This window comes from Carettochelys insculpta, chromosome 8 (genome assembly GCF_033958435.1).
Source record: "Carettochelys insculpta isolate YL-2023 chromosome 8, ASM3395843v1, whole genome shotgun sequence".
Classification (NCBI taxonomy): Eukaryota; Metazoa; Chordata; order Testudines; family Carettochelyidae; genus Carettochelys; species Carettochelys insculpta.
Window position 1 is genome coordinate 17,817,052 of NC_134144.1, and position 72,089 is coordinate 17,889,140.

The window sequence follows — 72,089 nt, forward strand, 5'->3', positions numbered from 1 at the left end:
TTATGGATTTTCTGGATGATAGCATGCCAGATTAGAGATGTTCAACATGTAGTTAGTGGCAGGGGGTAAAGGAAGCCCATTTTCAAATTATCATAGGAAATCCCATGAATTGATTTCACCTCCTTTCCAGGATACCTCACGCAGATTTCAATCCCTTCACTCAGGCTTGGGAGACCTGGGCTACGTCTACACGTGCAGCCAACATCGAAATAGTCTATTTCGATGAATAACGTCTACACATCCTCCAGGGCCAGCAACGTCGATGTTCAACTTCGACGTTGCTCAGCCCAACATCGAAATAGGCGCAGCGAGGGAACGTCTACACGTCAAAGTAGCACACATCGAAACAGGGATGCCAGGCACAGCTGCAGACAGGGTCACAGGGCGGACTCAACAGCAAGCCGCTCCCTTAAAGGGCCCCTCCCAGACACAGTTGCACTAAACAACACAAGATCCACAGAGCTGACAACTGGTTGCAGACCCTGTGCCTGCAGCATAGATCCCCAGCTGCCGCAGAAGCAGCCAGAAGCCCTGGGCTAAGGGCTGCTGCCCACGGTGACCATAGAGCCCCGCAGGGGCTGGAGAGAGAGCATCTCTCAACCCCCCAGCTGATGGCCGCCATGGAGGACCCAGCAATTTCGACGTTGCGGGACGCGGATCGTCTACACGGTCCCTACTTCGACGTTGAACGTCGAAGTAGGGCGCTATTCCTATCTCCTCATGAGGTTAGCGACTTCGACGTCTCGCCGCCTAACGTCGAAGTTAACTTCAAAATAGCGCCCGACGCGTGTAGACGCGACGGGCGCTATTTCGAAGTTGGTGCCGCTACTTCGAAGTAGCGTGCACGTGTAGATGCAGCTCTGGTGTGGTAAAAGTAACAGGCCACTTCTACTTTTTCAAATTGTAGTGGGGGACCCAGAGAAAATGTAAAGTAAAAATGACAGTTCATATAATGAAATGTCACAGTGCTTCTTGGATCTGACTTTTGCTGAAGGCAATCTGGTTTGGCTATTTTAATATTTGTGAAAGATTGTTGTTCTAAAAATGTAGCATTTAAGAATGATGCAAAGTGTTCCGGGGCTGAGACGAATGGGTATTAATGGTGCAATGACTGAAGAAAATGGATTATTTTGGGAGCTGAGAGGATGATGGTTGAAGAGCAAGTGACAGAAGTTTCAATGTGGACAAAAGAACAGTATTTCACATTCAATTCCCATTTATTCTTCTGTGAGGGGGGGAAGGTATGAGTGTAGAAACTGAACATTAGAATGACAAGACATTGGGCTACAGATAGATTGGCTATAGCACCTTTTATTGCTGAGAAAAGACAAGAGTGATTTAAAGTGGACGCAAAGGCGATTCATTACTTAGAATGCTGCACACACACAGACATTGGGGCTCTCACAGGCCTCTGTAATCTGGGAAGAAACTAACAGCTCATATAGGTTGAACCTCTAGCACCCAGACTTCCCTGGTTCAGTAACATCTATAGTCTGGTGTCAGTTGGTGCTCTGGGGCTCGAGAATGCACAGGGAAAAGCTGTGGGCCTGCATTCAGCAACCCCTGCCTCACGCTCCAGGAGGTTCTGCAGCTCTGCAAAAGGCTGATTTGTGGCGTTCAAACTCAGGGAGGAAGGGAGCTCCACAGATGAGTGCATAGTTAAGGAAAGAGCTGGGGCAGATGTGAAGCCCTATGGCTGACAGCTGGGAACCAGCGGCACTGCCCTGACAGTCGTGGAGCCCAGCAGCTGACCTGCTTTCTCTCCCAAGCACATCCTGTCCCTGCCTGAGCAGAGACCACCAAGCCAGCAGTAGCAGAGGGACTGGCATGGACCTCTCCTATCCAGCAAATTCCCTGGTTCTGAGAGTGCCAGACCAAGGAGTTTCCTCTTGTATTACCCAATGTAACCATATGAAGTCTGCCCAAATCATAGCTTGAAATAAGTAGTCTTGGAATGGATGGCTAACTGCTGTTGTGTGGCCCTGCAGCCTCCCTAAGCAAGCATGGCTTAACACAGCCTTTCAGAGTCCCTAAAACATAGCTAATAGGAAAATTTCTTATGGAACTTATTTCTCCTGAAAAATTCCACAGACTGCTTTGTAGAAATGTATCAATTTTGACAACTCTTCCACAGACAGGTTTCAAAACACTCCTGCCAGCTTGTTTATCTGGTTCCAGGCAGCCCCTCCCTCCCCACCGCCCAAAGGATTGTCCCAAGGTCAGAGATTTCGTGGCTTGCAGGGCCAGCCATGGCTCATAATGTAGAAACGTAGACAGCCTGAGCGTCAGGGACCCAGTAGCCATCTAGGTTCACTGATTTGAATACAGGGGCCTATCAACTCTGAGAGACCTGACTAGGGAAGCAGCAGGAAACTGGGAAGGCCTGGGACCCCCAGCTGAGTTGGGTGGAATTTCATTTAGAGATGTTTGAAATTAAACGTTTCAATTATTTCTAAAGCTTTTTGGGGAAAACTTCTTGTGGGCAAATTTGTTTTGAAATGAAATTTCCCTCAAAATTGGTGAATTTCCCACAGAACAGAAATTCCTACTTATGACCAGCTCTGCCCTGGAATAACATTAGCATAAGCTCTGTTTAACAGCGTGTATTTTGTACTAAATCCTAACAAGCAACTATACACCAGACCACAGTCACTTTAACTCAGGGACCCATCCATGCAACAAACCTCGTTGCCAGCTCTGCCCACATATCTACACCAGCAACACCATTACAGGACCTAACCAGATCAGCCACACCATTGTGGATTCATTCAGCTGCACATCTACCAATATAATTTATGTCATCATGTACCAGCAATGCCCCTCTGCTATATACATCGGACAAACTGGACAGTCTCTACGTAAAAGAATAAACGCACACAAATCAGATATCACAAATGGCAATATACAAAAACCCGTAGGAGAGCACTTCAATCTCCCAGGCCACACAGTAGCAGACTTAAAAGTAGCTATCCTACAGCAAAGACATTTCAGGACCAGACTCCAAAGAGAAATTTCTGAGCTACAATTCATCTGCAAATTCAACGCCCTCAGCTCAGGCTTAAACAAAGACTGCGAATGGCTGGCTAAATACAAAAGCAGCTTCCCCTCTCTTGGTGTTCATACCTCCAGATCAACTGCTGGTAGTAAGCCTCACCCTTGCTGACTGAGCTAACCTTGTTATCCCCATCCTTGCTCTGGCTTATTTATACCTAGTCCTGCAGATTTCCATGACCAGCATCTGATGAAGTGAGTCTGTGCTCACGAAAGCTCATGCTCAAAACTTTTCTGTTAGTCTATAAGGTGCCACAGGACCCTTCGTTGCTGTTACAGATCCAGACTAACATGGCTACCCCTCCGATACTAATTAGACATGTTATTCCAGAGCATCTAAACATAATACTTTGATTAATTGTAGTCAGTCTAAACAAAACAAATGCAAGAAATTGGCTTAATTTCATAAAATCAACCCAACCATCAACTCAATTTTTAAAACAAAACCCTTTGATTTTTTCTATGTATCATCCCATTGCTGTAATTGATAAATTCACAGAAAAAGATCAATAAAGAGGTAATTGGTGATCAGATAATAAAGTAAAATTTGGAATAACATTCTAAAAAGCAAATGCAACATATGTCAACATTGCTATTCCCTTTAAAAAAATCCTAAAACCAAATAGGAAGAAGGGGTTTTCGAAGAATGGGGGATCCTTTCAAAAGGCCCCCATCTACATGGGCAGTGCATGATTCGAAAGAAGCATTTTTGAATTGCTGCAGCTACCATTATGCTAATGAGGCACTGCATATCCTTGGCAGCACCTCAATAGCATCTTCTGACCTCTCTCATTACCATGCCCCTTTCAAAAAGAAGGGGTGGTGTAGAAGTAGCCATAATGAAATAAATGAAAGGAACTTCTCATTCCCTGTAGTGTTGAATATACTTCACCTTTAAAGTGATAAGTAAGTTTGATTTTTCCCTGTCTGGCCTATCCCACAAGAACTTGAGCCTAGAGATGCTGAGAGAACCATGTTGATCTTCAGCTGATATGAATTACCATAGTTTTATTGAAGCTATGATTTATGACCACTGAGGGCTGTCCAGTGTTCTTTTTTGCCAAACAGTAAAATCTACTTTGGAATCAAATATTAGTAGCCTGGTTGTATATTGTAGACATTCAAATGAGATCTTTTTCACCTCCCAAACTTGGCCCTGGGCTAAGGTATGCATCTCAGGCACTGTGTTTCCTCCATATCAGTTATACCACTGGTTCAGGATCAAATTAGCTGTTGCAAAAAACAAATACAAAAAGAAAACCAAAACTACAAATGTCTGTTGGGAAGGTTATTATGCATAACTAGAACACGGCTGTGATTTTCTTAAAATATGAAATGGGAAATTATAGCTTCATTTGTGAACTCCCACAAGGGTGGCAGAGGAAGGAAAGAACGATTCTATTTATACTCATAGCATAACTTTAGATCATTTGCCATGACATTTGTCCCCAAAAGGAGCAGCACATTTGTTTTACATGCTGATATCTTGATTTGTAATCCATCTGTTTCACAGCACAGAATGATGGTTTGCACTGTCTCCTTTTCCTTCTCAATTAACATTTCAAATGGTGCTTGCTCCCCTAAGAAAAGAAATGTCAAGAAACAAAGGGAACTATCTGCTTCAAAGTCATGGTAGTGACACTAGCCAAGTTAGAAAAAATATCAGAATTGTTAATATTCCTGCAAGGGCAAACTTCTGAGAGTGCTGCCATGGCAATGTCAAGCTTTGTAATGATATTGTGTCTGTGTTTTTCAAGAACCCCATTCTTTCTAGTATAACATCTACCATGCCAAGATTCTTTCTGATACACAAAATAGACATAGAGAAATCTATACGCTGTTCTCTAAATTCTTTTTTGTTGAGTACACTCTAGAAGTGTGTCCCATCCTTTATTTTCTTGGGCACTCTAAGCTCCAATGAATGAACTGGGAGTTTTGCCTGAGTAAGGGGGCCCACTGCAGACAAAAGATAAATTGTGTTTTGAAGTAAGCTGAATGGTGTCCTACTTGCCAACACTTTCAGGGTTCTCTTTGCCCAAACTGATGTAATCTCTCAAACCCCATGTAAAGCAGAATGCTGAATTTCCCACAAACATATCTGAAATGTATCCCAAAATAGTAACATTGTGGCTTTTCCCTGTGTTCAAAATAGCGCTGCCATTTTGAGTGTGTTTTTTCTGTTCTGGTACCCCTCAGTAACAGAACTTTCAGAATAGCTACTCATTCCACACTTTGGTATTGTTTGGATGACACCAAAGTTCAGAATAAGGATTTTTAAATAATTTGCTCAATTTGCATAGCACAAATTATGTGTATGATTTTGAAAACTACTTGTTATGTAGACATGGCCTGTGTATTCATAACCATGGCTTAAGTGGACCAAATTCCAGCAAATGGAATATACACCAAATCAAAGAGTTTTGCTCCATATGCAACCAAAAGTTACACTTTTGTGGGTCGAGTTCCTTAAATGATCTCAAAAGAGAGAGGCTAATATACACAAGGTGAGTATCTGGAGTTTTCTGTACAGCTTCTCATTCTCACTCCTGTGTAACTTGTGTCAAGGATATGTCTACCTTTATTTCACTCATCACCCAGTTTGTTATTGCTTCTACATCACTAACTTTTTCATATACTTGGTATAGATTATATTCACCTTTCCAAATGCCTAACATCTGTTAAAATACCTACTGATTTAAATGATTAACACCCCTAAAAATATATGGTAACAGATACATGGGAGAACTTAGCGATGGATGAATTATGGATCTAGAATTGGCATCCCATCCTGTTACAAATTTTCAATTTGATTATGGTCTATAGAGCGAGGGCAATGCACCTGTAATAAAATCTTGGTATTTAATGATACATTCAGTTCAAGATATGCGTCTGGTACGTATTTAGCTTTTTTTTTTTTTTAAACCTGTAGTTATTGAAAAGTGAGGCCATATCCATGTTACTGGCAGAATCATGTTTTATTGTCTCCCTTATTCTATGGGAAACACATGAAAAAGCTGTACATAGGATACAAGATGCTTTTATCTTTTCACAGACATTGAATGTTATCACATTTGCCATGCTTTATTCAGCATCATTGCTGATGCACACAGCTAACTCAATGACCACTTTCGCTTTCCCAGTTAAATAATGCTCTGGCAAGAGTCAGTGGACAAGATATAATAATAACTATCGGGAACAAGTTTAGAAAATGAGTGTATGAACCTTACTGAAGACCAGGAAGGCAGATACAGTCATCCTCTGCCATTTTTCTTCTTATAGATTTCCACCCCAGATCTGTCTACACGGGAGCACTCTTTCAAAAGCTAAAAATTGAATAACATCAATCAAAATCTAGCCTTTCAAAGCACACGACTCCACACAAAAGTGGATTGAAATTTCGAGCCACCCTTTTGAAAGATGGCTCCATTCTTTTGCAAGGGAGCATCCACGTGGCTATGTGTGCCCTTTTGAAAGAATGGAGCTGGAAATCTTGCAGATGGGGTCACGTGGCTGACAAGCCCTTCCAGGACCCACAGCCAGCCACTCCCTTAAAGGGCCCCTTCTTAACACCCTCACCCTTCATGAGCTGAGTCTTGTGGAGCTACCCTACACCAAGCAGAACCCAGTATGTAGCAGAATGGAGGAAGACCACCTACTCCTGGCGTTACATGCCAATATTGTGGACACTGTGCTACAGCTTCTGTGCCGCCCCCATCATCCTTGAGAGGCTGAGCTGCCCTCCCAGGGACGTGGAGCCCCTGCAGCCTGGATCCCATCTCTGGGTGTCCGGGTGCCTCTGGAGCCACCTCAGCAGCTCAGATGGCAGCACATGGAGCTGTCCATAGGGCCAGGTGCTGGATGTCACCAGTGGATGTCATGGCATTTAGGGGCCCTCAACCAGCTGAGATGTGTCTGGGCCTGTAACACTAGGACTGTACGTGGCCTGTGTCACACCCATCCCACTAGATAAAGTGTGTGCCCTGCCATGGAATTGCCAGAGGGTCCCTCGATGAACTCTGGTGATGCTCAGCTCCCAGTTGCCTGGCTGGATGACTGTGAAGGCACATCAATGATGAGTTCACCCTCATCACTGGACCACTCCAGGGTGGTGTCCGGCTCCTGGCTTTGTTTTTCTGGGCCTAGCTCCTCCTGAGCCTCTGGCTTGGGCTGGTCCACAGCCGTGTTCTGGATGACAGGTGGTGGGGAGCTGTCCCAGGACCCCAGGATGGAGTGGAGTTCCCGGTGGCAGGAGCATGAGGAGGGACCTGCCCCTGAGTGCCCATCCTCATCCCAGGCCTGGGTGTAGCCCTGCTGGAGCATTTTAACTTTACTCTGTACTTAGTCTGGCGTTTGCTCAGGGTGTCCTCAAGTTGTCCTTCCCTGGGCCAGAGAGGCGAAGGCTGCGGTGTTCTGGTGTTTCACCCCTATCTCCTGAAGGGCCTCCTCATCCTTCCACAGTTAGAGGAGGTCAGGTTCCATCCATGAGGGGCCTTTTTTTTCCACAGCCTGTGGCTCCTGGGAGCTCTGTGAGGGTTCTGAGTGGGGGCCCCAGGGATCCTTTGGGAGGCAGCTGCTAGCCATTGCTAGCTAACGATGTTCTGGGGGCAGCTGTGAGAGAATTCTCCAAGCAGCTTGTGCTTTTGCTGCTGGCACACTCTCAGCTTCCTGCCATGGGGTTTCTGGGTCCATGCATTTTTAAGAGCAGCTGGCTGTAGGGATCATAGACCCCCACTGCTGTGGCCCTGGGTGTCTTTGCGCTCCAAATGGCCAGCACCATGGCAGACTCCTCTTTTCAAAGAGCGGGCCATGGAGTGTCTGTACATACCTTCTTTCAAGAGAAATTTTCGAAAGTAGGGTGCTTTTCCTAATACGGGATCAGGGTCCATATTTTGAAGTCTGAGCCGTGTTCCTCTGATTTCCTTCCAAAAGAACATATTGTACATGTAGACAGTCCCTGTGTTCTTTCAAACGAGGGCCTGTATTTTCAAAATTAAGTGCATGTGTAGACACAGCTCCAGAGAATAGTTGTAGTCATTTCTGAATTCACTTAATTCCACCAAAGTCCAAAATAAACTAAAATTAAACCCATCTAAAAGAAATATTTCGTATTAAGTTTATTATCTTTGCTTAATTTCAGCCTGTCTCCCACTTATACACCTGCTCACTACTTATACCATTCCGCTCCTGCATTTGTCTCTATCCAATGCCAAAACATCAATATGTTTTTCATAACCCCACCAATGGTCTCTGAGGCACATTACCAGTTATACTATTATGAATTATTATCATACTACAACCAAAATTTACTGTTTTACAAATCTCAGATTAAGAGTTAATTGATTGCAGATTGTATCAAATTTGCCATCCTAGTCTGCTTCTGCCAGGAGAACACCACCTTTCTCCCATTTTTCTCTAAATCTCTGTATGCTTCATTCCAATGACTTTATGGCTGTGTCTACACTGCACCTTCTTTTCAGAAGGGGCATGTAAATGCAGCCATTTTGAAATGCTAATGAGGTGAGGATTTAAATATCTCATGCCTCCGTAGCATACTCCTATGCGATCTCACTTTCGAAAGGGGTTACTTTTGAAATCCAAACCACCAAGTAGCCGGGGTTCCTTTGAAAGGAAACCTCAGTTACAAAAGAACCCTTCTTCCCCCCAAAATTGGGAATTCTTCCCCCCTTTCAAGCAGAGCCTTTTGAAAGAGAGATCCCGTGGGAGTATGCTAATGAGACATGAGATATTTAAATCTGTGCCTCATTGGCATTTTACATGCCCCTTCTCAAAAGGAGGGGAAGTGTAGCCACAGCCTATGAGACAGAAACACTGATAGGCGAAAGACACAATAATCTAACAGATTCCTTCAGTTGCTGAGCTTGATTGTCTAATAATTTCTACCACCCTACAATATACACCGTTGTGAAAACTTCATCAGTCATCTTTTTAACTACTTCTCTTCAACTTGGAGGTAGGTGGATAGGATTCTATTTTGTAATGTAATAGCCCTGTTAGGAAGGGATCCTTTCCTAATGGGGAACATGCATTTCCCATCGATTAATTTAATCTCATTACATTTAATCATGCCCTTGTTTCACCTTACATGCATGCTGTCTAATTTTTTTTTAAAACCAACACCTTCTTTTCACATCTTACTTAATAATAATCAGAGCTAGTTATACATCCCCGGGTAGTGGCCCAACAAGGTCTTTTGATAGAAAGACTAATTTTGCACGCATCCCATTTACCACACACAGTGTCACCTACATGATTAATGATAACTAGTGAAGAAGCATATTGCAAATGAAAGACTCGTGTATGTTCTATCGCTCTCTGCCTTACGTCTATTTGTATTACAAATTCTTTGAGCAGAGTCTGTCTGATTCTAAGTTTGTAGAGTGCCTGGCACACTGCAGTTCCCGTCCATTCTTAGTTGGCCCTGAGGCACTGTAAAAATAATAAGAAACAAAGCAATTGAGTCACTGAGTTTATAGTCAGGAAAGTGTTTCATTCTCATTGGTGATTAAAAGTCCCTTTGCAGTGCATTTGATATGTATTTGATCACTAACAAAATCAAGTTTTCTATATTATTACTTGCTAATGGTCAATCTTCAGGATTTTTTAAATGTGTGATCTGACTGTTGAAATGTACAATTAAGTTTCTTTCTTATTATTCAGTTTGCTACAAATATATTTGTAGTTCATGTGATTTCTCCTTTCTCCTGTTCCTATTAGTTCATTTAATTATATTACTGTTAATAGTACATATTGGTATTATCCGAAACAATATCTCTGCTCTTTTGCTTTTTTGTATCTTTCTGAAAAAGAGGCAAATTCTTATAACACTTTCTCTGTGATGTTCTATATATTTTCTATATATTTATAGATATTGTGTGGGAAAACAAGATTCCATAATATGAAGCATAATATAAAATTGAATTCCTAAAATTTCTATTTGCCTCACATGCAATTGTTCAGAATAATCTCTCAGTGCTGAAGGAATAATTTGTACCCTCCTTTGTGTTCATTGTCTGATTAATTACTACTGCAATATTCATATCACTTTGCTTTTTGGGAAGCAAGAGCGATGATAGCACTCTTCCCACCCATTATGAACACTCTTGGTATTGATTCCCTTACAAAAGCTGAAAGTCATGATTAAGGTCTCATTTTACAGATAAAGATGAGACACTGATATTCAGCAACTGACTAGAGATAAGAGAAAACAAAAACTTGTGTGAGTTTGGAACATTCTCTTCTCCCGTTAAATGGGAACCAAAGTTTACCACTGGTGCAGCAGAAGAGGAATTACAATGTGAAAGTACCCATTGTGCAGAAGCTCCTTGTATAAAGCTCCTTGTATAAAGGAGCTCCTTGTGTAAAGAACATAGGGCTTTATTTCTCATGCCAAGCAAAAAGAAATAAAATGCATGCTAGTGGCTGGATCCCCAAATGGAGCATCCTTTTTATTCTGTTTTAGATGCTTCAGCAGAACTAGGAGGCCATAAGAAGCATTGCCCAAGCCCAAATGAAAATGAACAAGACAAGTTATGGATCGAGGAAAAAAGAATGGATCTGGCACAAATTGATCCCACTCTGGCCCAAACAAGTGGCAGCAAGCCACAACAGGAAAGTGACAAGTTGAAGAGTGAGACAGGAGAGGTCACCTCAGTGACTGAAGCCTTCAGGCTACAAAGGCTCAAAAGCACAACAAAGGCCACTGAAGTCCTGAGAAGCTTTCTGGGAGTGAAGCCATTTAGGCCTGACGGAGACTGGTCAGAAGATCTAATGGTCTATCAGCAGTAGAAGTAGAATTGATCATGTTAAATGCCATGTTATCTCATTCATGATGGGAAACAGAGGACAAAGTAACCACAAAAATAGAAGAATCAGGTCTGAGCTGGCAGAGAACTTGTTCTGGTGGGGAGGGAGAGTTAACAGTGAAATATGTTATGTGTGAGGAAAGAACATCAATTTATATATAGCCTGGGCAGCAAAGAGTGAGGCTGTGGGCTGTCTGACTGGAGCCAAGTGCAGTGGCTGCCATTCCAATGTGTTCCATATGTGTAGGTAACAGTTCACTATTACTGTTCTTTGCCCAATTGGATACCTAGTACCCGAAACAGGGCTACAAGAGGACTTGAGTTCCCTCCCCAACCCTTTTAATGCCTGGCCTCCCTAATACTCCATACTTCACAAATGCTATTTAGTTGGGTCTCAAAACACCACTTTAGTTGGAGGAGACAGGTATAACTGGCTTTGTAGTTCAAAAAAGAACTAGATAAGCTTAAGGAGGACAGGTCCATCAATGGCTAATACTCAGGATGGGCTGGGGTGGAGTTACTAGTCTGTGTTTGCCAGATGCTGAAAATGGACAGCAGGGGACGGATGATCAGTTGAGGATTACCTGTTTTGTTCCTTGCCTGCAGGGAAGCTGGCATTGCTACCGTCAGGAAATAGATGGATCTTTGCTCTTATCTAGTAAGGCTGATATTATATACTTAATAGTATAGTTTTGTTAATCTGTCCAGCTGCGTGGCAAATTTAAATCCAACAAAGTCATCTTAGCTTTTTTAATTTTTTTTTACCAAAGTTGATTTTTTTGCAGAACCACCTGACCAGTCCCGTCTTCATTTTCTCACCAGTTCTATTTATGTACTCTTTAATATGTGTCAATCTACTGCAATGGTGGTAGTTGCTGCTGAGTAGAGATTACCAGAACTATTGAGCAAGGTGTACAGGACTCCATACTGGTGTAAGATTGGAGGCTGCAGATCAAGTCCAGGGTATATGGTCAGATGCGGAGGTAGAACAGTTATAGGAGGAATAATTTGTAGGGAAAAAAGATTAAACAAACATCAATATTATATTTGGCAGCTACAGCAGTATGGATTTTTGAATTTCAGAAAAGTATCCCAGGTTGGAAACCGTGGATTGGAATAACCAGGGATGCTGCAAATCAAAAACTGAGTGCATGAACAAAGCAATATGGGTGTCAAGAACCAGAAGGGGGGGTTGTGTGCCAAGACGGAGGCTCATTGGCAAATCTCAGGGGGGTGGAGAATTGGGGAGCATTCACAGCCCTTCCAAAACAAAACTGCTCACTAGTATTAGAATATCGGAGGGGTAGCCGTGTTAGTCTGGATCTGTAACAGCAACGAAGGGTCCTGTGGCACCTTATAGACTAACAGAAAAGTTTTGTGCATGAGTTTTTGTGAGCACAGACTCACTTCATCAGATGCTGGTCATGGAAATCTGCAGAGCCAGGTTCAATAAGCCAGAGCAAGGGTGGGGATAACAAGGTTAGCTCAGTCAGCAAGGGTGAGGCTTACTACCAGCAGTTGATCTGGAGGTGTGAATACCAAGGGAGGGGAAGCTGCTTCTGTATTTAGCCAGCCATTCACAGTCTTTGTTTAAGCCAGAGCTGCGGGCATCGAATTTGCAGATGAATTGTAGCTCAGAAATTTCTCTTTGGAGTCTGGTCCTGAAATTTCTTTGTTATAGGATAGCTACTTTTAAGTCTGCTACTGTGTGGCCTGGGAGATTGAAGTGCTCTCCTATGGGTTTTTGTATATTGTCATTTCTGATATCTGATTTGTGTGCGTTTATTCTTTTACGTAGAGACTGTCCAGTTTGTCCGATGTATATAGCAGAGGGGCATTGCTGGCACATGATGGCATAAATTATATTGGTAGATGTGCAGCTGAATGAACCCACGATGGTGTGGCTGATCTGGTTAGGTCCTGTAATGGTGTTGCTGGTGTAGATATGTGGGCAGAGCTGGCAATGAGGTTTGTTGCATGGATGGGTCCCTGAGTTAGAGTGACTGTGGTCTGGTGTATAGTTGCTGGTTAGGATTTGCTTCAGGTTGGCAGGTTGTCTGTGGGCAAGGACTGGTCTGCCTCCCAAGGCCTGTGAAAGTGGGGGATCATTGTCCAGGATGGGTTGTAAATCCCTGATGTTGCGCTGTAGAGGTTTTAGCTGAGGACTGTAGATGATGGCTAGTGGTGTTCTGTTGGTTTCTCCCTTGGGCTTGTCCTGTAGTAAGAGGCTTCGTGGCACACGTCTGGCTCTGTTGATCTGTTTCTTCACTTCCTCAGGTGGTAGGGAGATCCAGCCTACTAACTGGTTTTCTTACTGTGATGTAATAAAGAAAGAAACAAATGAACATTGCATAATTAGAACCAAACTTCAGAATTCATGGTTTACTGAAATACTTGATAAGTACTGTTGGCACTAGTCTTTTAACTCTCTCTTCACCTTCTATACCTTCTCATACACAGTCTATTTCATGTTATTTATTTTTTTCTGGTGCATTAACAAATGCTAGAGACCTGCTGTATGATAAAATTCCAACTTCCATTATACACTCCCTCCATCAATCTTAACTCCCACAGGCAAATACTTTTTCAGTTGCAATTTTCCATGCTTGAACTTTGCATAGAAATGAACTGTCGGACAAAATTTCAATAAAATCATTTAAGTTGTGAATGAATTCTGCATGCTTGAAAAAAAAAAGATATACATTTCCCTTTATGTTCCTCGGAGTGCATGAATAACTCAGCAATCCTAAAATGGATTCTGGGTTGGTTTTGGTTTCAATAAAAAATCTGAAGCAGAACTTCACTTCAGCATTTCAGCTATAAGCACTCAGTTCTCTCACGCTTGAGCTCTAGGGTTAATTGATTATTTTCCTAAGTATAAACCTTAGAATGTTTGCATTATACCTTTTGACTGATAACCAACTTTCACCGAGGGAGAGAAACTCAGCTCAAACTGCAAGGATTTTACAAGTCACACAAAGAAGTAGGAAACGCTTGATTTAATGAACAAAAAAAAATACCCTTTTCTTTTAAAAAGCACCCAAATCAGAGCTACAGGATCACTTGAGTTCTGTCCGCACCCCTCTTACTGACTGGCCTTATTAATATTTCACACTTTACAAAGATTATTTAGTTAGGTCTCACACCACCACTTCAAATGAAAGAGACAGACATAATTATCCTATTTTAAAAACCCAGATAAACTGAGGCCCAGAGCAGTTACTTATTTGTCCAAGATCACACATCTATGACACAGGTGAGATTAGGACCCCTAACTGAAAACATCATGTTTTTCACCCTACAGGAAAAGCTAGGGTCTTTCATGACCACATATCTCAATGGAGAAGGCTGTTTTGACTGTGAAGTTAATTCTCAGGAAAAATCCATGATGACATATCTTTTCTACTTTCTCCTGGGCAGCTTTTGCACTTTCAAATGGGAACTGCTATACCTAGATCCCTCTGTCCTCTCAGAGTGAGCAAACCAATTGCTTGGGCCTCTGTTTCAATTACCTGAAACAATGAAAATTCAGAACCAAAGTGTCTATCACAAGAGACTATGCTGGGGAAAAAAGGAGCTGAATTATATAGATCAGTCTTCTGTATTTAGAGTCACTTCCATTTAAACTAACAAATTCTACAGAGAAGTAGGAAAGAGCCCTACATGCAAAAGCTGGCTTTCAGAGTACTTAGTATGTAGGAAAGAAATATGTTAAGCAGATGCAAGCTGAACCTCTCTAGTCTGGCACCCTTGGGGCCTCACTGTGCTGAACCAGAGAATTTGCTGAACCGCAGGAGGTCAATATTGTCTAATAGCATTACCAACACTTTCATCACATATTGGGCTTTTAGAAGACCTTTGGGGTAAATTAGAGCTAAATAATAATACAGAACACTGAGTGCCAGGACTGGTGGCTAGAAATAAACTTTTTAGGACCAAGCAATTGGTTTCCTTGCTCTAACAGAGAAAAAAGAGGGATGTAGGCATAATGGGTCACACTTGGGAGTGAAGAAGCTGCCCATGAGAAAGTAGAAAACACGTCATCGTGGATTTTTCCTGAGAATTAACATCATATTCAAAACAGTTTATCTTGGGTACGCCCATGATAAGTAAATATCTGGCTAATTAAAATCATACTGTACCAGGAATGTTCCCCATCCAAAAGTGCCAGATTAGAGAGGTTTAAACTATAATCTGGTTTCAATAAAAAGTGGCCCAAATCTGAATTTGCCCAGCAACTGTAGAAGCTCTGGAAATCTAACTATGCTTGGTGCTGCTGAGAGTGGTATTTTAAATGGACCCTTGCTTTTCAGCCCATGAATCCTGGCAAATCACCGGAAAGGAATTTTGGGTTGTATGTGCCAATTTTGGTTTAAAGGTACCAGGTCAGTTTGAAAGGACTCAGCTCATCCATCCATATAAATTAATGTGACACAATGAAGCAATTTGAGAGAAGATAACCATTTCACATCAGATTCCTTTCAATTAGATCCTCTCCCAATCCTGTTACTGTACTTCTCTGAGTTAGACACTCGCAAACTTCTGTATTTTACTGAACTTGATCAGCCTTTTAATTGTCTAGACTTTCCATAAACCATGTTCTTCAGTTGCAAAAATTGACTATAATTTCACTTTATTCAGGATTAATAAGCGGTAAACATCATTATTGCTTCTTCTTGGCAATGTGCCTGAATTAAATAGATTTCTTAATGTATCTCAGATCTGTACTACTGAACTCTTTTCAGGCACTATGCTGAGTATGCCAGGATTAACAAAGATGCTTTTTTATTCCTTTGTTTTTTTTCAGATCTGTATTCCAACTGCATACTTTCCCCAGCAAAAACAGTGCCAATATGAATCTGTTTCTACAACACATAAATTACTCTTTGTCATGCAAAGAAAGCATTTTGTTCCCAAGCAAGGTTGTCCAGTCTCAATCTTCAGATGTTAAAGTTCCAGGATAAATATTCAGAAACTGTGCTTCTTTCAATTACTTATGAAAAATACATGGTGGACAACAGGCATAGTAGAGGTCTTTTCTCTGTTTTCAGGTACACAGACTGTTGAAAAAAGCTACAGAGTTTAAGACACCATCAGATCATCTAGTCAGATTTCCTGTCTATCATGAGCCATCTACATGTTGCAGAACCTGCATATTTAACACAACCAAAATTAGACCCATTACATGGGTTGTGAATAATTTACATTTTCATTACTGGCCAATAAAGACACCTTTCTGAAATAAGGGTGTTTTAAATAAAAGAAAAAAAAACATTACGTTAACATTTTGATTAAGTTAATTACCATACGGCAATCCATTGTCAACTGAAATCAATGTTACACTTCCTTTTCACAGAATTATAGACATGTAGGATGGTAGAGACCTCAGGAAATTCTCTGGACCAGCCCAGAGCACTATAACATAATGAATCATATCTTCACTAACTTTGAAGAGTGTTTGTCTAACTAATCCATCCTTGAAAAATGAAGCTCCAGTGACAGGGATTGTACAACATCCCTTGGCAGTGGGTTTAATTATGCTTACAGTTAGAATGTTTTTCCAAACATCTAACCCAAATATCCCTGACTGCATATTAGGTCAACTCCATTTTTGAATAACTTTAGTGGACGTGAAAAAAAATTGTTCACTTTCCCCTTTGCACAATCCCTTAATATAACCGAAGACTGTTATCAGATCCTCTCTTCATCGTCTTTCTCAAAATTAAACATACCCATTTTAAAAAAAATCTTTTGCACAGGTCAGTTTTCCAAATCTTTTATCATTTTTGGTGCTCTCTTCTGGACTTTCTCCGGTTTATCTCCATCTGCCATATAAAATTCGAATCTATGACACATTTCCTAATTCTTCACATGAGACTATCATGTGTGACTGCATTAAACGTCTTACAAAAATCAAATTATGTCATAACTGAAGCTTCCCTGTCCAGCTACTAGGCCAGTAATTATGTCAAAGTAGGAAATTAAGTTCTTTTACCATGATTTATTCTTGACAAATACACATTGGCAATTTCTTTTAACCTATTATCCTCTAAGTTTTACAGACTGATTTATTACTATTTTGTTCTGATACCTTCTCAGACACCAATGTAAGGCTGACTGGTCTATATCCCCAGGGTGCTCTTTGTCCCCCATTTTAAAGATAGGTACTATATTTGCCCTTCCTTAGTCTTTTGGGAATTTCCCCTTCTTCCATAAGTTATCAGTAACAGAAGTAGTAATAGTTCTCAGATTGCTTCAACTTGTTTCTTAAATGCTTTTGAATTAATTTCATGAGGCCTTGCATATTAACTAATGTTTAACTTGTTCTGTATATCTTGTTGCAGAAGGAGCAAGGAATGCTTCAAAATAATGCAGCATTTTGGCATTTGGTGCTACTTAGACAGTGCCAAATGCTGAAATAGGGCTATTTTGAAATAAACTCAAAATAAGATACATCTTTTTATTGATTTTTGTGTCGCCTGATGGACATTTCTGATTTTGTCCTGGAGTGTTTATACATTTCCTTTCTAGTCATCCATAGCAATTTCTCCATATTTCCATTTTATTTTTGTTATTCAGGTCATTAGAGGGCTCCTGAAGGAGACATATTGATTTCTTACTAGTCTTCCTATCTTTCCTTTTCATTATGATAGTATGCTGCTACATCTTTCTTATTGTCTCTGAGAAATTGCCAGCTCTCCCTCACTCCATTTTAACTTAGATTTTCTTCCTATATGATCAATAGTGAGATGGGACATAATATAGATGGGTTATTTTTAGCTTTAACTTTGAATCTTCTGATGCTAGGTTTCTTGAACCAGATAATCAACACTCCTTTCTAACTAATCACCTTTCTATATTGGATAAGAAAGAACAAAAAGCCACTAGGACAGAACAGGGAAAATATCAAAACTAAAACTAAAACATTTCCTGTCAGTAGGTGAGAATCTATATAATTAATTAAAATGATGTTGCTCCATGTTTACATATATTTCAAATGGAATAAGTATGGCTACTCAGGTGGGGGAAGACCAAATGAACTTGTCCCAAAATTTCCACCAAATAGGGCATTGTTGCTTTTGAATGCTCATTCTTGTTTCTAGTTGAGATTCATATTTAAAATAAAATTTTCCAATATACTGATTTTTTTGCATTATAATTAAATATTTTAAGTGCATTTAATTCAGTATAAGAATTGAGGTCAATGAAGATATACATAAAGAACAACCCATGGTAAAATGTACATTCCTTGTGAAATCACACTTTGCATAGTAGCGGAGGGGTGCTATTGGCTATGTGGTTAATTCCAGACTTGTCCACATTCCAGAGCTGGCTAACTAAGCTGATCTTCTGTGTTCAATTGTGTAAGGGGACGAGCAGCTCCTGAAGGTGCTGAAAGCTACTGTGTCTCACTGGATCCAATAGATCTGTCCCAGGAATAAGTTTCATTCTATCTGCTTTCATGGGATTGTGACTGGAAACATGAAGTTTTTCTTGGTTGTCTCAGATCTGACCCAGCCAGTATTACTGAGAGGCTCCACAGGCCTGGGGACAAGGTGAGCTCTCTGCTCTGGGAATGGATGGGGCCAAGGACAGAAGGGGCAGAGGGGAGTGCGACAGTCAGCCTGGCCCTCCTACGTTACCTCTGAGCCACGGGGGGTTCAGGAAAGATAGAAGTACCATACAGCAGATATTGGCACTACAATTGGTAGCAGAGAAAGTGTGATTGAAGAACAAGATCATCTACAATTGTTTCATCAATTTTCAGAAGGCATTTGACAGTATAGATCAGAAACCGACTTGGGCGGTGTTGGAGTCATACAGAGCATATAGCAGACTGATAAGGTTGTTGAAGGATATCAGCAACAATGTGGCGGCAGTGGTGAGAATGTGCGGAAAGACGGGATGTTGGTTGAGAAAGAGTAGAAATTTGAAACAAGGAGATCCGATATCACTGAGTATGTTCATCACGCACCTAGAGAGAGTGATGGAGGGTGATGGACAAGCTCAAGGAAGAGGTGGAAGGGTTATCTGTGCATGGGACAAGAATCAACAATTTGAGGTTCACATATGACATAGTTATCAATGAAGAAGATGAAAAGAAACTAGCAAGAACGGTGCAGGTGCTCAACAAGGCACAGCTGCCCACCACATGCATTCTACTTACTGCAACTTAACCCTCTCCCACCAAGTAAAAGCATTTATTAATTAAGACTTGGTATGATTTATTGGCATTGCTACATTGAAATAGGTTGGTACATGTGTGTTACAGATCATTCATGAAGCTATGTTTCAAAGTGCCCCTTATTGCTGCTGCCTCTGCGTGGCTACTGGTGGACAGTTGTGTATGTGGTTGTGAGTAAGCCCTGCCTAGGGCCTCAGCTTTGGAATTCCAGATGGATGGGAAAGTGTCCCACCTGGATTCACAAATGATGTACACAAAAACACATGCTGAGTCTCTGATTGAAGTTTTCCTTGGTGGGGTCCAGGGCTCCCATGTAGGGCTTCATAAGGCAAGGGAGCAGAGGGTACGCAGGGTCACCCAACATTACAATAGGCATTGTCACATCACAAATTGTGATTTTGTGGTCTGGGAAAAAAGTCCTATCCAGGAGCTTTCTGTGCAGCTCAGAATTTTGGAAGATGTGTGCATTGTGAACCCTCCCCAACCATCCCACGCTGACATCAGTGAAAGGACCTTTGTGATCTACCAATCCCTGCAAAACTATGGAGAAGTGCCCCTTTTGGTTTATGTACTCAGAGGCCAGGTGATCCAAGGCCATGATGGAGATGTGAGGGCCATCTATTCCCCCACCACCATTAGGAAACACCATGGCAGCAAAGCCATCCACTATTGCTTTTACATCTTGCAGGGTCACGGTCTTTCTGAGGGGGTGCTGATAGACTGCATGGGCCACCTCCATCACCACGGACCCATTGTAGATTTGCCCATACTGAATTGATTTGCCACTGAAGGGTAACTGTTGGGGGTTGCAAACTTCCATAGGGTAATTGCCACTCACTTCCGAACTGTTAAAGCTGGCCTCATTCTTTTGCTGCTGTGCTTCAGGATGGGGTACAGCACATCACAAAGTTCCATAAAAGTGGCCTTGCACATGTGAAAGTTCTTCAGCCACTGCTGGTTGCCCCAGGCTTCCAAAATGATGTGGTCCCACCAGTGTGTGCTGGTCTCACGAATCCAACACTGCTGTTCCACTGTCACCAATGCATTCAGAGCTGCCAGCAGCTCTGAGTTCTTGAACCATGGTTGTGAGATTTGCTCTTCATAACCATCATCATCACCATCATCATGATACTGAACCATCACTCAGCTTTGTAATTGAAGGCAAAATTGTACAACAGAAAGTGTGGTTGCTGAAACGATATGTGCTATGAATTGAAGCATTTGGAGATCCATGCTTTCACTGTCAGAGAAAACGTCACAGGAAATGGTGTGATCTCCAGTTCATTTTTGCACAGTTACTGGGTGCTCTGAATTCTGGGGCAGTGCTTTGCATTCTGGGATTCAAACATGAAACAACCACAAGCAACTGGGATTAAGGCAATGTGAGATAGCTACCCACAATGCACTGCTCACACCGTTGAAATTGCATAGGGCAGCGGTGACAGAGAAACTACAAAAGCTTGACACACCCACACTTAACACTGTGTGTCTTACAAACAAAATATGCCAGTTGCACCCTATCTGCTTTGCAGTAAGGATAACACTCCCACATAGTAATTGAGTTTTGACATCCAAGACAAGCCAATGAGAACCTCTTAAATTATTACAGTCTGGTAGGATGGCATGTGACCTGTTAAACTGTTTGATCTGATTTGAAGTAAAACAACTTAGTGTATACAATTAGTAGCACTTCATCCTTCATTTGCAGGAGTACTCCATTCTTCATTTGCAGGAGCACTCCTCTGCCAAGAACTTCTGAGTCAAAGAAAAACACCCTCAAGTTGAGATTCTGCCAACACACACAAAAATTGAATTTTATCCAATTGAATCAGTCTCATTTAGTCAAGGGCTACTTAACAGATTTATTGAAAAGTTTAATTTCATCACTACAGTGAAAGGGAATAGTTTACGTCTGATTGAGAGCAGCTATACTCTTTACATTTTCTTAATACCTGAGTATATGAAGATTAAGGAATGGATATTATTGAACAACAAACCCACACCCTGTTCATGCAGCAACTACATTACAGAATCCCTTTACTGCTCTATCAATCCCTCTCCTCCATTTCATCTTGAGGGACAAATTTCCTTACTTAACATGGCCTCCAAATCTTTACCTACAGTTGTATTATTCATACAAAACCCATATCTATGTTTCAGAACAGGCAGACTGGTCATACGAAATACATTAATTTGTGAGCAAATGATTTGATTTTGAACATTCCAGTTCCTATTTGCATACAAAATACACAATTTCTCTGCACTCTTTCAGGAACTCTTCGGCTATGTCTCCACTAGAGAATTTTGTCAACAAAACCTGTGGAGCACCCACATTCCCAAGGTGTTCTGTTGAGTGTCATTTGACAGAATGCAGCACTTTTGTCAACAGCATTTTGCTGCTCCCCCCATGAGGCAGAATGCCTTATTCGAGAGAAATCCGTCGATAGAAAGGCAGTCTGGAAGTTCCAGGAGGCCTGTCAACAGACAGGGCTTCCAGGATATCAGGCAGCCCTGTCTGCTGTACTGCCTGTTGGCTGTTTTGTTGAGAGGGCAGCCGGGCAGTCCAGCCACTCTCTCTCAACAAAATAGATTGCTTTTTCCATCCACTTTGCAGTCTGGTCACAATCTGTCGACAGAAGTATGGTTGGAAAATATCATCCTACAGTAACTTCTGTCAACAGATTGCTCTAGTAGAGGCATCGCCTATATGGTTATTGTTATTGAGGTACGAAGGGATGTATGCACTGGTCATAAATTACCATGGACAAAAGATGGTTGAAACATCCTGTTTATTCACACAACATGGACTACTTCAAAGCCCCTCCTTCAGGCTTCCTGTTTGTTAAACCACTTAAAGGTATAGTTTTCTATCACACAATGTGCTCTTGGTGGTTGTCCTAAGTCTCTTTAGCAAAAGATTTAGATGTAACTAAGATTTATGTATTGATGCAAATTACTGTCCAGTGAAATAAGTAAGCATTTGTAATCTTGTTTTACACAGAATCCCAAGATTAATTTTAAAATATAAAATATAACTATGAAAATTGACTATGCTTTGCCCATTCTCAAACTATCAAGACAGAATCCTCAGTGTTTACAAACAGCCCAGGGATTTAATGCACCCCTACTCAGAATAATATTTGAAGACTCAGTCTCTTAAAGCTTTCACAACAGTAAAGCTAAGTCTCAAAAGAAATAGCTCACATGACCCTTCATTGCAAAAGTGTTATCTGTCCTCTTTTTTAAAATACTCAGAGTTGTGATCTCTAGGGGAATGTTTGTAATAACAAAATAAAATCACAAACGTGTTCACTAAAAACTAATCATGTTATTTATCTCATCCAGAAACAGATCTCAATTGATAGACATGGTCAATCCAGTCTGAAGCCAAATTGACAAAATCATGTGAAAAATGGAAAGAAAAAAAAAAAAACCCTCATCAAGATGTGAATACTCTGTTCTAGTTGAAGATGATGGCAGACCAGATTCATACAGCTATTCATCTGTATAAACAGCATAGTGGGGAAAAAAGACATCGGAAATGCTATGAGAAGAGGAAAATCTTTGCTTCCAACAATATGCACAGTACAGGATTTTAAATGCTGTCTATGATGTCAGAGAATTTCAAAACATGACAGGTAGCCCAGCTGTTTTACAACATACAGGCTGCATCTAGATTCAGGTGGCTGCTGGAAACATGATGAAAATGAGGGTTAAAAAAAAAATGGCAAATGGTTGCTCATTTGCATATTCACATAGCTAATTTGCATAATAATAGCAGACAAAAAGCAACATATATGTGGTTCTGCTGGCAAAAAGAAAACCTTTTTTTGCCGAAAATCAGGCACAAGCGGCTGCCAACAAAGGGGGTTTTTGCCAGCAGAACCACATCTATACGGTTTGTTTTCTGCAGTGAATATGCAAATATGCTAATGAGTGGCTATTTGCAGTTTCGTGAACCCTCATTTGCATCATGCTGCCGACAGCTGGACTGAATCTAGATGCAGTCATACTGTTTAATCATTCACAATGTGCAAGACAAAATTTGGGAATTGTTTTTAAGCATGAGATTTATGTAATTTCCTAAGGTTTAATTATTTGAGAATAATGACACAAATGTAAAGGCAAACTCTGAATACTGGGTTCAGACATTCATACAATAAACTGAATTCAGGACCCATTTATTAAATTGATACCAGTAAGCAACAGAGTGCTCACTCTTACATTTTACATTAATAGAGCTAAATATGCTATTGGCTTTGGTATGAATTTCAAAAGGATGTCATTGCTAGATGTCTTGCTCTGGTCACAACACCTAGCATTACAGACCGGGGCTACGTCTACACGTGCCCCAAACTTCGAAATGGCCACACAAATGGCCATTTCGAAGTTTACTAACGAAGCGCTGAAATGCATATTCAGCGCTTCATTAGCACGCGGGCGGCAGCGGCGCTTCGAAATTGACGCGGCTTGCCGCCACACGTCTCGTCCAGACGGGACTCCTTTTCGAAAGGACCCCGCCTACTTCGAAGTCCCCTTATTCCCATCAGCTCATGGGAATAAGGGGACTTCAAAGTAGGCGGGGTCCTTTTGAAAAGGAGCCCCGTCTGGACAAGACGCGCGGCTGCAAGCTGCGTCAATTTCGAAGTGCCGCTGCCGCCCGCATGCTAATGAAGTGCTGAATATGCATTTCAGCGCTTCATTAGTAAACTTCGAAATGGCCATTTGCGTGGCCATTTCGAAGTTTGGGGCACATGTAGGCTACGTCTACACGTGAAGCCTACATCGAAATAGCTTATTTCGATGTAGCAACATCGATGAATAACTTCTACACGTCCTCCAGGGCTGGCAACGTCGATGTTCAACTTCGACGTTGCGCAGCACCACATCGAAATAGGAGCTGTGAGGGAACGTCTACACGCCAAAGTAGCACACATCGAAATAAGGGTGCCAGGAACAGCTGCAGACAGGGTCACAGGGCGGACTCAACAGCAAGCCGCTCCCTTAAAGGGCCCCTCCCAGACACAGTTGCACTAAACAACACAAGATACACAGAGCTGACAACTGGTTGCAGACCCTGTGCCTGCAGCATGGATCCCCAGCTGCCGCAACAGCAGCCAGAAGCCCTGGGCTAAGGGCTGCTGCCCACGGTGACCATAGAGCCCCTCAGGGGCTGGAGGGAGAGCGTCTCTCAACCCCTCAGCTGATGGCCGCCATGGCGGACCCCGCTATTTCGAAGTTGTGGGACGCGTAACAACTACACGGTCCCTACTTCGATGTTGAACGTCGAAGTAGGGCGCTACTCCTATCCCCTCATGGGGTTAGCGACTTCGACGTCTCACCGCCTAACGTCGAAGTTAACTTCGAAATAGCGCCCAACGCGTGTAGCCGTGACGGGCGCTATTTCGAAGTTAGTGCCGCTACTTCGAAGTAGCGTGCACGTGTAGACACGGCTGTAGACACGGCCCGGAAGTCAGAATGCCAGTACAATACAGATTTGGAATAAGCAGGCAAAAAAGAAATTGTTGACTCACTTTAGAAGACAGTAGCTGAACAAGAGGAAAGAAGGTGACAGAGAAACATGGTTTGACTGCAAGCAAAAGGATTAAGACATTTTGTGCTAGCACCAAACTTTTTTGTCTTAAGAATTATGAAAGGTAGGGAGTGGAATAACTGTTCACAAAATATTTTACTGAAAATGTGCAAGACACTTCACATCAAAGCCTTCTGGTTACTTGATTCTGATTATCTTTGGAGTGACCTCTTTGAATCTGAGCAACAGAAGCAAACTTGCCAAAAATAAATGCTATACAGGTAGACAACAACACTGTGCAACAGTCCACCTTCTGTCCTGTAGTGCTGGACATGACTTTTGTGTCTAATGAGCAAGTTCTTCTCAAATGGTAACCTGCCAGTTACCTTCAAAGAAATAGAAGTAAGACTCCAGTTTAGGAAACTAATGCTGGCCATTAATATACTTTCCAGATATGACCCAGTTTTCAACCTGCTTTTCATGAAGGAGATGAGTGAGAACATGATGGCAGGGCAACCCAACAATACCTGGCATTTGAAAGTTCCTTTCAACTCATGCAATCAGGCTTCAGACCACTTAATTTCTTGGTGGTGGTCAGACTCTTTGGGACAAGGGACCCAGAACAGATGTCCAGGCTAATACTACTATTTCTCTGTCTAATGGATCCTTCTCTGTGGGTTTCTTTGCACTCATTGGTAAGAATCCTAAAAGACATTGTCATTGTGAAGGTTTTTTTTTTCTTTCAGCCTGTGAATCCCTGGGGTGAAATTAGCCTTCACATTTCATTGCACCAGTTAAATAATTTCTAAATAACATGAATAATATGGAAAAAGCCCAGGGTCTTAAAGCATAAGCAGAACACCCAGTAACCCTCTTTGTTAATTGTAAAATAATATTATACTGTTTTTGAAATGGCAACTGAGGCAAAATGAGGTTGTGCCATGAAAGCTCACAAGTCAGTGCCAGAAACAGTAACAGAGCTCAGGATTTTTGACAGTATAAGAAAGAAAGAAACCATTCAATGGATTTCTGTGAGGGTAGTCAGTGCTGCCACAACAAATGAGATGAAAACAGTATTACAACTGTCCAGTCACAGATGACGTTACATTATTGATCTTCTAAACCAAATTGAATAAAAATAGTGAAGTGGAAGGGGAAGGTTGAGATATTTCCTAACATATTTTATATCAGTCTATTTTTTAAAAGAAAAGTTAATGGAAATGCAGCTTGATCTACCCTAATATTACAATAATCTGGTGAGAGGAGGAATATCCCCCAGGACATAAATTTGCATTTTTAAATTAATTGTAACAACAAACACAAAATCCCAATGATTATTAATGGAAAACTCAGATTATAGCCAATCAGTAATAGGAAGATGAGCACATATTAGGAAACCCTAAAACTTTAGCTACAAGTGCAGAAACAAAGAGATAAATTAAAATGATTTTTAAAAAGATGTTTTAAACACTGCTTTGAAAGTCAATTTTCCACACAAAATATGACTTCTTCTGTGCCTTCTGCTGAAAATATAAATAGAAAACAGGAAATTGGGTATAGGACACTCCAGTACATTAATCTTCCATCTTTTCACCAAGGAGCTTCATTGATAAAGGTGAAAAATACTGTTATTTTCAACAATCCCCTTGCAACTTGCCATAAACAAACTTTCAGGATCAAGAGCTCAAACCATTTGTTTTCTTCTTAAAGAAAAACTTTCATGTTAAACATATCATTTAACAAATCTGACAGGCCACTACTAGGAGCAGAATTACCTTGTTTTTTGCCCTAGATGATCACATAGTTTTAACAGTTTGTGGGTGTATTCTGAGGCCTAACGTTATGAAACTATTAAAAACTCATGTGATTAACTGATGTCACGGGAATGCAGTATACAAACTGAATCAGTCTGTATATCTATATACACAAACATATGTTACCTATATGGCTGTCTTCTTCTTCTTCTTGGACTGAGCATTGTTTGGCAGATCTCAGCTTTTATGACGCTGTTGGAAAAAGACTAAACCAATACTTGACCAGCACAGAGAATTACATGAAAAACCACCAACTACTGGTGTTATGTGTTCTTTTTGGATCTTCCACCAAAACTTCTGTTGACAGACTGTGGCCAGACTGCAAAGTGGATCGAAAGAGCAATCCACTTTGTCCACAGAGGGTGACTGGACTCTATGCTTTTCCTGTAATACTTGGATATGCTGACAAAGCAATCAAGAGCCTGTACAGGCAGGACAATCTGTCGTGGCAGGACAATCTGTCGTGAACTAGAGTTTCCAGATCACTGGGAGATATGCCAAGTGACTTCATGTTGGTCTTAAGATGTCTTTAGGGCACTTATATAGACTATATTTACGGCATTTTCCACGAGCTAGCTGGCTATAGAAGACCATCATCAATATCCCTTTATCATCCATCCTCATGAAATGACCAATGCTGCAAAAATGTTTGTTCGTAAGCATTGTTTCCATGCCATGACACCACACAACTGAAGAAACTCTGTATTAGGAATTTTGTCCCACCAATTCACTTCCTCATACAGCAAATATGAATCTGATTGAATTTCAAAACATGGCTGTGATATATTGTCCATGGTCATATTATCCATCCTTTGACTGCTTGACCTATATTCTAGCCACTAAAACACACGGGTGACTTCAGTGCAACTAAGCTGATTTTCACCAGTTAAAGGTCTGACCACACTGATACCAAAATTCAGCTAATTTTCATTGTCTGATCAATCATTAAATGCCTATTTGCAGATTCATGTACTTGATGGCCAGAAGGAACCTTTATGATCCTTTAGTCTGACCTCTTTCATTAGGCAGGTCATAGAATTCTTTCATTATGCAGGTTTTTAACTGATGAGAAATTTGAATATGTTCCTAGAGTTGATGGCATGGTAGCCACAGAAAGGGTTAAGTTGCAATTTAGTTCTTTAAAATTCATGTATTCCTAGGTTTTAAACCCAGGGATTCCTACATCATGCCCACATCTCATGGATCAAGATGTTTGTACAGCTCTTTGAATTCATAGGGCTGGCAGGAAGTGCCCTACACAAGTAAAATTGGTTGCAATTTTTGATGCTCAGTGGGTACTTTTTTCATGTTGGCGTAAAAAAAAAAACTAAACAACAACAACAACAAAGAACAGAAAAACAAACAACCAACCCTGAGCATTCAATTACATTCCAATATAAATTTGCAGTAATAATTGAGGTTATAATCAAGTGCTGTCCCTTTATGAATCTTGGGGTATTCTGATTACTTTGATCTTATACAGCAGCCATTCTCAAACTGTGGGTCAGGACCCTAAAGTGGTTCGTGAGTCAATTATGATGAGGTTGCCAGGGCTGGCTTGTATTGCCAGGGCTTGGGCCAAAACCTTACAGCCCTGAGCAGGAAGATTTCCCGTTACAAGCCTCCTAGATGAGGGTGAAGTTCAGGCTTTGCTCAACCCACCCACCACAGAATGGTGGGACTCGGGAAGTCTTTGGTCCCCACTCCTGAGGTCATGTGGTAATTTTTCTTGTCAGAAGTGGTTCGCTGTGCAAGGAAGTTTGAGAATCCCCTTTATAGAGTACAGCACTCTACAGTAGTTTAAGACGGAGAGACAAGTGAGTGTCTAGGGCAAAGTGGACAAGATTAATATGTTTGTAGCAGGTTTGTAGTAAGTAAATTTAGTCTAGAGGAATGTACTACTGATCACTGGGCAGGAGGTGGAAATCACATTTTACTGGCTGTGCAAAAAAAAAAATAAAATAAAAAATCTGCCCAATAGTGTGGCTAAGGTCTAAGAAAGGAAAATAAGGACATAGTCCCAAAAGGTAAAGGAAAATATGTCTAATAGCTGATCTAAAGAGCCATTTTAAGAAGAGTGTTAAAGAGATATGTTAAACTGTTAAAGAGATATGTTACCAGAATGTGTACAAAATATCCAAATGTCAGCCATAAAATGAGACTTGGCATGGAAAATTCTGGTTCTTTGATGTTAACTGGAGAAAACTGTGCTTTTAACGGATAAGAAATTTGAACATGTTCCTAGAGTTGGTGGCATGGTATCCACAAGAAAAGGTTAAATTGTAATTTGATTCTTTAAAATTCCTGTATTGCTAGATTTTAAACATATGGACAGATAATTTCCAAATTGTCTAAGTGGCTGTGTCTACACTGGGAGCCTCTGTCAACAAGAGAGCCCCTCTATTGGCAGAACACCCCTAGAGTCTACATGGCCAAAGCACTCTGTCAACAGTTTGTTGACAGAATTCAGCTGTTCTGTTGGCAGTATGATTGCTCTCCTTGTCCAGGTATAACACCTCTGTAGACAGTATTCTGTTGACAGAGTGCCCATGTAGACAGTTCTGTTGACAGAGTGGGTCCTCCGTGGATGCCAGCAGCTGGAGCCAGGATACACCCTCTCCACAGCCAGCAAGGCTCTATGGTTACTGCATCCACCTGCCCTTAAAGCAACAGGGCTCCAAGAAGCCCCTGCAGGAAGCTAGGGATGTGGCCGCATGCTGGCAGCACATGCTCAGTCCATGCCCCAACAGCCACTCCCCAGCCATTAGAAACATAGCATACACTGCCTAGGACCACTCTGGACCCTCCCAGGGGCCCTGAGAGCTGTCCCAGGAGTCTGCATGTGGGGCCTACAAATGTGCCCCTTCCTGGTCCAGTGCCGAGGTCTGGGACCTGCTGGCTTCTCGGCACATGAACCACTCTTTCTGGACCCCAGCCCCAAGCACCGGACAGCCCCCCAGACATGGCCACGTCACCGGAACCCTGTCACAGTGAGGGCACCCAGCATGCACCCTCCAACAGGTGCATGAAAAACTCAAGAAGCTGTGACGGGGCTACATGTGGGCCAGGGATTCCTGGCACTGCTTGGGAGCAGGGGTGGCCTCCTGCCCCTACTATGACACCTTGCATTGCATACTGGGGGGCGATAACAGGGCGCCAGGCTGGAAGATGGAGAACACCAAGGAGGTCTCCACCAGCGAGGCCATTACCTTGGACCCAGAATTGTCCCCAGAGCCCCAGGACATCCCAACATCTGACCCTGACTCCAGCTAGGGTACCTTAACCATAGCCCTGTCCTCCAGCCCCTCCAGCACTGCAGCATTTACATGAGTGTATCCGTGTGGACCTGTTCCTGGCATCCTTTGGTGAGCTTCCCCAGGGGAGTAGACATCCTTGGGGGGGCAGTGTGCCCTATGGTCCCTGATGTGATGGCTCTACCAGACACCCATGTCCCAGTCCTGGCACCTGCACCATGTACCCATGGGGCATCCCACCCAGATCCCATGGGTGACCCCTGGACATGGCTGTTGGGCTGCCCACAGCCCCATGACAAGCCATCTTGAATATTTTGATGGATCTGAGACAGGGACCCCATAACATTTCTTCAAGAGTCTGACTTTTGAAGTCCTTACTTAGACAAAGAATGCCAATAGAAATTTTGCTTGAATAAGGACAAATGGTGATGCCTCAAATATTTTGAACTATGATTCTTTAAGAGGGTAGCTTGTTACCATGGTAAAGGAGTGTGTTTTCCTAACTGAATTAATATCTGCTTTGAAAAAAAAATTCCCAGAAGGAACCCATAGAAAATGAAAATGAAGAGTTTAAAGGAGAATATCATATGTGTTAGGTGTTATGGCCTAGTATGGGAGGGAAAGCGCAAGTTTTCTCTTTGTTAATCCTGCATAGGAGGCAAGAAACATCCCAGCAGACTGTAGGGCCTTCTCTTTCCTATTCTCCAGTGGGCAGCAAGAACAAACCATTTCAAATGGGATTAGTTGAGATACAGGAACCAGAGAGCATGGTTCCTTTCTTCCCATGTCAAAGGAAATCAAGTTAGGAACATAAAGACATTTAAGCAATGGAAGTTAAGAGCTTTAATACCTTTGAGGCTATGGGCCAAAGAGAAAAGCGCCCTGCACTAGTCAATGAGAATGAAATTACCTGAACTCCCTGGAACAACTGGATAGCTCTGAGCTCTTTACAAGCATCTGTCCTTGAAGATACAACTAAGCTCTAAAGATGTTACACATTCAGTAGGTTTATGTTATTTTCCAGTAATAGCACATCCTATAGTGTTTCATTATGGGCCTGAACAGACACCAGGCCATATTGGAGCTGTTGATTCAGAGGAGTAACACTTGACATTGTAAGATTATTTTGCAGTGGACCATAGCTAGAAGTATGGCTTGGTTAGTGATGTTAATGCACAAGGCTTTTAGGCCCCATCACAGTCAACTTTTCAATTGCATAATTGTCTGCCTGACTCATTGTTTTAAGATGGTTAATTCTTTCTTTGGACTCTTTCTATCCTGTTCATGACACCAATATGCAGTGACCTGGATAGGGTTAGGCCATGGACTTGATGAAGGGGGAGAGGTGGGACAATTGCCTGAGAGCCTGGCAAGATTGTCTGCCGCACTGTTAGGCTGTACTAGGCTAAATGGGAAGGGAGCAGAGGCAAGCTAAGTCAAAAGGGATCATTTTAACTTTGTAGAACTTTATAAGGAAAAACCTAGCATTGAAGAAGGAACATAAATATTAAATATAAAATGGTTGTTTTGCTGACAAAACACACGGAGCGTCAAGATTCCCAAGGCATTCTGATCACAGTAAGTCAACAGAACTCAGCACTTTTGTCGACAGCTGCATCTCACTTCCCATGAAGAATAACTCTTCTGTTGACAGAGATCTGTTGACCAAAAGCCAGTCTGGACATTCTGGTGGCTGCTCTGTTGACAGGGCTTCCAGGACACTGGGCAGCCCTGTCTCCTGTGCTTCGGATTATCTGTTTTGCTGATAGAATGTCCAGGAAGTCCGGCCGCTCTCTGTCTATATGCTTGGCAGTATGGCCATGGTTTATCGATAGAAGTTTTGTCAGAAGATATCTTCTGACAAAAACTTCTGTTGACTAATCACTGTAATCCAGACAAAGACAAAGGAATTATTTGTTTTTCACTTCCCTCTAAATTTCTCTCAACAAGAATAGTGAGCCTTATGAACAGATTGGTGAAGAGTGTGTTACAATGTTTTCTACTGATAATGTTAATAGAGGTGTAGCTCCCATTGTTTGGGCAGCAAGCTGGCTCCTTGGCTCCCAATCCTGAAAACTTGTCAAAGAGGGGAGCTTCACAGATCTCATATTTAACCCCTTCAGACTGAGCGAGTGACATACAATTACCAGACATGACAAAAGGAAAAATAAAATCAAACAGAGGTTGATGTAAAGAGAATTTATTCAGTCCTGAAGAAAAGATTTTAATATGAAACTCCCTGTAATAGCAAATTGGCTAAAAATTCTACAGACAAAGATCTTAAAACTACTGACAAATGAATTGAGATTCTCTGCAAACTAGATTATTTGCTGGTACAAGGCCAGCTTCACAATTCACTCCATTTTTATCCTTTGCAATGATTCCAGATGAGATGATAAGATTGTGACCCAAACCACTAAAAACCCCCCGATTATAAAGGGAAAAAAGTTTCAAGAGGTTTCGCAGATTATTGTTGCTAGGGAAACCACTTCATGGTAGCCATATATTCAGAATACCTATTTTCCTTTGTTCTCAAGAAAATGAAAAAGCTTCTTGGTGCAGCATGGAAAAAAATTGTGGAGAAAAATATCCACATAAAATCAAATAGAATAGAAATAAAGGCATTAAAGAGAAACCAGTCTTACAACAACAACAATCCACCAATAATTAGTAAGCACAGTCATTAATATGTGGGATGTGTGTTTTCTTTTGCTTTAGTAGTGTTGATAACATTTTACATTTTTTCAGGTTAGTCATTAGAAACCTCATGTGGGATTGGTCTGCATTTTTCTAAGTGCTGTAGATCACTTAGATCACTTAGCAAAAGATGGCTTTATTAACTAACCATTGTTTCATCCTCCTTTGCTGTTTGTAGATTGAAAGTTAGGTACTGCTGCTGGGAATAGGATGCACAATCTCCATCTATACCCATGTTGAAATATTTTTGGATTGCAATCAGTTGTATATCAGAATTTATTTAGGGTACATACACACTTATGGCTGTCAATCTTTTGGCCTTTGATTTAGTGTGTCTAGTGGGGATGCAAAAAATCAAATTGTAATGGCACCACTGTCCACCCCAGTACTCCTGGAAGTCACGACAAGTAAGGGAATTTGACAAGATAGTTTCTCTCATTGATGTCCTGCTGTGTGAATCATCTGGTGGCAAAATCTATTTTAGGTAAGTTGACTCGAGGCCCCTTCCGGTCCTAGTGTTCTATGATTCTATGATTATGAACTGTTTTATGTGTTTATTTTATACCTTTTGTTGTTTATTTGCCTGTTGTTGGCTCTGTTAAATAAATAGAACATTAGTTTCACCCCTAAGCCTCCTCCTCATTCCACCTTTGCCTCTTGAGCTAGCCACTGCCTGCCAGGGGAGGTTATATCTATACAGGGGGAAGGGTACATGCACAACCCCTGGTCCTCTTGCCGGTAGGGGGTGGGGCAGTCTGCAGAGGGACAGGGCGGTCTAACGTTGCTGGGACTCCGCCATCCCTCCTAAACACCTTAGGTCCTCGAGGATCCGGACAACTAGAGCGGGGAGCCTCACAATCTGGTCATGCTAACTGGGCGGCTCAGAGCGGGCCATAGTAGCTGGGGTCCTTTCAAAAAGGAGCCCCGTTGGGACGAGCCGCGCGGCGGCGAAGCGCGTCAATTTTGAAGCGCCGCGGCTGCCCGCATGCTAATGAAGCACTGAATATGTATTTCAGCGCTTCATTAGTAAACTTCAAAGTGGCCATTTGCATGGCCATTTCAAAGTTTGGGGCTAGTGTAGACACGGCCATAGTATAGTTTCACTTATTTACCATGTCTTCCTATTTTGTAACTGAGAGCATCAGTTTTCTAAAAACACCGCTAAACAAACAGAAGCTAAAGCTTGATCTGGCTGCCAGAAGAGATCATAGATTAGGAAATCAAACAATACAGGTACTGAATTTGTCCTTGTTAGCTCAGGCCTTCACTCAGGCCTACTGCCAGCCCATTCATCTTGTTGTCAGTTAAGTAGGTTGGCAGGAGCTTTTTACCTCAGGATGTTTATTCTGGCTAATTTAGCAACTGATCTTTTAAAGTCTGGTGCTTTTGCAATTATATCCCAATTGACGTTTCCAACTGAGAGCCGCTTGCATTAAGTTTCTGAATCTCTGCTTTGCAATCTTAGTATCTCATTCCTTTTGATGAACATGAAGAAGATTGCGCCTAGGGATACCTGAACCTAAAATGAACTTTTAAAATTTCCAAGCAGAGGAGGAAAAATTCACACCAACCCCATCTTTCTCAACAGCTGTTGCTACAAGGTGAGATTGCTAAAAAGTCTCAAAATAGACCAAGCAAATAGGATCTCTGTGAGGGTTCTAGTATATTTTGGCAGACCCCAGCTGGAATCTTATTGCTATTTAAACAGAGAGCACAAAAACAGCATTTGCACTTCTAGCTTCCATACCTTTATGGAGTTTGGTTAAATTAAATCATAGATCAGAATAATGTAGATGTTCTAGAAATTAACCCAAGAGATTCTGAACTTTATAGACACTGTGTGGTGCAAGTGTTCTCTGTCTCTAGGAACAGGCAGAGTTTGTTTTGCTGAGAGCAATAAATGAAATCTCTGAGACTCATTGAGAAAAAGCTAAAATATTGAGAATAGCAATTCTCTATTTTATACATTGTTCACTGTTGATTTTCCAAAACTGCTATTGCAGGGCAAATGTGAATACAAGACTCACAAACTTCTTCCATTGCTATGTTCTATTATTTGAAAGAATTCTTCCTCTTCACCCCAAAACGTATCACTTGACAAATATTTATCTCCTGGGTAAAAGGAGGATGGGTGTATAGACAATTTACTCTGCTGCACCCTTTTGCACAGATGATTACATCTACTGACAAGGGAGAGTCATGTAGCTGTCAGCAGCTCTCTGCAGCAAGGTTGAAGGGACAGCTGAACATTTCCTCTCTTGGATTATCATCCAATATGCCAGAAAGCTGAATAAACATTTTTATAAACCAGGAAGAGTAGCAGGTCACCCATCTTTTGTGCCCTCGGTTGGAAAAGACAACACAATGTGGAAGTGGCTGAACGTGAGAAGGCCTTTTTAGGGTGCAGGAACACAACTCTGCAATGCAAACATGGTTTCCATTGGTTTGAATGTGTATATCCATTGTGTTCAGCAGTATCATGACAGCTGTAAGGCAGCCAAAAGACCTTCTATCATAATGAAGTATGAATAAGTATAGAGATGAGCCTTCATGTAAAGAAATGTATTATCTGACTAACTTCTGGTTATGTGCACCTGCAGAAAATATTTTAACTGACAAAATCACAGCACCCCTTCTGTATCTGTGATCACAGAAAAGAAATTGTGGATGAATGCAAAAGCAAAATATGAATGTGAGGGAAGTCAAGTGCTCTTCTATTTTACTGGTTCTAGTCAAATCATTTGAATAAAGCCACTGCAAAGTCAAGTTGGTGAACAGATGAGAGATTAAAAAAGGATACTTTCTTGTAGTCATAGCTACTTTCTTTGTTAAACAATCAATGAATTTAAAACTACTTATACACTTCATATATTGTATTATATATTATACATTCTATTATATTCTGTTGCATTCACCTTGAGGATAACTTAATAGTTTTCATTTTGCAAAGAATGGGTATAAAGTACCTTCTGAAAATGAGAGTCCTTTAAGATACCTGCGCGGCTCGTCCCGACAGGGCTCCTTTTCGAAAGGACCCCACCTACTTCGAAGTCCCTTTATTCCCATGAGCTGATGGGAATAAGGGGACTTCGAAGTAGGCAGGGTCCTTTCGAAAAGGAGCCCTGTTGGGATGAGCTGCGCGGCGGCGAGGCGCGTCAATTTCGAAGTGCCACGGCCACCCGCATGCTAATGAAGCACTGAATATGCATTTCAGCGCTTCATTAGTAAACTTCGAAATGGCCATTTGCGTGGCCATTTCGAAGTTTGGGGCATGTGTAGACCTAGCCAATGTGGTTCTCTTCACAGACCTTTGCCTGTAGTCATCTTTGCAATATTATTTCTGAGTTATAATATCCCTTGGCTAGAGAACTGCCAAACTGATTTTCCTTGAGGTTTCATCCATAAACTATGTTTCTATATAAGTAATAAATAATAACGACAATAAGGAATGTTGAGAATACTGCTGGGAAAGTAACTTTGTATTAGAAAATTACCAGCTGAGCACCAGAGGACTAACCTACTTTTGCATTATAACTTTCCATTTTATTACAATAAATTCCATCTAATAAGAAAATAAACCTTTAGCCTTCTCATGTCCTCATGAGTGTTAAGCCCATTTCTATTATTGCTTGAGTAGCTCACGCTAACAAAGCTAATCATTCACGCAATCTGTACTTTCTCCTGAATTATTAGAGCAGTTTTTCAAATTCATATAAATTCTAGCAGCTTAATTCAATTATCAGTTTTCAGTTTTCAATTTTTATTTCTTTGTAAAAGCTTCTTCCTAGAATTGCCTGTTCAGCAATGTCACTGCAAGCAGATATAGGTGGAAATTCAGAATAAACACACAAGTAACATCACTACTATTTGAGAGTGTCAGCTTCCTGATTCATGGAAAAGTTCTGAAATATACGGGGCATAGTTGTGAGTAGATGTACTGGGCTCTCCACCTGGAGCTACATGTGCTTAGTCAGGATTATTAATTTGCTCTATAGAAAAAGTAAGAGAGTAAGGATAAATTAGGGGACACCATCTAGCCATGAATTTATTATTATCTGAACTATGGTAGCACCTACGGGCTCAGATGAGATTAGTTTCCATTGCACTAGGCTTGGTACAAACACAATGAGAAAAAAGTATCTGCCCTGAAGAGCTTAAGATTATAAAAGGCAAGAGCGTAGGGGAAAAATGACGTACCAAAGATCACACATCAGATCAGTGGTAGATCCAAGGACAGAAACCAGGTTTTTTGACTCCCTAACCAATAGATGATGTGATATCCTTTTTTATCTAGATTTTTTTTAGACTTAGCCATTCCAGACTAATTTGCAGACAGATTTTCTTTGGAGTGAAATGTCTAAAACATGTTGTAGCTCAACAGACAAATGTACCAAAGGTTACATGTGGAATGTGTAATAAATAACGATAAAATTAAAAACTATAATATGTAAACTGTGTTATCTAATACCCATCCCATCTTCTGCATTTAAGTATACAGACCTGATCCTCAAACACCAATTCACACACTAATTTTTGTCTGAGTAGTCCCAATGACACTATTCACATTTTTAAGGGTTTGCTATATCAAGGACACTGTGCAGTTGGCACCAAAAGGAGGGCTGTTGTTACTACTTTAGAGAATGTAAAACTTTGTCTTTTTTTTTCTTCACTCAATGCACCGTTTACTCTTAAGAAATGGATGTTGGATGTCTGACAATAGGGACATACTTAGCCTTAGTTTGTACTGAGTTTTCTTGTCATAACCATGATTACTAGAGCAGGCATTTCTTTCATCCTCTATTCAAGTTTATTAACTACATCATGAAGCCATCTATAATCATTGTGTCATATAGAGTTTATTACATATGTGGACGTAGGATAATAATGTTGTTTCTTGGTGTAACCAACCACATGAGGAGACAAACCCGGGACCTCAGTGCCAGAGCTTGTATGATTTGAGCTAGGAGCCAGCTGCCTCTCAGCTAAGGCTGTAAAAGATTCTCACTCTTTCTCTGTGTAAGTGGTCCGGGTGTCACTACATGGGACAGTGAACCAGTCATTGGCACAACATATAACTCCACAACCCTGTGAGTTAGAGTTTTTGAGTGGCCTCTATGTATTAATGTACATCTCACATACCTCTTTGATGACAACTCTATGATGCAATATCAGAATCCCCTCAGCCTTTGGAGTTTGCCAAGAGAAACCCATGTTGTATGGAAATCCAGGTTTGTTCTGAAAGTTCTAAAACAACATGCTTAGTGTGACTCAGTTTTATTAAAACTTCTCTACCAGGACACTGTAATTGATAGATCACAAACCACTTTATTCAGATGGGCATGTTGCCTTGTACCTGGAACACTCCCAAAAGCATTGTCTGTGGCAAGATCTTATTATTATAATTTCAAAGTTACATTAGACTGTGTGGAGTCTGTGCAGCAACATTAAATTAAATTTCTCATTGGCTTCAAGGCTCACTATCTGTAATTAGTGGCTTCTGTTCTTTATTACACTGATCAGTAGTGCAGTGCTATTCATCACTACAGTCTTAGTTAATTATCCTTGTTAATGATTTCCACTGTGAAAAAGAAATCTACAGGCTCCATTTGGAACGAATGCTTTGTGTTAAAATTATTTGCTTGTAAGGCACCATAGTGAGCTGACAAGCTGTAGGAAGAGGTTACTTATCCTGTGACATGGTGGCTTAGTATTTTTTGTTACCGAAATGCTCATAAAAGTGGGAAAGTACCGTAATTCCCCATTTTGGTAGGAGGTCATGACTGCGATACTCCAGGGCCGAGTCTACATTGGCCTGTCCCTTTCAAAAGGGGCATGTTACTGAGGGAGTTCAGAAAATGATAATGAGGTGCTTCCATGAATATGCAAAACCTCATTAACATAATGGCAGCCACATGCGATTTGAAAGTGCTGCTTTTGAAATGGACACCACTCAAATAGGAAGAAGGGGCTTTCAGTCAGGGGGTTCCTTCAAAAAGTCCCCGTCTACATGAATGGCATGCATTCCGAAAGTGAAACTTGTGAATCGCGCGTGGCTGCCATTATGCTAATGAAGTGCTGCATAGTCATGTCAGCACCTCATTCGCATCTTCCAACCTCCCTCATTAATATGCCCCTTTCGAAAGGGAGGGGCCAGCGTAGACACGGCCCAGGTGTGTGAAGGGGTATGAGTGGATCATCGTTTTGAAATTGCCATATCAAAAAAATAATGGAAAGGAGAATTAGAATTTCTTCACATGTCTGGAGGAATTTGTACTGCTGGGGCAGTGATTGTGTTCATCGTTTCGAGAATATCACATCACACTTCTACTTATAAGCAAGATGCAAATTTATGGCTCACATGTGCCACGATAAGAGCAGAAACATTTATGCCAACCTTTACTTGGAGAAGAGTTAAACCAATGCTGAGTGCTTTTGTCACCCTACTTAGAGTTTTGGGCAATCCTGTTTCTTAACGTTTCTCAGTCCTTCTGTACAGAAGATCTAGATGCAGCTCTTGGCCTGGCCTTGGTTTAAAAGATCTGCAAAATATTGTGGGAACAGCATATTCATTGCAGACACTGTGTAACAGGTGAATTTAAGAAAAAGAATAGAAACAAAGATTTGAGAAATGGCCAAGGGTAGTTTCTACTTTGAACATTGCTGAGTACAATTTTCATGCTGCATTCAGCACCTCTGTGCTAGAAGACGTGTGTGTGTGTGTGGCAGAGAAGGGGAATACATTAGACAGATAAAAAGGGAGGCATATATGGAATTGGTAAGTGAGTCATCCAGTCCTTTCTAGCCAAAAGGGACCAAAGGCATTAAAGTCACTGGAAGGGTTATCAGCTGGAAAAAGTTGGGAAATTCCTTTCTATCTGCCTCAGTGTCATGCAGGATCCTTGGCTGAGAGGAAAATAACAACTTCCCTGTCTCCTGACAAATCAGAGATTATATATCAAAACGGCCTACTAATTACTTATTTCATGTGTTCTTACATAATGAGAAATGATTACAAGAGAAGGCAAGAAGCAAATGCCAAATATAAAATAAAAAAAATTAGAATAGGATGTCACTGAGATGTCAGAATCAAACAAACTTTGATTAACTGTTGAGTTTGATTAGCTAAAGTGCTTAATAACTGTAAAACTCCAAGGATTAAATTCCTCATGCAATGAAAATACCAGACTGTGAAATTAAACAACAAGAGCTTGCCACCTGCCTTTTGAGCTCAGTATTTAGGAAGATATTTTTCCTTCATTTCTCAGTGCACCTAGAATGTGTTCTGTCCCCAGATCATCACATCAGTGCAGTCAGAAAATGGGCAAAAGGCTGGGGTTGGTCTTTGCAAAACACTACAATCAATGTGGCACCATTATTTTTGCAGTGTGAACAGAAACCACCTCCATTTCAATGAAAACAATAATGAAAGAACCTGCTGCAAAAAACAAACCCAAACAAACAAAAAGACTGCCCCCCACCTCAAATGACAAAGCATCATGGCAGGTTCTTTTTCCAATATGGGTCTCTTGTGACTGTACTGTGTAATAGTAACAGAGAGGAAGCCATGCTAGTCTATACACTATCAAAACAAAAAGCAGTCAAGTAGCACTTTAAAGACTAGCAAAATAGTTTATTAGGTGAGCTTTCGTGGGACAGACCCACTTCTTCAGACCATAGCCAGAGTCTGTTCTGGTCTGGCTGTGGTCTGAAGAAGTGGGTCTGTCCCACGAAAGCTCACCTAATAAACTATTTTGCTAGTCTTTAAAGTGCTACTTGACTTTTTTTTGTTTTCTACTGTGTAAGTGTGAAATCATCTGAAAAGATATAGGGAAAAGAATGAGACCAGTAAACAACTCAAGACCTACAAGCCTCGTCAAATCAGAGTCTAAGATATTTTTAATTCTTCTCATAAAAATCTCCATGGGCATTGTCAGTCTAGAAACGACAATTTGTGAGGTGTCATATACTTATTCAATAATAGGAAGGATGCTGGTGACTGGAAAATTTGTAGCCACCAAGCAGACACCCTCAGAGCAGAACTTCTCCTCTTTTAACAGCAGTAAATGACTCATTCTTGGGAAATAGTTTCAGAACTACAAAATAATTAATTTCACTCAGAATTAAAAGCAAATGTAGCAAGTAGCACATACTATTTATCAATATGATTAACCTGCCTCATAGAACAGCTTTTTTAGAGCTAAGGCATCGAAACACTGGCCTTCTCTGATTGTACCTCATTTGAGCTTCAGTGCAAAATCAAATTTAATTCATCTTGTCTGGGTGTGAGTATCTTTGTGTACAATTGGCACTTTCGCTCGGTACATGCTCTGCTTCCAAATCAGCACCCTGAAAATGCTGCATGCCAAACTGAGTGAAGAGGTCTGCAGGATGATGGAGAGCCAGGATTTGCATTGCCCTTCCAAATGTTTAATTCTGAGCCAATGTGAAATTAAACAGCTGAAGTTTTCAGGGACCATCACTGGTGCAGAGCTGGGAAATTCTTAAAATTGGATATTTTGTGTACTACGTGTCAGTAAACCCACTGAAGAGGTGGGGGCAAAGAAAGTTGCTCCCCCAAGGACAGCATTTGAAGCAGTGGTGGCTGAAGCTCCAAGCCTTTCTGAAGTGCCACAGCAGTGCAGTTCCAGATGCATGCAGCTGTGAAGGAGTTGGGGAAGGCAGTTCTGTGGCCTGGGCCATGCTGAGAGCCTGGCCCCTTCCACGCTTGGCCTGCCCCTTCCCAGGCACAAAGCCAGACCCCCTTCCAACTTGCCCTGGGGCCCATGGTGGCTGTTAGCTCCTGGCAAGTCCTACCTGTGCATCCGACCTTACCCTCAGGCTCATCCTTGATTGTAGAACTCATGTGCTTCTCACATGCAGGAGGGCTCATGTGATTACACAGTGTTCAAGCAGCCATGCCCAGCAAGGTGCTAACTGAAGGGACATCTTAGAGGGATCACCGAATAAATAATTTTGTTAGTCTTTAAAGTGCTACATTTCTGCTGCTTTGTTTTGTTGGAGTACAGACCAACACGGCTGCCTGTCTGTTACCATCTTAGAGGTGTACACTAAGACTGTGGGTACAAGATGAAACCTGTTTGAACAGACTGACTTTATAGCCATTCCTGTCTGAGAAGAAGATTCCTTTCCTGTTACACGTCCCACAATGAAACACTGATAGAACCTCATGAGCAAATGCATTCAAAACCATATCTATGTATCTGTGTTTTTCTGGCTTCAACCACTTGGTTACTTGGTTACTGGATTCTGCACATAACACCACAAAACAGCTCTTGCCGCATTTGATCCTAGTAGTTGCACTGGGTGAATACAGTTTGCGGCAGATTCTCTAGGGTCTTAATAGCCCAAGGAAATTGCTTACTGTATATCTAACAGTAAGGAAGTATTGATTTTTCTGTCTCTAAGGGGTAGATTGTATTTTATCCCACATGCAGACACAAGTGAGCCAGTATCTTCCTCCCCACCTTTGCAAACCAGGGAGAATGTCATTTCTTGCACTCAGAGCACAAAGACTAGCCCCTAAATTGGTCCTGGATATTGTTAGAGGCTATGGTTACAGTACACCTCTCTGCCAACAGAAGTCACTGTCAGAAGAGATTTCCCGACAAAACGTCTGTCGACAGAGTGCGGCCACACACAAAAGCAAATCAGGAGAACGTGCTGCTCTGTCGAAAGAGCAGCTGGACTGCTTGGCGGCTCTCTCGACAAAACAGGCACCCAGAAGCACAGCGGACAGGGCTGCCCTGTGTTGTGGATGCCCTGTCCATCGAGAGAGGCACGTTTACACAGCTTTTTTGTCAACAGATTTTGTCGACAGCAGTGTTGTGCCTCAAAGCTTTGAGGCAGAAAGCTGCCGGCAAAAGTGCTGTGTTTTGTCAAGACACTGTCAACAAATCCCATTTTGTGTGTGCACGCACCGTGAATTTTGTTGACAAAAACCAAGGTTTTGCTGGCAAAACTTGCTGGTGTAACTGTAGCCATTGTATATGCCCAAAATCTAGTCTAGGGAGGACAATGTAGAGGGTACCCCAGCCATCAACTTGACTAGCATAGGTTGTATAAATTGCACACTGCCTTGTGTAGATTAGGGTTTTGGAATGTGTGTTAGAAAGTAGTCTAACAACACATCCTTAAATCATAGCTCTGGTAAGGCCAAACAGACTATAGTAAACTACCACAGCAGAACCTACCAGCAGGACTGACACAGCATGTCCTGAATCCTGTGAAAAGCTGTAGAAGGGGCCACTTGTTTCATGGAGCCCTACAAAACACTGTGCTTTTTTAAGGCCAAATGTCTCTCAAAGGTCCCACTGGAGGATGCAGTTACACAGTCTAATATGGAGCTTTATTTGAAAGAATAGCACAGACATAAACTTTCATACTACTATTTTCCATTATTATTCTCCTTATCTGGTGAACCCTGGCCAATCAGTTACAGTAAATACGACTAAAATATAGTGGTATATAGTAAGTAGATAGTAAAGAGTAAGCAGTTCCAGGGGAAGAGTATAAGAGCAGCATGAACACTCTTCCCCGGTTATGAATTCTAAACATGAAGCACACCTTAAAGGACATAGTATCCCGAAGATTTCACTTCAGTAGTTGGAGCTGAGAGGAAACCAAACTTTTGTAGACCAGGGGTGTGATGGGGTGTACCAAGCCATGCTAACCAGGAGGTGGGGGCCAGGCTTGCTGGGTGGAAAAGGTTCCTCCCTCATGACCCTGCTGGGCATTCTCCAACTGCACCCATGTATAAAGGCCAGGGAGGTCAGTCAGTTGGGGCTGGCTAGCAGGGGAGGAGGAACCACTGCTAGAACTTGGGAGCAGCAGCAGTAGTCGTAGTCCAGGGAGAAGCAGCCAGATCTGGAGTTGTGTGCTCATCTGAGATGGGGTAGGAAGCAGCCCAGGGCAGGGAATCCGTAAGTAACCCAGAAACTCAGCATATTGCTGAGTGGAATCCCTGCTGAGCTGGTGGCTGGGGAGACACCCCACCACTGACAGGTCCCAGGGCTGGAGTTTGGTGGAAATGGAGGGCACAAGTTCTCCTACCCCCAGCCCTGTGACCTGGGAGAAAGGGGGAGCACTGACTAGGCCACTGGGACTGCATATTCTGCATAGGCCCCTGAGCCCTGACTAAGCTGCTGGGCCTGCCTATATTGACTAGGCCACTGAGGCCTGACTAGGCTGCTGGGCCTGACTTAGGGGATATAGATTAGATCACAGAGGCCTGTGACTGTGGGAAAGACCTCTGAAGCAGCATGGGACTTGAGGTCCCTGCCACACTGGAGAATAGCTAACCATCTAATTACATAGAAGATCTGTGAAGTAGAACAAACAAGTCAGTGCCCTACTTAGAGGGTCAAAATGGCAAATTTGTAGATATGATTTAATGGGCAAGATGTGAAGAATGATAAGCCTGTGAATAAAGCATTATGACAACCTCTAGTTGCAGAGTTGACATTAGTTCTTCAGCCTTTTTAATGACCTGTCCTAAATGCATTATTCTGTGCAACTTGCAAAACTGAAAATGGAACCAAGATCAGAAGGTTTGGCTCCTATGTCCTGCAATGCATTTGTTAATCTTCATATTAAACTCCCAGTTAGATTTTCCGACAGTTGCACATCTACAAGTGAAGCAATATTTTGTCCAAACCTTGATTTAAACTTGAATTTCAAAAATGGTTGGTTAAAAATGTTGCCTTATTCTTTTTCTTCTTTGCCGCTGTGGTTCTTTCCTGGGCCAGAAATGTTGAAACACGAGAATTATAGCTTCATGATATGTCTACACGTCCCCTGAAGTACTTTTGCTTTAATGTTAAGTTCATCTTCTGTACCTCAAAAACTGACAGTACCTCTGGACTACAAGTATGCTGAGTTTATGCCATCCAGAAAACACATATGCACTAAGCCAGGCATTTGGCTCTGTCCTAGATGTTTATGCTATGTGACCCATTCATAACATGCTAACTGGTATAATATATGATATTTCTTGTGTTACCTTCTTTTTATACTACATGTTGGTGTTTTGCTAGTCAATATTTCAGCTTTACACTGAGCACTAAATATGGATCTCCCCCAAACCCCCAAATTCTCTAACGTCTTTACAGTGTTGTCAGTATTTGTGTTCTTAGTGAGGAGAAAATGGTAGCTAAAATATTTCTGTTATTTGCAAGTTTGTAATTTATCAATAAATGGCTGATGTGAGCAAATAAATAGAGTTCAGGGTTTCCAGAGATAGCTAACTAGCAGTTGTCATTACTGGTTGCCATTACTGACAAGTGAAATGAAAGGGATTCTCTGTGGGAAATCTATGATATATTGGTTTAGAAGGTTATTAGCTTTCCTTCTCCTAGTAAGTCATGAAACGAGGCTGCCATTGACAAAACAGCAAAAGAAAACCTACTAAAGGTGACAAGGTAGAGACGCAGCAGGCAGTCAACAAACAATCAATTTACTGCAGGGGGACCACAGATTGTAACAGTGTCACACATCAACTCACCTAATAAAATCAGCTTCCACCTGGCTGCCGGGAGACAATAACATTTTCCCCCCTCCTTTTTAAAGCAGGAGATGTGGATAATCTGTAAGATTAAAAGGGAGACTAAAGGAAACAGTTCATATTAAAATAGAACCAAAATAATTACTCTAAACTGGCATCCAGAGCCTTTATCATATACAAAAATAGATAGGTCTTCAATAAATTCAGACAAAACTCAACCAAACAAAACCATAGGCCTGTTTGCAAGGATTTAAATGAGCATAAATCAAACCCTATATTAACTCCATATTTTGCAGCTTGTTCCTTTGTGATTCTTTTCCTGACAGACTCAGAAATGACTTTGTCCTGAATGATTAAAGAACTGAGTAAAATGGAGGTGAACGCATCACTGCAGACAGCTGTTTTCTAGTGAATGGCAGTCTCAGTCACTGCACTTGGCTCAGAAATATGCTGCCTTAGGTCCCATTAGAAAAGGTTCCTCTATGGAAGCATGGGCATGAACCATGGCTCTGTGCTCCATGAGGGAATAGAGCTGAGGAGGGTCACTGTGGGTTACTTAAAATGGGCTAAGGGATGGGGTAGTCTAGTAGATCTGTTGCAATTCAGGTACATGGACTACTCTCACACCCATCATAGAGCTACAGTTGCCAGGCAGCTGTGGTTGCAGCTCTGTGGTTGTATCTTAGTTGCTCCCTGACCTGGGAGGAGGCTGTTTTTCTCTTCCTTCTCTCATATGTATGTGTAGCATGCAGGCCTGGATGCTGAGAAAGAGTTCTGATTCCAGGATTAATCCCTGGTGCCAAACCACTTTACACGTCGGTTGCTGAGCTGAAAAAATGCATATTCATGCTGCAGCTATACTTCATCCCTGAACCATTTATGTACGATGCCAAGTTAAGTTAGTCAGTGGTGGAAAAAAAAAAAAGAACAAAAACTTATGTAAAGGAGCAGCAGCCAGCTTTGAGGAAGGTCTAGAAGGGATAGATTTGTATTTTTAATATACTAAAAGTGTGTGTGTGCAAACCATGGAGGGGAGAAAGGATGGTTTGGGATAAGGAGACATCAAGGAAAACAGCAGGAATAAGAAGGATGGAAGAAAGAACACCTTCATGGAAGAACCTGGGAGAACTCACTCCCCCCAAGACCAGAACTGCCAGACCCTGAGGTGCAGCAACCAGCATCCAGAGGCTGACTTTGTCTGTCCCAGTGAAGGAAGTCTTCCTGCCTGTTTTGGGATTGGTGAGCATGATGCTGTCAGCTTAGCCTGTATTCTACTTTCTTGGTAATTGTAAATAAATAGAGAATGTTACTGTGTAAGGCCTTTTCAGTGGCACAGATCCTGCACACCAACAGGGAATTATACCCTGAGCTCTAGAAATTGAATAAGGGTGGGAGTTTAAATTAACAGGGTCATGCCCCTACAGCAGCCCCTGCCCCTGTGAAGGGGTGGGATAGCAGAGTCCCCCAGAGATGTACCTCCTCTCCTCCCTGACTTGGCCCCTTGCACTCCTGACTCCAGTCCTTGAGGGTCCCCCTTGACTGGGAGAACCCCCCACCTTACAGGGTCTGTGACCTGAGCATGCCTTACCTGCATGAGGACAGCCCCAATGGTGGACTCCCCACACCAAGTGGGTTACCCACAGAGCAGTAGCTGTTCAGTGTGGCCAGCTTCCATAGGGCAATGGCTACGTGCTTCTTGAAGAGGATGGCAAGGCACATGTGGGTGTCCAGTCATCAGAGGGCAGGGGTGAACCAGGTGCACAGCTCCAGAAACATCCTTCCTCATGCAGACGTTCTGCACCCACAGCAGGTGTAGCCAGACAGAGTCTCCCCCTTACAAGCCAGCTTGCTCGTTGCCCCCCCCCACTAAGGAGCACACAGGGCACGGAAATGGCTGCTGACAGCACAGTCTTTGATGCCCTCATTGAGGCCCAGATATGCTAGCTTATCGTGACCCTGAGAAGCAGAAAGTACAGCTAGAAGGCTAACAGGCCAGACTGTCAACATGAGAGGGGGGGGACCCTCAAGAAATCACCCCAGCTGGCACTGATCAATATGATGCACACACACAATCACCCAGAAGGGGACGTGCCCCGCCCACACAAAAGAATGTCCTGTACTCCTAAATTGCTTATCTCTTGTCTTACAAGTGCAAACTAAGTAAGAAATGCCCTTGTAACAAACTGGAGTCACAAAGACAGACCAGTATGATCTGGCACCATAGATAAGAAAGAGACTACGTAACCCAAAAGGGGTATAAAAGATGGGTCCAGCAGAACTCTAACTTTGAGTGCATCTCCACCAACTACCTGCTGGTTGGGTCAGGTGATTGCCTCCCGAGGTCCACTACTGGGGACGCCCAACCTCGTATTCATCTTTCCGTGGAATTGAGTGACCGATCCGGCTTGGCTACGCTGGTATCGAGAGACGCAGAGAGGGTAAGATACACCCATGCTAGGTCTCTGACTTTTTTTGTGCACAGCTAAAGAATTAGAGCTCTGTAACTAGATGTCATTGTGCCAAGATATCATTGTGTTAGATGGTAACAGATATCTTTGTATTGGATTGTAACGTAACTTGTTAACACCTGTACTTTGCTAGCATATAAGTAGTAAACAATAGCCTTTTGTAACCGCACGCTTATAACTGTAGCTTAAATAAACTTGTAACCAGTTAAGCTCTGAGCCTAACTATTTTGTTAACCCTTTTGTCACTGCAACACAGCCGGCACAACAAAAGAACTTTAACCATTTGGTTACTACAGCCTGGCCGTGGGTGAGTGTGCTAGGAGCTGCCTGCTCTAACAGTAAAAAACTGGGTTGTTTAGGACCCAGGGGAGTACCTCACCACACATTACCTGGCCACCGGCTAACAGCAGGTCATCACACTCATCCATGACCGTCTGAGCTGGTGGGGTATCTCCACACCTGTCTGATCACCTGGGGGGGCAGGTGTGGGTGGGGCTCTGGGGCACTGAGGTCATGCTCCTCAGTCTCACTGGCATGTGTGTCCCACTGGAGGAGGTGGAGTGCAGCTGCTATGACAGTGGCAGCAGTCCAGCAATGGAATAGGTCCAGTGCAAGGACAGAGGCTGCTGTGGGTGCATGGCTATCTGGCAGGGTGAATGTCTCTGTCTGGCAGTTGTTGGGCCCTGCACTGGCTCTGCTTTGCTTCATGTAGCTCGGCAGGCCTCAGCATCTGCAGGGAATGGGTGTTTGGGAGGGGACCTTTAAGGGCACACATGGCTGGGCTCCCAGAAGGGCTTGCTGGCCATGTGACCCCATCTGGAGCTGTGTGGCGGCTCTCTGTAGACAGAGCAGCCTGCTTTTTTGATCTGCTTCCATGTGTGGACATGATCTGTCAACAGAAGTTTTGTTGCAAGGTCTCTTCTGATAGAACTTCCATTGACGGATTGCTGTCACGTAGCCCTAGCCCTTGACTGGCAGTTGGTAAGGTTACCCTGATGCTGCAACCATTCTCCAGGACTCACTGAACTTTACTCAACAAGGTCGATGGGAAGAAGCTTTGCAGAATCAAGATTTCACCTACTTCTCAATCAAAGAACTTGAAACATCTCCAAAACCTTGATGGTGCAAACCCTCCCTAAACAAAAAAAAGAAAATCCACGTCTTGCAGCCAAAACTATGGCTAGACAAATACTTCTGACATCCAAAGCTTAAAGAGATTGCAGAGGAAAGAATCTTATTGCTCCCTATCCATCTCCCCAGCAACATTAAATCTAGAACAAACGCTCACTAGAGAAGAAATGGACAAGGCCATAATGAGCACTTAATTTGGCCCAGATAACAACTCCCCAGAAATGTCTGTAAAACTTAAGCCAGCCCAGTCACTATTGCCTAAGGCTTTTTTACCAGCATGCCTGCCTTTGTCCAAACACCTAGGCTATGGTTACACTAGTGAGTTTTGCAGACAAAACTCCAGTTTTGCTGACAAAACTTGCGGAACATTCACACGCAAAATGTGTTTTGTAGACAGATTCTGTGGACAAAAAAGCTGTGTGAAGGCTTGGTGGCGGGGAGGAGGGCTTCTCTTGACAGACAGGGCATCCAAAACAATGGGCAGCCCTCCCTGCTGTGCTTCCAGGGGCCTCTTTTGTTGAGAAAGCAGCCAGGCAGTCCTGCTGCTCTGTCAATAGAGCAGAGCACTCTTTCAATTGGCTTTTGTGTGCGGCTGCTCTCTGTTGACAGAAGTTTTGTCAGAAAATCTCTTCCGACCGTGACTTCTGTTGACAGAGCATTGTAGAGTGAGCGTAGCCCCAATGTATAGCAACAGGAAAAAGTTACTACCATCCCAAAATGCAGGGAAAGTAGCTTATCGTTAGAAAAAGAAACTGATGGCTATTATACAAATTCTTGGAAAGGACACTGCTCCAGAAACTTATACCCATTTATGATGACTACATCCCTGAAGAGCACTGTGGGTTCAGATCAGAATGATGCACTGAGTAATCAAAGTAATAAAACCTACACTGAAGTTAGCTTCAAAACAGCAGAAGTCTTTGTGGACCTCTCCTCAGCATACAACGTGGTTTGGCAGAACAGTTTGCTTCTGAAAACATTGCAATAGCTTGTTACAGAACAGCACTGTACCTACTGACTCATGCTCACTTCCCTCAAGTTTTGTGTACATCTAATGGAACAGAACAGCAGGTATTACCTTAATCTACCGAACAATGGGCTTTTACAGCACCAAGTTGGCATTATCATTCTCTACAATGTATTTTGGTGATAATCCATAAACCTACCCATGAAAATTTGGATATAGGTAAAATGTCTTGCTCGCTGAAATGAGAGCTTTCATCCAAGCGAATGCATCTTCACAGAAGCTCTGAAAAATATGGAGGAGTTATGACAACTCTGAGCGAATCCTCTAAGAGTAGCTGTCTACATGTTCCACCTGAGCAATCACCACAGAATCATAGGACTGGAAGGCACCTTCAAAGGACTTCTAGTCCAGTTTCCTGCACTGGAGGCAAACAAAGTTATCTAAAACATTGCAGACAAGCGTTTGTCTAACCTGTTCTGAAAAATCTCCAATGACAGATATCCCACATGAAATCTAACCTACCAACTCTCTGAGTTTGTGCTGTTTTCCCTCCTACCCATTTTTCAAGAAGAACGGCGGCCCTCATGCAGGTGTCCTGGTGAGCCATGCAGGGGGCGAGCCAGTGGCAGAGCTCCTGGAAAGTCTGCTTGCTCATTCTGAAGTTCTGTAGCCATTGAGCATCATCCCAGTCCCACAGCACCTGTTGCTCCCATCAGTTGCAGCTGCTTTCAGTAGCTCCTGAGGCACTGGGGCACTTGTGGGAAATGCCAGCACCATCACGAGTTGAGCAGCTTCAGCTCCCCTGGCACTGGGGGTCGACCACAGGAGGAGTTGGAGGGCAGCAGTGACCACCATGGACAGGTGGCCAACCAGGGTGTGGAGGATGTCCAGCTCCAACAGAAGGAGCTGTTGCTGGGGATCCATCAGGGACAGGCTGCCAAGCAACATAAAGTCCATGCAGGGGTCTGCAGGGCTTGTGAAACCTTCGCAAGCCTGAGCAAATGCAGTGTGTGGGAATTTGGGAGGGGTCCTTTAAGGGAGCAGATGGCTACAAGCCCTAGAAGGGCTTGTCAGCCACGTGACCCTGACCATGCAGATTCCCACTTAGCTCTTTCGAAAGAGCACGTGTGCATAGGTGGACTTTCCCTTTCAAAAGTACTGACCCATCTTTCGAGAAAACGGATTGTGGACTCTATCCGATTTTTGTGTATGGATGCGCTCTTTCCAAAGATGATCTTTCAAATGAGAGTGAGTAGAATCGTTCAAATGTTCGCATTTAGAAAGACAGCTCTAGTGTAGATGTAGCTGGAGTGTGTCCTAGCCATCCCCATTTTTGTCTCTTGATTTGAACATCAAGTCGTCCTTGTCCTGCTCTGGTCCAAACCCCCTCATTTGAGAAGATTACACATCGTGATTAAAAATGAAAACGTATGCTGATTTCAATGTGTTATGTAAGACTTGCAAATTCAACCAACAGTTTCACCCTCACTGCCCATCTTCCTCCACTATGAACTGTTGCCACTGTAGCTGCTTCCATGACCTCCATCTGTGATAGCATAAACATAGAACTGCAGATTCATAGAGGGCCAGCTTGAATCAGCGATTTGATTTTTGAGCAAAGAAAGCTTTACTGAAATCACAAAATCATGAACTCCAGAATAATTAATATGGAGAGTTGCACAGGGAAATGTAAGCGACTGCCATTGCTACAATATTTGTAGAAATGTTCCCTTTATTAATTTCTCCTCAGTGTGAAAATTCCTCTCTCATTTTTCCCTTTTGATGAAGTTGATTTACTTTAAAACCTGCAGTGACGGAGAGATAAAGGACTTCCTAAACTGAGCTGTTCTAACTGCTTAGCAGTTCCAAGTAAATGACTTAGGCTGGGTACAAAGGAAACTGCTGTTGTAATTCACTGAGAAATTTATTTGTGAAAGTCTCCAGCCTGCCACACATTTCAGACAACTTACCAGGTGACATAACCAATAATTAGCGCTGGCTTTTGTTTTGTGTTTCCTCTTCCTTCTAGAATTTTGCCTTCAGTCTATCAAAGGTTTCAGATAAGTGCTTAATGGGAATGTTAACTGTTGTTACTTAATAGTGAATTTCTATGTATTTGTTGGAAAATGCCAGTCTTTATAGCCACAACATAACATCATATTTTACATAAAAATATTAGACTCTCTTGAGTAAATCTCTATTTAAAAAAACCCTCCAATATAAAAGTCATAAGGACACTATTATTATCTATGGATTCATGCATGATGAATTGGCTTTAATGAACTATGTTTTAGATTTTGATGCTCTTTTGCCAGATCTCAGTATGTCACGTGACTTTTCTTTTGCTCTGAATTAACAGCTATGAGGAGGCAGAACAGCATGCTGTCAGAATAGCACCAGTCTAGGTACCATTAAATGCTGCTTTTTGGTTGCATAGCCATCTTCCAGATATAACTGGGATCAGAACTGTATTCTTTAAAAAAAAACAGAAAAAAAACTACAACAAAAATAAACAGGCTGATAAATGCTGCTTGCTCTTCATTGAGAAGACAGACGTCCTGATTCTGGGCTGTTCTGTGACTCTGCACACCAGCTCTCTGCACAAAACTGCATGTTGTAATTCTTCTGAATGTTTGGTAACGTGTGTAACTTCCTACGTCAGCAAGGTCTTGCCTCCACTGAGGGAGTGGGGAGATGAGGAGTACATGGATCAGAAAACAGGTCATTTAAAGTGGATTCCTCTTTTAAAGCATCATAACTTGTGCAGCATCCCATATAGGTTTTCACTGCTCTTGGCACCAGCAAAGCACTGCCATATGTGCTCACCCTCAAAGGGCAATGATGACATGAGGATTGTTCCATCTGCCCATGCTAGAAAGTGCAAGAGGAGTAGATTTTGTGAGAAAACTCCAGAAGGACAGTGGATCTATTGCAGCTTGAATCCTCTCCTCCACAGAAGGTAAACAGAGGGCTAGGACTGTGGAATCTACTCCAGGCTGAGCTGGGAAGTTTCATCTCCATCATCCTGTGACATTCCCCAGTGATTCATCCAAATATTTGACCTGGGCACTGAGGAGAGACTGTATCCTTAAATGCACCGTGATCACATTTTTTCCAGGAGCTTACATGGGCAAGGGTAACAGTATTCTATGCAAAAAGGCTATAAGGGGGTACAAAACAGATATAATTTTTAAATTAAATTAACCGTGAGCCTCGAAATCAGTTTAGAGTTTTTACAGTTAAACTGCTCCTCTAGTTATTCTGTGACTTATTAATGTGTATGTACCACAAGCTTCAGAAATTAGGCAGTTTTTGCTCACCCAGATTTCTCAAGTAGCCTGCTTGACTTCAGTGAGTTTATTCATATGAGGAAGAGAGCAGCATTTGGCTTAATGTCTTCCTCCACGAGTAACTCTTGATTTTGTCTGATTTTGATTTACTTATGCTTTTTACTGTCCAATCTTTTGACTAATCTGGCTGCAGTGTGATTAGCACTATTATTCCTTTTATATGTGACTTTAGGATTTACTTCTGAGCTGGGTCTACATTAGAGAGTTTTGTCAACTTCTGTCGACATAACTTGGGGAACGTCTGCACGCTTAAAGTACTCTGTTGACAGATTCTCGACAGAACTCTGCGTTTGGCTCAACAGGGCTATCCCTCAAAAATTTGAATAGTAACAGAGAGATAGTCGTGCTAATCTATACACTATCAAAAAAAGCAGTCCAGTAGCACTTTAAAGACTAACAAAATAATTTATTAGGTGGTGAGCTTTCGTGGGATAGACCCACTCCTTTAGGTCTGAAGAAGTGGGTCTGTCCCATGAAAGCTCATCACCTAATAAATTATTTTGTTAGTCTTTAAAGTGCTACTGGACTGCTTTTTTTGGTTAAAAAATTTGAGTCATAACAAGCTGTCGATAGAGTGCTGTCGACATAAGTGCAGCAGAGACACCTCTGTTGACAGGGAGGACCTTCGGTTGCCAGGCAGCGCTCTTTGCAGAGTTGCTATTCCACTTTCTGACACTAGAGGGCAGTTCATTCTGGCAGTTCAAACTGCAGTCTGGCAGAGCAAATTGTGTGTAGATGGGATCTGTTGACAGAGGTTCTGTGGAGATTACCCTGTTGACAGTAAATTTCTTCGACAGCTGCTTCCAGTGTAGACGTAGCCCTACAGAGCAAAGGCAGATAGGAAAATTATCACTAAGATCAAATGAAATCATGATGTAATATTTTAGGCTGTTCTGCTCCCCATAGGGCTGCTCCTGTTCCAATACCAAACAAAGTCATATAACTATAATTGACTCCAATAGGATAGGAAGAGACTAAGAAAACTCATGCAAAGTTGGTTTTGGACACTTTGCTGCTGTTGTGGTATGATCAAGAATCTGCATTATTTTACATGCCTATTTCTTTTCTCTCTACTGTGATTCCAGAAAGTGAAAAGGAAGAAAATATGTCTCCCTGCAAATGGTATTTTTGAACCAAGTGAAAAAGATAACACAGAACATCCTTTTGTTATGTATATTTGTTAATGGCAAGCACTGTCACCATGAAAAAGTTTGTTCAGTAAAATCCCTCTTGTTGCTGTAATATCCTGGGTCTGACAAGGCTACTACTTCAGTGCATTGCTGCTCAGGTATAATGAATAGGATCACTGTAATGGAGAAGGCACAAATGCTGAACCATTTTGATGCAGTCGTCCAGTTGCAAAACCTGCCACTTCAGCAAATACCATCTATCCCCTTCTACTCATAGGTTTATATTGCATCCAAAGTTTAATGGAAATGGATGTCTGCATGCTGGGTCCAAGATGGCAGCTATGTTCCTTACGGAACCTGTGGAACCCTTCCTAGATCACGGCAACAATGTGTGCCAGCTACCTTGGTCTCAAACACAGAACAGATCCTGGATCTATTCCAGTGCATACATATTTTATCCCATAAAAAAGTGGAATGTTTTTGTAGCTAGTGTATCGTTTACTTTTACTATCAGATATTTGTAGATTGTCATTGTCATTTTACTTAACAAACTTGTGAGAGAGAGGGTTTTTAAAATGTGACTTATCCCTGGAGTTGCTGTGTGCAAGACAAACTAAAACAAAAGCGTTATACTATCATCGAATCATAGAATTCTAGGGCTAGAAGGGACCGTAGCAGGTTATCTAGTCTGGCCCCCTGCCTAAAGCAGGATCATTCCCAACTAAATCATCCCAGCCTTGACTATATCAAGGCCAGACTTAAAAACCTCTAGGGATGGAGATTCCACAACCACTCTAGGTAACGCATTCCAGTGCTTCACCACTGTCCTGGTGAAATAGATTTTCCCAATATCCAACCTACACCTCTCCTTCGGTAACTTCAGACCATTGCTCTTTGTTCTGCCATCTGTCACCACTAAGAGCAGTCTCTCTCCATCCTCTTTAAAGCCCCTTTCAGGAAGTTGAAGGCTGCTATCAAATTGCCTCTCACTCTTCTTTTCTGCTAACTAAGTAAGCTTATATCTCTCAGCTTCTCCTCATAGGTCATGTGCTCCAGCCCCTTAATCATTTTCGTTGCCCTGAACCTGCTCCAATGTGTCCACATCGTTTCCAGTCTGGGAGTGACGGGGGCCCACAACTGGACACAATACTCCAGATGTAACCTCACCAGTGCCAACTAGAAAGGAATGATAACTTCTCTAGATCTGTTGGAAATGCTTCTCCTAATGCACCCCAATATGCCATTAGCCTTCTTGGCTACAAGGGCACACTGTTGACTCATATCCAGCCTCTCATCCACTGTAATCCCCAGGTCCTTTTCTGCTGCACTGCTACTTAGCCAGTCAGTCCCCAGCCTGTAACAGCGCTTGGGATTCTTCCATCCCAAGTGCAGGATTCTTCTCTTGTCCTTGTTGAACCTCATCAAATTTCTTTTGGCTCAAGTGTCCAATTTATCTAGGTCACTCTGGACCCTATTCCTACCCTCCAATGTATCTACCTGACCCCCTAGCGTAGTGTCATCTTCAAATTTGCTGAGGGTGCAATCCATCCCCTCATCAAGGTAATTAAAAAAGATGTTATAATATTAAGTAAAAGCCTTCTGGCCACCACGTGGGTTTGCACTGTGGGCCTCCAGAGCAAACATCATAAGGCTTTACAACTTGCATTAAATGACTAGGCCCTTTAGATGGGAGCTTTAGCATAATGACGTCTGCTATGGAACAGGCAGAGAGGGGGAATGGCAACATGTGCAGAAAAAGTGGGCTAAAATAGGTTTACCCTGAACAACTAAGGTATGTATTTCAAGGCAATTGGCTGATAGATTACACAGTTCAAATGTATCTGTTGCAATATAACTATATCTGGTCATGATTTATATCTATCTCTCTTTAAAAATATTACAATTTTTTTTTGCATTTCCTTTGTTATTCCTTCTTTCACTGATGACACCGCGTGCTGATCTAGGTAGATGGATAAAATAACACAGAGAGAGATATTTAATATTTGACGGACAGAAAATATGAAATGGAGATAGTTGAATACAGAAGATACATAGTTCATGAAAGCATTTTCAGGTATTTAAAAAGTGCTGGTTTTTGTTTTTGTTTGTTTTTTTAAGTTTTTGTACTTGATTAGGACCTTGTACTTCCTCACAGGAATAAATAAAAATAATGATGGGAATATCTTTCACCTGAGTTTTTCAGTATAAAGTCGTCAGGAACATTTAAAAAGCCCAATCAATCCCCTAAAAAGAATGCAGAAAAACAGCAGCAATGAGGAAAAACACAGATGTCCCTGGCTAGCAAAGTGTTTTTGACTGATTCTAACAGACATCCTTTGAATGATGAGGTTTCACACAGCAAGATCTGAAAAAAGTAGCAAATAATGAGATGTATTTCCAGAGGTGAAGGAACAAGAATATAGAGTAAGAGGTGTTACATAAAACAGAACAGCACAAGAAACAAGAGTTGTTTAACATTGATGCCTATGTCTGACACAAACGTTGACCACATTGACTGAGTTCTGGATTTGTTAATGTGTTAAGACATCTAACGCCCCATCTCCATTAGAAAACTGAATGCCTGTTGCCAGTGTTTTGCAGCAGTTGTTCCCCTGAATCAACAGCTAAAACCAACTTAAACATTCACAGGATGAAAAGTAAATAATTTTAATACCACTTCAGGTGGACCTGCTATTGAAAATCACTGTCAACAATGAGCAGTCCTGTGGTGCTTTTAAGACTAACATATTTATTAGGTAATGAGCTTTCACGGATAAGCAGCACTGCCTCAGATTATTGGAGCAGAAAATTAGAACGCAGGGTTTGTATAACAGGGAGTGGGAGCAGTGAAATAGGAAGAAAGTGGAGTTACCTGTCATTGTGAGGACCGGTAGATAAAGCAAGTTCAAGGAAAGCCAATTATCTAATACATTTGTTAGTCCTTAAGGTGCTACAGGACTGGTTATTATTTGTGAAGCTACAGACTAACAAAGCTACCCCTCTGTGACTATTGTCAACAATGGTTTGTTTTCGTCTTGTAGAGAGGATGTAAGGTATACCAAAGGCTGCAGTAGCAGAATTTGGATTCATGGTATAGCTCTGTCAAGGGACTAAGTTCTCTATGGATGGAATGTGTGCTGGAACATTGACTTCTGCGGTATTTCATACATTCATGCAAACAGAATATTTGGCTCTGAACCTCTGGAAATGGCTTAAAGCTGAATAGGGAGCAAGAATGGATGGAATAAACAGTAAATTAGGCATCTACAGTAGTTTTGCACATTTTACCTGTGTTCATTTTTCTTTCAAAAGTAACATTTATGCTAGAAATAAAAGTTAAATTTAAAACAGATTACCCAGAATTACAATTTAGGCTGCAATCTACATGGTCCACTTTCCAAAGTTCAGCTATTACCAAGCATGGCTGCTGGGGAACCCTTAGCATTATAACAAGAGTTCACACTTCTTATTTTTTAGGAAATAAAATATAAACAAAATAGTGACAAAGAAGAAAAAGGGAGATGTACAGAATAAGAAAACACAAGATATTGGCAAAATGAGGAATTTGTTCATTTTACACAAACTAGCATTTCAGTTTACATTATCTTTTTTAAAATAATGTCCAGAGAAACATTTTAACATTTTGAGTATTCCTTTCATCCCCTCATTAGCTGTTGCCTAGTGTTTCATAGTTTTAGTTTTCTTTCTCTTCATATTTCTAACATGGATTCTACTTAGAAAACAAACAAAAAATAAAGTCCTACACATTTGTGTTTTCTCTATGCTGTATCTTTACATTTCTAAATACTTTCCCTGTGTGCATTGTTTAGTAGACATTATGGTCTCAATGTGGCTACAGCCAGTAATGTCTCTTTCTCTCTCTCTCTTTCTCTCTCTCTCATGCACACAGACATACGCACACACAAAATTTAGTGCAATACCCTAAGATTTTATCAACATGACAAGCTATAAAGAAGCTGCTAAACAGTAAAGGCAACAGACTATCTCAGGTATTAGTCAGAGATAAGTAAGATTCGCTCAGAATGGGGCAATATTCTGTTTAGAATTTGATCCTGTGGCCATTTGTCATTAGAGATGATTTCTGGGTAATGTTATTACTTATTTACCCACATCAATAAACATGCGTGCACGCGTGCACACACACACACACACACACACACACACCTGTTTCACTCTGCTCTTAGTTTAAAAGTATGTATTTTGTTCATTATAAGACAAATACAGTGGGACAATTCTCTCGTTTACACCAATTTAAATTCAAAACAACTAAGAGAGAGTTTGGATTTACAGTGGTAGAACTGATGGTAAAATTTACCCCATTACCATCAAATTGAATATGAGGAAATCTTGTACTGGTTTTTCAAAAAAATGGGTTTTCTTGTGAATTTATGCAGAAAATATCCTGGAATAATGACAACCAGGTCCTTCTAAAGATGCCCACACTGGCTCACTATGAGCATAGAAAAGCTTGGACTAATTCATTGTGCTGTGCTAAACAGGCAGCATGTACATGACTCACCACATTCACTGACATTTAAACATGAATGCTGGACTCAGCTTGTGTTACAATGCAATGTGAAAACATCTCCAAAGCTACTGTCTGGTATTAGACTTGTCACTGTCATAAAGTGTTACATTCGGTTATAGGTTTAAGCCATTAACGGTAATTTTAAAGAAAACTATTTTCATTATGACTAGATTTTTAGATTACACTAGCAAGATTTTTCAAAAAAGTCAGGGTTCTTTCAAAAAATCCCGTGGAGCACCCATACACAAAATATGTTCTTTCAGTGTTAAACTGGAAGAATGCTGCACTTTTGCCGTGGCCCTCTTCATCTCCAAGATGAGAAAGAGTGCTTTTACTAAAAGACTCTTTCAGAAAAAAAGTAACATTTGTAGAAGCCCCAGGGGCCCTATTTTCGAAAGAGCAGTCCTCATATAACCAGATTTTTCAATCCCTGGTCCGTTCTTTTGAAAGAGGGCTGTGTGGTGACTCTCTATTAAAAGAATGGATCGATTTTTTGGATCCACTTTTTTGTGTGGGGACGTGGTCTTTCAAAAGAAGATTTTTGGAAGAGATCTTCCAGAAGAACTTCTTTCGAAGGATTGCTGTTTTGTAGAGGTAGCCTATCAGTGCAGTAAAAATTCCAGTAATGCTAACATTTAGTATATGGATGTATATGGCCCCTTTTTGTCTCCAGAGATGGTGGTTAGCAGCCGTAGTGAGAATCAATGGGCAGTTTTTGAGTCTGCAGCTTCTCTCATGGCTTATCTGTCCAATATTGGATTTGCATGGTCAACTGCAATAGCTGCATGTCAGTCTACTTCCAAATTCTTGAGTCTGAGACTTTTTCCTTCTTTTGAATGGCTTGCACATATACTATCGAAGAATGATGCACCCTGTCACACTGATTGTTGTCAGGTATTTCCATCTGATGATGTAGATTCCCAGGATTTTGGATTGATATTGAATTTTTTCATGGTGGTTTTGCTTGCATCCGGGAATCTTCGCTTTGGTCTTCCTCTTGTTCTCAACCCGCGTAACAGTTCACTGAAGAGGATTTCTTTGGGTAGACATTTGTCACCCATTCTTCTCACATGATCAAGCCAACATAGTCTTCTGCTGTTGAGGATTGCTATGAGGCTGGGTATGCCAGATCTTGACAGGACATCTACATTTGAAACTTTATCTTGCCAGTTGATATTCATAATTCTGTGGAGGCAGTGAAGATGGAAGCTGTTCAATTTTTAATCCTGTTTCGAGAAGGTGTTCCATGCCTCAGAACCATATAGCAGGATATTCAATACACATGCCTGATAGATAAGTATCTTTGTTTTCATTGTCACTTTAGGATTGCATCCTCTCACAAAAACATGAAAGGATCAGTGCAATATGATCGATCTACATTGGAACTGTTCGCGATGAACAGCAGAGTCAAACAAGGGTGTGTTCTTGCACCTACCCTCTTCGGCATATTCTTCTCTGTTCTACTAAATTGTCCATTTCAAAACTCATGCAGTGATGCATTGCTCCACACAAGACTAGAGGGCTTGCTCTACAACCTGGCAACATTCAAGGCCAAAACTAAGGTCAAGAAAGTCCCCATTAGGGAACTCCTCTTCGCAGATGGTACAGCTCTCATCACTCATAATGAAGACAATGCTACAGTCACTGATGGATTCCCTGTCCAGAGCCTGCAATTATTTTCACTTGAAGCATGAAGAAAGCTGTTCTATTCACTCACGGTATACCTCAGTGGCCCAGTGTCATTCTGGGTAACAGATCATTAGAGCTGCGTCTACACGTGCACGCTACTTCGAAGTAGCGGCACCAACTTCGAAATAGCGCCCGTCGTGTCTACACGCGTCGGGCGCTATTTCGAAGTTAACTTCGACGTTAGGCGGCGAGACGTCGAAGTCGCTAACCTCATGAGGAGATAGGAATAGCGCCCTACTTCGACGTTCAACGTCGAAGTAGGGACCGTGTAGACGATCCGCGTCCCGCAATGTCGAAATTGTGGGGTCCTCCATGGCGGCCATCAGCTGGGGGGTTGAGAGATGTTCTCTCTCCAGCCCCTGCGGGGCTCTATGGTCACCATGGGCAGCAGCCCTTAGCCCAGGGCTTCTGGCTGCTTCTGCGGCAGCTGGGGATCTATGCTGCAGGCACAGGGTCTGCAACCAGTTGTCAGCTCTGTGGATCTTGTGTTGTTTAGTGCAACTGTGTCTGGGAGGGGCCCTTTAAGGGAGCGGCTTGCTGTTGAGTCCGCCCTGTGACCCTGTCTGCAGCTGTGCCTGGCATCCCTATTTCGATGTGTGCTACTTTGACGTGTAGACGTTCCCTCGCTGCGCCTATTTCGATGTTGGGCTGAGCAACGTCGAAGTTGAACATCGACGTTGCCGGCCCTGGAGGACGTGTAGACGTTATTCATCGAAATAGACTATTTCGATGTCGCAACATCGAAATAAGCTATTTCGATGTTGGCTGCACATGTAGACGTAGCCTAGATGTGATTCAACAATCCTGTTACCTTGGATCTACTGTCACCACAAACCTATCCATGGACAAAGTAGTGAACATCAGAATTGGGAAGGCAGCTACTATTTTTGGCAGACTTATGAAACAAGCATGGAACAATCCTAATCTGACAATGAAAAAAAGATACTAACAAATAGTACTCTCAGTCTAACTCTGGCAAAATCCCACAAGTTCTGAGCATTGTTCTATTACTAACTGATATTTCCCTCCTTTAGAAAGTAGCATTCGACTTTCCCTGATATGTGGACACAGAGTGGTGAGACCTTTCAAGCTTGTAATGAGACTGAAAATAATGAAGAAAATAGGGAGAGAAAGAGAATTATTTTTGGTTTCCATATGTTCCCCAGTCTTCCAGTGACTTGCTGTAACAAGACAGAAAGTTAATTATTTAAAGAAAGTATTTAACCAATTTAAAAAGAAGCTGAAAATAACACAATAAAGAAAATAAGAACTCATTAACATTTGGTAATCCCTTCCAAATGAAGTCTTTTGTGAAGACAAGGATAATCCAGTAACATTCTCAGATCAAAAGAATTTGCTTCCTTTTGAACTCCTAATGTCCCATTTTCACACCTAAACCTAACACGCTCTAGGCTGACACTTCAGAGTTCATTTCAAATCTGTATCAAAATCTTTTCCCTCTAAATGACTTTAAAGCTTGCTATTATGTATCCTTTTCCATTATTCAGTCATTCTCTGATTTTCAACCTCTTTGTGTGCCTAAAACGTATTTTGAATTTAATCATATTCTTCACAAATAATTCACAGATGCAAAATGTTTCCAGAGCTTTTTAGCTTATCCTTGCAATATCAAATCAGAACATTTATGGAACTAATACAGAACAAATTCTATGATCCTGGCTTGGATAGTGTAATAAACAGCAGGCTACTAGAGGTAAGGTTTTCTCCTGCCCCATTAATGTTAATGGAAATTATGACATTGGCTTCTACAGGAGCAGAAGCAAGCCTCTACTGAGTTAGGTCCTAAGACACTGGACATGGGAGTTCCAAGCTGTAGTAGAATCTGGGCTTCTATAAAAGCAAGGATTTGGCAACAGAGACTGGGGTCTGCAGCCACATGTCCTGATGCCAGAGCAAGGAGAGGGGAAGTAGGAGCTTATGATAAGTTGTACAGGAAAAGGCACATAAAAGGCTGGGAGAATGACAAACTGCTTGGTTAAGGGTCCTCGGGTGGGAATGTAGTGGGCTTAGGTTCACCTAAAAGCTACGGAGGGAGTAGAGTCCCAGGGTAGCTCAGAAAAGAAACTTTCTTTATACCCCAGTAGTAGAGGAACCTCAACGTTGTGTGGCCAGAGGACTAAGTCACAAAGCAGAAGCATTGTAGCTCCAGGAGCACGAATTACCTCACCCCCCAAGTGAGTGGGTGGATGGGCTGAGCAACTGAAGGAAGGAGCATCAGACTCTATGGTGAGCTAATCCCCAGATGGGCCACTCGGATGTGCCAGCACAGTTAAAAACCCACTCTATTACCAGCTCCAAAGCACCATGGCTGTTCTTCCTCCCATCAGTGCTTTACCTGCAACCTGGACAGTGGCTTAACTGTCACAATATGTGATGTTCAGTTTTAATGATACTGTTATGTAAGAAGATAAGAATGTCAATAATGGGTCAGACCAAAGGTCCATCCAGCCCAGTATCCTGTCTGCCAATAGTGGCCAATACCAGGCGCCCCAGAGGAAGTGAACCGAACAGATAGTGATCAAGTGATCATTCTGCCAAACAGAGGCTAAGGGACACCATTTCTCAACCATCCTGGCTAATTGCCATTAATGGATTTATCTAGCTCCTTTTTAAATCCTGTTATAGACCCAGCTTTCACCGCCTCCTCTGGCAAGGAGTTCCACAGGTTGACTGTGTGCTGTGTGAAGAAGAACTTCCTTTTGTTTGTTTTAAACCTGCTGCTCATTAACTTCATTTGGGGTCCTCTAGTTGTGATATTATGGGAACAAGTAATTAATTTTTCCTTTTTCACTTTCTCCACACCACTAACAATTTGAAATACCTCTATCATATCCCCCTTAGTCTCCTCTTTTCTAAACTGACGAGTCCTTATCTCTTTAACCTCTCTTCATATGGGTCCCATTCCAAATCCCTAATAATTTTAGTTGCCCTTTTTGAACCTTTTCTAATGCCAATATATCTTTGTTGAGATGTACACAGTATTCAAGATGTGGGCGTACCATGGTTTTACATAAGGGCAATAAGAGATTCTCTGTCTTATTCTCTATCCCTTTTTTTAATGATTCCTAACATCCTACTTGCTCTTTTGACTCCTGCTGCACACTGCATGGATGTTTTCAGAGAACCATTCACAATGACTCCAACATCACTTTCCTGGTGAGCTGTAGCTAAATTAGCCCCAATCATACTGTACGTACAGTTGGAATTATTTTTTTCCAATGTGCATCACTTTACACTTATCCACATTAAATTTCATTTGCCATTTTGTTGCCCAGTCATTCAGTTTTGTGAGATTCTTTTTAAATTCTTCACAGCCTGCTTTTGGTCTTAACTATCATGAGCAGTTTCGTGTCATTTGCAAACTTTGCCACCTCACTGTTTACCCCTTTCTCCAGATCATTTATGAATAAGTTGAATAACACTGGTCCTAGGACTGACCTTTGGGGAACACCACTAGCTACCCCTTTCCATTCTGAAAATTTTGTATTTATTCCTACCATCTGTTTCCTGCTTTTTAACTAGTTCTCAATCCATGAAAGGATTTTCCCTCTTATCCCATGACAACTTAATTTACGTATGAGCCTTTGGTGAGGGACCTTGTCAAAGGCTTTCTGGAAATCTAAGTGCACTATACCTACTGGATCCCCCTTATCCACATGTTTGTTGACCCCTTCAAAGAACTCTAATAGATTAGTAAGACACGACTTCCCTTTACAGAAAACCATGCTAACTTTTACCCAACAAATTATGCTCTTCTATGTGTCTGATGATTTTTCTGTGGTTTCAACTAATTTGCCCGGTACCAACGTTAGATTAACTCATCTGTAATTGCTGGGATTGCCTCGAGAGCCCTTTTTAAATATGGCATTACATTAGCTGTCTTCCAGTTATTGGGTACAGAAGCTGATTTAAAGGATAGGTTACAAACCACACCTTGGATATTCAACACTAGCATTTTCTTTCCTCAAACGCTAAAAAAGATCTTTGTTTATATAAATGGTTTTTGATCATTGCACTCCTGGCAAATATGCAATAATACACAGTATGTTTGTTAGTTTAAGGCTCATCCTTCAAAGGTTTAGAGTGAGAAATATTAAATTCCTCTTATTACTCTGCATGTCTGGCCAAGGTACAACACACTGGATCCATAATGTGTCTCCTCCAACTCCACTAGCAGTGTGTGTTCCAACTTATTTTCAGCTCCACCATCTGGGCATTAGAAAGACATTTTAAATACCAGTTTACTACAGAATTGCAATATGACCTTAGCATAACAAGCCTTGGCATTTTCATTTCGAACACAGATGTAAGAAATTATTACAAAGCCATTGTTTATACTTCTCACACTGGCGCACTGCAGCTGAATGAATAAATTCAGACTCCCAAATGACTAGATTCAGAAATAATCTTATGCACCTCATTGCTGGAGAGTGTGAAAGCTGTGACACTCACATTGCTATTTCACAAAAGAATTAATAAAAAGAGTTCCATGGGGTGGGGCTTACTCTTCATGAAAAGAAGGCCCAGAAGATTAAAGCAATTATCTGCTGAAATACTAATTTATCATTATAGCAGTATTAGTAATAACAGAGTCTTTCTCTTAAGGCCACTTCAGCTGTACTACTTTCCTTTCAGCACACAAAAAAAGGTTAATTGTTAAAATTACACATTAGGAATAGCAAATAAGGTTAAAGATGATATGTAGCTTCCAAGGCTCTGTTTAACAACCAGCACAAGTTTCATAAGGCAAGAGAGAAGAGAAGCAGGGGAGGGCAGCATGGGAAACAGTGAAGATTAAAAAAAAAAAAAAGAAAGATTGGGGGAGCGAGAAACTCTGTGGAAAACAGGACAATTGAGACAAAATTTAAATGGAAATGGATAACATCACAAAAAGTAACTCAGAGCTGGTTCCACAGCAATTAGAGAAAGAGAAATAGCTCCAAACTATTGTTTCCTATTTCTTAGAACAGAAGCCTGACTGCAATAATCTTTACTTCTCATTTTGTGTTAGGCAAGCCGTCAAAGCAATTTGGCTGGGGAAATGACCACCCTACACCTTTAAGTAGGGGGTATTTGGCTGGATGAATGAAAAGAACAATACTTTATGGATGGGCGGGGTGATGAAAACAGCTGCAAAAGGATCAGAGCAGTGGCTGACTCATCCTCTCATAACGCAGTGCATAAAAGGAGGCAGCTCTGAATCTAAAACATCTCTTTTACACACAGGAGACCAAAGCAGGAGTCCACCCTTCCTCCCCTTTAGGTGGTATAATACCAGGCTTTACAAAACTTGCTGTGGGTATTACACTAGCCACCCCTGTTTGAGGAGGACTGAGAAGGAATTTTCCCCTTACTTATTGGCTTGGATGCAAAAGGGGTTTTTCACATTCTCTACAGCAGGTTTCAGGAAGGGCTCAGCTCAGTTCATGCATGGGGTAAAGGGTGGCAGGCCATATGTCACAGCCGCAGGGTGGAGTCTAGTACAGTTACTGTATAGGAAACGTATATAGAGACTAGATAAATGCCTTGTAAAAGAACTTAAAAAGAGTGTTCATTAAAGGAATGAAGGGGGTGGAAGGGCTGTTGGGAACTCCTGCGATAGTTATGGCAAGGAGCCAGCCTTCCATTCTTATACCTCACCTTAACATTCCAACGTTGGCAGTGGTGGCAAGGACCTGGAAATGCATTTGCTAGTGGGACCAGGATAGGAAAAAAGTGGGAGCTGGTAAAAGCCCCAGGGTAATTATGGAATAGACATGGGGTTATCTGCACCATACACTTTTATCTGCCAGGTAGGCCCAGACATCTAATTGTTAAGTTGTAGCCTGACAAAACCCATGTCAAATATCTTCAGTCCTTCAATCCAGCAAAAGGGAAAAAATTCAAATGTATTATTTATGTTGGCTCTGACTGGCTTCTTTTATGCATCTGCGTAAATCAGAAGTAACCCACTGGAGTCACACCAGTGTGAAAATGATGTCAGAAAGAAGAAAATCAAACCAGTTCTGATTTGCACTTGAAGGAATTCAACAACAAAATATTTCATTAGATGAAACCTTTTCCCTGTATCTTTGTTTCTTGCTTGCCTGTTATCCTCTTATTCTCATGGCTGCATGGTTTCCATTCCATTATCAGAATTCTTCAGTTTTTGTTTCCTTAAGCCAATATTTGCTCATTATTCTTTGTATCATTTTTAGTGTCTAGAAGCTGCAGAAAAGGACCTGGAGATTATAGTGGATGAGAAACTGGATATGAACCAACGGTGTGCCCCTGTAGTCAAGAAGGATATCATATTGGGGTGCATGAGTAGAAGTATTTACATCAGATCTAGGGAGGTGATTATTCTTCTTTATCCAGCACTGGCAATGCCACATCTGGAATACTGCATCCAATTTTAGGCCACCCCATTACAGAAAGGATGTGGATGCACTATAGAGAGTCCAATGGAGGATGACACAAATGATCAGGGGGCTGGAGCACAAGACTTATAGGAGAGTCTTAGGGATTTTGGCTTATTTAGCCTATAGAAGAGAAGAATGAGTGTGTGTGTTGAGGGTGGATTTTATAGTAGTCTTTGACTGACTGAGTGGGGGGAGGAAGGGTCCAAAATGTTGGAGAGAGGCACTTGCTGGAGGGAGTAATGGTATCAAGTTGCAGAGAGGTCTAAGTTGGATATTAGGAAAAGCAATTTCATAAGGGCCATGTCTACAGCTGTCCCTCCCTTTCAGGAGGGGCATATTAATGCGACTCTTTGGAACAGGTTAATGATGTCCTGACATGGGAATAAATTGGGAATAAGGGAATTTCGAAGTGTGGGGTTTATTTCAAAGCAACCACGTCTATACAGCCTGTCTGCGTTTGGAAAGCAGCACTTTAGAAGCACAATTGGCCATCATTATGCTAATGAGGCACTGAACATGCATGTCAGTGCCTCATTAAACTGTTCCAAAGTGCCTCATTAATATGCCCCTTCTGAAAGTGAGGGGCATGTGTAGACATGGCCTCAGAGAGTGGTGGATGAAGCTCTGAAATGGATTACGTAGGGAAACGGTAGAATTTCCTTCCCTAAACCCTTCCAAACCCTGCTAGTAAGCGACCAGGGAGCTTTGCGACCGGGGTGCGTGCTAACAGGAGGGAGTTTGGAGAGGCTCTCCTGGAGGAGGAGAAGGAAGGAGCAAACTAAAGCACCTTGGGGTAAGTGGCTGCTTATATTTGGAGGTTTTGGGCTTTTGTGTTTGTTTGGAGTTTGGAGTTTGTTTGTTTGGAGTGCTGAGCTGAGTGTGTGTTTGTTTGTTTGAAAGGCCGTGTGCTCAGGCAGGCAGGCAGGCAGGCAGGCAGTTGGAAGCTGATTAGGTTTGAATTGAAACACCGTGTGCTGATTGGCTGAGCTGTAGGCAGAGGGAGGAGCTATCAGGGAGGCCGAGCACTTAAACCCTGCTAGTAAGCGACCAGGGAGCTTTGCGACCGGGTGCTCGTGAACAGGGTGCGTGCTAACAGGAGGGAGTTTGGAGAGGGGAGTTTAGAGGGGGAACTTGGAGGGAGACAGTGACTTCTGTTACCCTTAAACAAAATCCTTTACAACAACCTCTATCTGAAACATTTAATTAACCCTCATATATAACTAGAGTAGGAAATGGAGGCAGAAGCCCAGCAGCAGAGTGGGGGCTATCCTGTTTATTGTGTCGAGTGCAGTATGTCTGACTACCTACCCTGTGGGCAGGTGGCGTATGTGTGCGCTCGATGCAAGGAGCTCCTGGCCCTCAGAGACCGAGTGCGTGCTTTGGAGGCCAGGGTGGCTGAACTGGAGGAGCTAAGGAAGGCAGAGGTGTTTGTGGATGAGACTTTCCGGGACATAGTAGGGCTGTCCCACCTCCAATCTGACAGTCCTGAGGCTGTTACGGAGGATGAAAGGCTCAGGGAAGGAGAGCAGTCAAGGGGAGCAGAGGGAAACCATCCCATAGTTGGGACCCTCCTTCCAGAGGGTGATGTTGTATCCTCTCGTGCCGAGGATACTTCTCCGGGGGAGGGAGCGCCAGCTGTTAGGAAGAAGCAGGTTTTAGTAGTGGGGGATTCGATCATTAGAAATATAGATAGTTGGGTTTGTGATGACCGGGAGAACCGTATGGTGACTTGCCTGCCTGGTGCGAAGGTTGCGGATCTCTCGAGGCATCTAGACAGACTTATGGGCAGTGCTGGGGAGGAGCCGGTCGTCGTGGTACATGTTGGTACCAATGACATAGGGAAGGGTAGAAGAGATGTTCTGGAGGCCAAATTTAGGTTACTAGGAAAGAGACTGAAATCCAGAACATCTTTGGTGGCATTCTCTGAAATGCTTCCAGTTCCACGCGCAGGGCCAGATAGACAGGCAGAACTTCAGAGTCTCAATGCGTGGATGAGACGATGGTGTAGGGAAGAGGGGTTTAGATTTATTAGGAACTGGGGACACTTTTGGGGTAGGGGGAGCCTATACAGGAATGATGGGCTCCACCTAAATCAAGGTGGATCCAGACTGCTGGCATTAAACATTAAAAAGGTCATAGAGCAGTTTTTAAACTAAGAGGTGGGGGAAAGCCGATTGGTGCGGGGGAGCACCTGGATCGGACGGAGACTTCTCTTACACAAGGCTCCATAGACAGGGATTCCCTAGAAGTTAGTCAGATAGGGAACGTGGGAAATAATATATGGGCAAGATCAGATGTGAAACAATCGTGCATAAAAAAATCCACCACGTCTGTGAAAGGCGGACATATAAATAGTGGTAGTTTTCTAACATGCTTTTACACTAATGCTAGGAGTCTGTCTAATAAGATGGGTGAACTGGAGTACCTCATATCAAAGGAGGAAGTTGACATAATAGGCATCTCAGAAACATGGTGGAATGAGGACAATCAGTGGGACACTATCATACCGGGATATAAATTATATCGGAAAGACAGAACAGGTCGTGCGGGTGGCGGAGTGGTACTATATGTGAAGGATAATATAGAATCAAATGAAGTAAAAATCCTAAAGGAATCAAAATGTTCCATAGAATCATTATGGATAACAATTCATTCCTCTAATATGAATATGGCATTAGGAATATATTACCGACCACCTAACCAGGACAGTGATAGTGATGCTGAAATGATGAGGGAGATTAGAGAGGCTATCAAAATAAAAAACACAGTAATAATAGGAGATTTCAATTATCCCCATATTGATTGGGTGCATGTCACCTCAGGACGGGATTCAGAGATTAAATTTCTTGATGCCTTAAATGACTGCTTCTTGGAGCAGCTAGTACAGGAACCCACAAGGGGAGAGTCGATTCTCGATCTAGTCTTGACTGGAACGCAGGATCTGGTCCAAGAGGTAACTGTTACTGGACCGCTTGGAAATAGTGACCACAATATAATAACTTTTAATATTCCTGTGTTGGGAAGAACACCGCAGCGGTCAAACACTCTGGCATTTAATTTCAAAAAGGGGAATTACACTAAAATGAGGAAGCTAGTTAAACAGAAACTAAAAGGTAGAGTAATTAAACTAAAATCCCTGGAAGCTGCATGCAAACTGTTTAAAGACACCATACTAGAGGCCCAACTTAAATGTATACCCCAAATAAAAAAACACAGTAAGAGACCTAACAAAGAACCACCATGGCTAAACAGCCATGTTAAAAAGGCAGTGAGAGAGAAAAGGGCAGCTTTTAAAAAGTGGAAGTCAAATCCTAGTGAGGAAAATAGAAAGGAACATAAACACTCCCAAATTAACTGTCATAATGTAGTAAGAAAAGCCAAAAAAGAGTTTGAGGAACAGCTAGCCAAAAATTCAAAAAACAATAGTAAAATGTTTTTTAAATACATTAGAAGCAGGAAGCCTGCTAAAAAAGCAGTGGGGCCCTTGGATGATAAAGATATAAAAGGAGCGATCAAGGAAGACAGTGCCATTGCAGAGCGATTAAATGATTTCTTTGCTTCAGTCTTCACGGCTGAAGATGTTACAGAGGTTCCTAAATCTGAGCCAGCCTTTTTAGGCAACAAATCTGAGGAACTCACTCAGATTGAAGTGACATTAGAGGAGGTTTTGGAATTAATTGATAAGCTGAATAGTAACAAGTCTCCAGGACCAGATGGCATTCACCCAAGGGTTCTGAAAGAACTCAAATGTGAAATTGCTGAGTTATTAACAGTGGTTTGTAACCTATCCTTTAAATCCACTTTGGTACTAAATGACTGGAAGACGGCCAATATAACACCAATATTTAAAAAAGGCTCTAGAGGAGATCCTGGCAATTATAGACCGATAAGTTTAACATCAGTACCAGGTAAATTAGTAGAAACACTAGTAAAGAGTAAAATTGCAAGGCACATAGAAGAGCACGAATTGTTGGGCAAAAGTCAGCATGGTTTCTGCAGAGGGAAGTCGTGTCTGTCTAATCTATTAGAATTCTTTGAAGGGGTTAATAAACATGCGGACAAGGGGCACCCAGTGGACATAATATACCTAGATTTCCAGAAAGCCTTTGACACGGTCCCACACCAAAGGCTTTTATGTAAATTAGGTGGTCATGGGATAGGAGGAAAGGTCCTTTCATGGATCGGAAATTGGTTAAAAGACAGAAAACAAAGGGTTGGAATAAATGGTAAATTTTCACAATGGAGGGGGGTAACTAGTGGTGTTCCCCAGGGCTCAGTCCTGGGACCGATCCTGTTCAACTTGTTCATCAATGATCTAGAAAATGAGGTAAGCAGTGAGGTGGCAAAGTTTGCAGATGACACCAAGTTGTTCAGGACAGTCAAAAGCAAAAGGGATTGTGAAGAACTACAAAAAGATCTCAGCAAACTGAGTGATTGGGCAGCAAAATGGCAAATGAAATTTAATGTGGGTAAGTGTAAGGTAATGCATGTTGGAAAAAATAACCCAAATTACACGTACTACATGATGGGGTCAAATTTAGCTACGACAGATCAGGAAAGGGATCTTGGAGTTATAGTGGATAGTTCTCTGAAGACATCCACGCAGTGTGCAGCGGCAGTTAGTAAGGCAAATAGGATGTTAGGAATTATTAAAAAAGGGATCGATAATAAGACAAAAGATATCATACTTCCCCTATATAAAACTATGGTACGCCCACATCTCGAGTACTGCGTGCAGATGTGGTCTCCTCACCTCAAAAAAGATATATTGGCATTAGAAAAGGTTCAGAAAAGGGCGACTAAGATGATTAGGGGCTTGGAAAGGGTCCCATATGGGGAGAGGCTAGAGAGACTGGGACTTTTCAGTTTGGAAAAAAGGCGATTGAGGGGCGATATGATAGAGGTATATAAAATCATGAATGGTGTGGAGAAAGTGAATATAGAAAAATTATTTACCTTTTCCCATAATACAAGAACTAGGGGACACCAAATGAAATTGATGGGTAGTAGGTTCAAAATTAATAAAAGGAAATTTTTCTTCACACAGCGCACAGTCAACCTGTGGAACTCCTTGCCCGAGGAGGCTGTGAAGGCCAGGACTCTATTAGGGTTTAAAAAAGAGCTTGATAAATTTTTGCAGGTCAGGTCCATAATTGGCTATTAGCCAGGGATAAAGTATGGTGCCCTAGCCTTCATAACAAGGGCAGGAGATGGATGGCAGGAGATAAATCACTTGTCTTCTGTTCTCCTTCTCTGGGGCACCTGGCATTGGCCACCGTCGGCAGATGGGATGCTGGGCTTGATGGACCTTTGGTCTGACCCAGTATGGCCATTCTTATGTTCTTATGTAAAGATCTTTAAATCCTGGCTTGACAAAGCCCTGTCCGAAACAATTTAGTTGGGATTAGTCCAGTTTTCAGCAAGGGGTTGAATTTGATGACCTCTGGAGGTCTCTTCCAGCTCTATGATTCTAAACTCTAAATCGATTCAGTCCTTCTTCTCCTTC